Source organism: Myodes glareolus, chromosome 8 (genome assembly GCF_982192425.1).
Source record: "Myodes glareolus chromosome 8, mMyoGla1.1, whole genome shotgun sequence".
NCBI lineage: Eukaryota > Metazoa > Chordata > Mammalia > Rodentia > Cricetidae > Myodes > Myodes glareolus.
Window position 1 is genome coordinate 3,850,094 of NC_142033.1, and position 68,026 is coordinate 3,918,119.

Genomic DNA, 68,026 nt, shown 5'->3' on the forward strand with positions numbered 1-68,026 from the left:
TTTAATGCCAACACAGTTCCAGGGGGATGGGCTGTTTATTCAAGCCTCGCTCCATAGCTCCCTCTTCCCCCACACACCACACACATACACACACACACACACACACACACACACACACACACACACACACTGAGAGCAGATCCAAGGTCTGAATATCATAAACTGCAATCAGCAACTTCAGGCCATCAGAAGAAGGCGCAGCCAAGCTCCAGTGGAGGGTGGAAATACCCTGATGGCAAAAGTGGCCAGAGGACTTTGGAATGCTCGGCAGACTGAGCACGAACAACAACCGGGCCTTCGTGACTACTAAAGTCCTACTCAGAAGGACCTGGATTGGCTGAGGTCCAGAGGACAGTGCACACAGGGAGCTGCTCTGCCTCTGCTGGGGGCCAGCAGTGCTGTTTACGACTTGTACCCCAGGTCATTCAGCTTTGACCCGGGTGGACTCCGAGTTCCGGCAGATGGTACTCTGCTGTGTTTATTGCCAGTGTCTTAGGAGACACTTGAACTTTTTCTCCTGCTTATTTGTTTTGTGATAACAGGTGCAGTTTAGGGGTGTGAGTTTGACATGATAAATGACCAAAAACCTGAGCCAGTAGCTGCCCCTTTCACCAGCTCTTGCTGTCGTTCCTGCTGCTGGCTGACCAATGCCAAGACGAAGACTGGAGACCGTGCAGGTGTGAAGTGCTTGGAGCTGCAGTCAGGAGTTCCCAGTGCCCAGCTCTCCCCTCCTACCCCTGCTTTGCCACCGAAGCTAGGACTGACTTTTCTAACTTCCTCACCTACGTCTTTGGTTTCTTCTAGGTTCACAATGAACCCCTGTGTGGCATGAGTGTGATGTGTGGGGGCCGCCGTCCAAAAATAAGCTATTGCACCGAAGAGGGAAAGGCTGGTTGCAGAGGCGTGCCAGCCAGCCACGGTGTTCTTTGGCTGTTATTGGGTAGCGTCTGCAAATTCTCTTCTCTACACAAAGCCAAACGGGGCTGATTAAGCTCCTCTGGTGCAATTTTTGAAAAGAAAGGACAAGTTAAAAATAGCCTGAGAACAAGTGCTGGGAGCTGAGAGCTGCGAGAAAGAGGTAAGGATGGGGTCTGGGGGCAGCTTCAGAACCGCCATTCCCAGACCCGCAGGGCAGGACAAAGAGCCCTCCAAGGACAAAGTGCTTTCCAGGGTCACACTGAGCCGCAGCTCTCTTTTTTCCTTCTTCCCTCCTTCTTCCCCCCTCCTTTTCTTCATTCTCTCTCTCTCTCTTTCTCTCTCTCTCTCTCTTGAGATGGGCTCTCATGTTGCCCAGTGGCCTTAAATTCAGTGTGCAGTATGTAATGACCTGAGACTTTTAACTCTCTTACCTCCTGAGTGCTGAGGCCACAGGTATGAATCTCCATGGGTACAGAGATCACAGGTGTTAGAGCTCGTGACCTAAGTCATGGGTGTGAACCCCCCATGAGGGCCAAGGTCACGGGTGTGAGCCCCCATGAGTGTTGAGGTCACAGGTGTGAACCCCCCATGAGTGCCGAGGTCACGGGTGTGAGCCCCCATGAGCGCCGAGGTCACGGGTGTGAGCCTTCACAAGCGCCAAGGTCACGGGTGTGATCCCCCATGAGCACCGAGGTCACGGGTGTGCATCTCTATACCGTTTTCTACAATGATGATGTTCAAACCCAGGACTTTGTGCGTCTAGCAAGCACCTCATCGACTGAGCCATATCCCCAGCCTTTGTGGGGACACTGTAGTTGAACTGAGTGGATTCAGGTTTGTGCACATCCAGTCTTACAATTCAGCTCTGCTCTGACAACTGTCACCCAGGCCTCGGGAGTGACGCCAACCATACCAATCCCCGAGGTCTAGGCTTCCTCACCAGAGGGCAAGCAGTGCTGTCCCAGCAGGTCACGGATAAAGCAGAAGCAGATTGAGAGGGGCAGTTGACAGATGTGTGGACCCGTGTGCCAGTCTGGGAACGCAGCTGGAGCCCAGAGGACTCAGAGTTGGAGGGGGGCTGGCTCCCGAGTCTAGGGAGGCAGGGGGCAGGAGCTGCAGCCAGTTTGCGACTGGGGTCAAGTGTGCTTTCCTCATGCCTCTGGCTTGTGCCCTGGGCCCAGGAACCTGTCTTCCTTAATGGCTTGCAGAAGAACTCACTCCAATCTCATGGGCTCAACTCCTGGACTTATGGGGGAATATTAGAAACTAGAGGTTTTTTTTCTTTGGCTTGTTTTGTTTTTGTTTTTGTTTTTGTTTTGCTTGGGGGGGGGGTATTGAGACAGGGTTTCTCTGTGTAGCTTTGGAACCTGCCCTGGAACTTTCTCTGTAGACCAGGCCGGGCTCCAACTCAGTAATCCACCAGTCTCTGCCTCCCAAGTACTGGGTTAAAGGTGTGAGCCACCACTGCATGATTAGAAACCATTTTTTAAAATTACATTTTATAATTTATTTATTATTATTTTACGTGCATTAGTGTTTTGTCTGCTGGTATATCTGTGCAACACAACCAGATCCCCTAGACTGGAGTTACAGACAGGTGTGAGCTGTCGTCTGGGCACTAGGAGTTGAACCAGCTCCTCTGGAAGAGCAGCCAGTGCTCTTAACCTCTAGCCATCCCTCCAACCCTAGAAACCATTTTTAAGTGCTTATAATTTAATCACACATCTTGCCAGTATTTTCTCCATACTATATATATTTGGGGTGGTTTTTAATTACATTAACTTTTACATTTCCATCCGAGTCTTTACTGTACATTGAGCATATTCTCACCCAAACCCTGTTACTTTGCTGATTTTCCCTGGCTGTCTCCCTTTTGCCCTTCTCCTTCTAGACAGTTAAACTTTGCAGATTGTTTTAAAAAATGTTTTAATGTGAGCCAGGGTGGTTTAATCCCAGCACTCAAGAGGCAGAGGCTGTTCTCAAACTCACAGTGACCTGCCTACTGGGAAAACTCAGTCTTCTAGAAGAACAGCAAGTGCCTTTAACTGCTGAGCCACGTCTCCAGTCTTGACTCTTTTCTTCTTTATGTTTTTCTTAAAAGAAAAAAAAACTCCATTGTGCATACAGAGCACACTTTCTTTATTCATCCCTCTGGTGTGGGCACCTACATTGGTTCTAGAACTTAGTGTAATGAACGGTATTGCAATGTAAATTAGTGTGCAAATGTGTCTGTGTTTGAGTTTTGATTCTGAGAAAGAATTTTGCTACGTAGCTTCCGGCTGGCTTCCAACTCCAGGCAGGGCCCTTGGTTCTGCTTCCAGAGTACAGGGACTGCAGGTAAGCGCCACCATCCCGACTTGTCTGCACTATTATTAGTCACTGGCAGTCCTAAGTTCAAGTCCTGGGTCTACGTCTCTTATCTGTGCCAGGCAGGCTTCCCTCCCCAAGTCCAGTCATAATTAGCTCGCGCTGCCTGAACAGAGCGCCATAAACAAGGTGGAACTGACATCGTGCACTGGCTTTCTCAAAGTGTTGGAGGCAAAGTCCAAGCCGAAAGTGCTGAGGGCTCGGCGTCTTGTGACATCTTTACCCTTAGGTTGCCTCTGCCTGTTCTTCTCCACGTCCTCACGTGGCCTTTGGTGCCTCTTCTTAGGACACCGGTCTAACTGAATAGGGTCCCACCCTTATGGCCTCATTTAACCTCAGTTATTTCTGAAGAGATTCCTTCTCCAAACTCAGCAGCCGTGCTGGGGATTAGGCCTGGGGTCAGGGCACAGACATTTAGAGCGTGACTGCTGGCTTCTTCAGCAGTAACTGTGAATGGCTCCGGCGTTTGTATCAGTGGAGAGACCTGAACGGGGGAGCTTGTGGGATGCGCTCCGCGAAGCACCCGGCACAGAACCCTGTCCAGTCGAGCGCACATGCCAGCTGGTACTGCTGCTATCAGCCACCTTTGAACCCACAGCCCAGACTGACAGTAGCATTCTTAGCACGAGGTTACTGAACCCCAGCATAAGCTTTGTGGACCCTAAAACCTGCCTTTGTCCCACTATGCTGCATGGCTTCTTACGGCCTGGTTTATATAACGTGTCACAGAACACGGGGATCAAACCCAGGCTCCATGCATGCTGAGCTATTGACCAAGCTGCTTCCTTTCACAGTGTATCAGTGATAAGCTCTGAGTCATTCGGACTCTCCTAAGAGTGGAACAGCATCATTTCTTGTTTCCTACTAACAGTTAAACACTGGCATATAGATCTTCGGATGCTTTCACATTAACTATTAGCACTCAGTTTCAGGAGTTGTAGCTTACCTTTCAGTTTTCTTTAAGGCTAGGGATCCAGCAAAGGGCACACAATAGGCAACTGTTCTGTCAGGGAACTGTCCTCGGCCCCCTGTACATCCTGATTCTACGGTGTCTAATCAGTAGCTGTCATATCAAAGACAATCAGAAGTAAGCATTCAGCTCAACGATCTTAGCTCTGCAGGGAAGATGAAGTCAATGAACTAACTATGACGTCACAGCTCCGCAGGGTGCCCCGTGTTGACCATGAAGGCAGACCACAAAGGCAGACCACAAAGGTGGCACACATTCCATGCTTGTATGAATCAAGGTAGTATGTTTTGTTTTTAAACAGGGTCTCCTGTATCCTGCCTGGGCTGGTACTAGACCTACTACATAGTCAGAAACAACTTTGGTTGTCTGGGTTTCCTGTTTCTACCCACCAAGTGCTAGGATTAGAGATACGCACCAACACACCCAGTTTTTCCAGCGGTTGTTGATTTATTTGCACATGTGTGCGACAGTGTGCATGTGTGAGGGTTGGTCCTTTTCTTACACCATGTGGGCCCGGAGCTTGAACTTGGATTGTCAGGCTTGACAGCAAGCGCCTTTAACCACTCAGTGCTCTCTCCAGCACCGCAGCTAGTTTTATGCGGTGCTGGGTTTGGGTTTTAAATTCAGGGTCTAAGTCACTTTCCAGCCTATACTCCCAGTCCTGGAGCTCCCATTCTTTTTTCTTTTTCAGGGTCGGGGGAAGGTTTTGAGACAGGGTCTCTCTGTAGCCTTGGAGTCTGTCCTGGAACTAACTCTGTAGACCAGGCTGGCCTCGAACTCACAGAGATCCCCCAGTCTTTGCCTCCCGAGAGAGAGCCAGGATTAAAGGCACACACCAGCACTGCCCTGCCGAAGCTCCCATTTGTGAGAAACAAATATGTAGAGATGAAACATCTTGAGAAAAACGCATAAGGTAACAGCCGCAAATGCAAATTGGATCAGGATGACATAATACAGTAGCGTGAATACATTCCAAGGGATCACTTGGAGCTTACCAGCTACCCACATCACAGCTACTCAGGATACTCAACAAGCGTGGCAGTAACAGGATTTTATCCCAGGCTTGGGATCACACCCTGTGTAAGTGCTGGGCGCCTACAGATAGGACAAGAAGTTTCGATGTTTCTGACCCTTTGTGAGCCAGTATTAAGAGCCCTCCTTAGAGCCAAGGAAGCCCCAGCAAAAGACCTCAGTCGTGAAACCTCTGAAAGTCGTGGGTTTCAGAGGCGGAGAGCAAAGGGAGAAGACACTTCCAGTAAGCAAGTGTGGAATGGAGTAAGTGAGGAATCCGGAAAGGTTTGTTTATGACTGCAGAGATACCGTTTGGCCCTGAGTGAAATGTCGAAAGGCTAGAACAATGGAGTTTCAGCACCGGAATTCTAGGTTCTGCAAGCGAAGTCACTAAAAGAACAGCACCAACTGCCCTGTGCTGCTAAGCCACTTGAAGGCAGCTGATATCAAAATACTCTGTGCTTGTCACTTCGGGAGCATCACTTGCGCTTGTTAAACTTCAGTTTCTTAATCTATAAAATAGAGATAATTATACCTATGCTACTTAACAAACATGTGAGACGGAATGGTTGAATTAGGTATACTCTGAAGGTTGAGACTGTACGGGGTGGGGGTTGGAAGGGAGCCCTTATTCATAGACCACTAAGCAGCCTGTGACATCTGGCCTGGTGATGTTATCTGTAGATTTTTATTGTTTATTTCCTGTTTCATCTTCCTGTTGCTGGGTCTCTTGCTGCTCTAGCAGGCTCTTCGGGCTCTATGTCGCCAACCTTCCCATGGAGCGCCCTCTAGTGTCAAATGCTGCAATGATTTACTCTCAATCGAAGTGTGAACGTAAGGATCCTGGTTGACAGAGAAACTGGCTTTGGAGTAGTACTTAAAACTTATTTATGCCTGGAAAAAACGAGCATAGGTCCAAACTAACTCCTCTGAATGTGGGGGACAGTTGTATGGCTGGGACAGACTGAGGGGCCACTGACAGTGGCACCAGGATTTACCCCTACTGCTTGTGCTGGCTTTTTGGGAACCTGTTCTCTTTGGATGGATACTTTGCTGAGCCTAGATACAACAGGGAGGGCCTTGGACCTTCCGCAAAGCAATGTGCTTTATCCACTCTGGGGAGTGAATGAGGAGTGGAGAGGGTAGGTGGAGGGGATGGGAGGAGGGGAGGGAGTGGGAACTGGAATTGGCATGTAAAATGAAAACATAAAATAAAAAATTATAAAAAATTATTTATGTAATCTATGTACAATAAATAATAAAAAACAACATTTTGAGATAGGGTATCATGCAATCCAAATTAACCATGAACTCACTATGCATCTAAGATGACCTTGGACTCCAGGCTTCCTGCGTGCCAGGCGAGCATTCTTATCAACCGAGTTACGTCCTCTGCTGCCAAATGATTTGTTGTTGCTGCTTTTGTTTTGTTTTGTTTTTGAGACAGGGTGTCCCTGTGTATCTCTGCTGCCTTGGAACTCACTGTGTAGACCAGGCTGTCCCTGATGTCTAGCTTGTCTCTGGCAGCCCTGGAACTCAGAGATTCTCCTGTCTCTGTCTCCTAGGTTCCAGCATTAAAGGCGTGTACCACCACACCCAGAAAAACCTGCACGCTTGCTGCTGCTGGTGTGTTTCTTAGTGTGGAAATCTCCCTGCAATAGTTAACCTGTCTAGACCCTTGTTTCCTCATTCAGAAGAAGTGGAGCGGCCTCCTTGGCCACAGCTATCGTCTGTGGTGGTTCCTTTTCACTGTCAGCTTGATTGGATTTAGAATCGCCATGGAAACAGACCGATGCATTTGATTTGTTTCCAGAGAGCTTTAACTGAGGACCCTTCCTGACCACGGGAAGCCACAAAAGGAAGTGAGGACTTGAGGGAGCACCAGCCTTTGGGCCTCTCTGCTGCCCAACACTGGATGCCCTGAGACCAGCTGTCCTGCCTCCCCCACTGTCACGGACTGTACTCTCCACCGTGAACCAAAAGGATCCCTTTCTTCCTACCTTAGTTTCATTGGGTATTTTTCAATGGCAATGAAAAAAGTAACTATCACATTATGAGATTCAAAATTAAAAAAAAAAAGAATATGTCAAAAATATTCTCAAAGGCTGCAAGGTGCTACGGAAAGGTTCTAAACTAATGACTCCGCTCCAGAGTGATTGTTCTGAATTATGTGTAGAAAGCATGGCCTTTAACAGACATATCTTAGTTCTGCAACTATGCAGAATGTAGAGGACTAGATCAACGTCAGTGTGGACATCAAATAAGAACTGTATAGAAGATGCAGTGGGGAGAAAACTCAAGAGACGTGGGTGCTGACTGTTCACGCATGAGGACACGAATTCAAATCCCCAGAACCCGTGTGAAGGGGTGGACACAGCAGCACATGTGCCTGTAACCCAGTCTGCCAAGGGTCGGAGGGGGAGGGGGAGTGTCACTGGGGCTCCAGAGCTGCTAGTCTCGCACAGGTTCAGGGATGGACTCTGTCTGGAGGAGGTAAGCGGGGTGCGGGGTAATACTCCTCAGACATGAGAATGTGTACTTGCTCATATACCCACGTGTGCACACACCACATCACACATATATACCCCCCCCCCCACACACACAATCTTAAGAACAAATCCTAACGTGTAGTCTAGATAAGCAGTCTAAGCCACTGTCAAAGCGAGAAGCCATTGGTGATTTAAGGAGACTTGTTGACTGCCCAGCTGTGTCTTCTGTCTCTGGTAAAGGTTTGCATAAACAACAGAGGAAAATGCCTCCGGGGAGTTAGCTCCTTGTCGGAAACATTTAAAGAGCAGACGGGAGAGGAGCCTTTTGCTTCTCTGGGGGACCTCAAGCCCTTGTTCTCGCCTACATTTTGAAAAATCGGTTTCCCACTTGTGCTGACTGGGAGGAGGGGCTTGGGTTTTGGAACGCGGCTAAGCGGAGGCTCTGGACACCCCGCCCCTCTTCCGAGCCCTGTCTCCCTGGCTACAGCTAGGCTCTTGCGAAGAAGCAGGTGCAGCGTCTGAAGTGATGAGAGCTGGCTCATTCCTCCCACATGTCTCTTGTTTTAAAAATTAAGATTCCTGGCAGCAATATATTTAGTGTGATATGCATGCATTCACTTAAAATCTTAGTGACCAGGCAGTGGCGTTTCATGCACAGCGGTAAAGCTCATGGGACACGGAAGCAGAAAGGTGACCAAGCTTTGCTCGCACGCCTGATGACATCTGTGTTGTCGTACTGAGGTTCCTTGGAAGAAGCTGCTCTCAGTCTCATTTCTCACTCTATTGTCAGTAGCCCCAGAGAGTTCAAATTCCTGTGTAGCAATATTTTATTTGTATTTTAATAAATAAAACTGCCTGAAGATCAGAGAGTAAAACATCCCCACTCTCCAGCCTTACAGACCAGGCAGTGGTAACATATACCTTTAATCCTAGTAGCCACACTAGTTGCCATAGAAACAGGGTGGTGCATGCTTTTAATCCCAGTAGTGCATGCCTTTAATCCCAGCCCTAGAGAGGATTATAAAATGGGAGGAGACAGCTCTCAGTCATAGTCTCAACTGAGATTCCCAGAGGCAGGATCACCATTTCGGACTGAGGTGGAGTTAAGAGCCAGTGGCTGACTGCTTTGCTTTTTGGATCTTCAGGTTGAATTCCAATTTCCCCTTGTGAGTTTTTATTAATTGTGTTTCATTTCTCTGTGATTTACAGGAAATCCTCAAAGATTGTGATGTTTGTTTGTTTGTTTTTGAGACAGGGTCTCTCGTATCCCAAGTTGACCCTGAACCTACTACATAGTGAATGGGGGTGTGTATGTAGTGCTTAGGACTGGACCTGAGACTCTGGTAAACATCCAGCAGCTAACACCTCTAACCCATGGGCCACTGTCAACAGAACAAATATAACCTATGTTTTCAAAATCTATACATGTGTTTATAGACTCTGACTGCTTCCATATCTGTGATCCCGTCATCTTCCTGGGTGTTAGGATTACAACCAGGTTCCACCATGGCCAGTTCTCAGAGAACACTGTCTTTGCTCTTGAGACGGAATTCAGGAGCCTAGGTTAGCCTTGAACTTGCTAACTAGTTGAACTAGTTGATGATGATGATCTTGAATCCCAGATCCTCTTGCTTCTGCTTCTTTTTTTTTAATATTTATTTATTTGCTTATTATGTATACAGCATTCTTTCTTCAGTCCAGAAGAGGGCACCAGGCCTCATTACAGATGGTTGTGAGCCACCATGTGGTTGCTGGGAATTGAACTCAGGACCTTTGGAAGAGCAGGCAATGCTCTTAACCGCTGAGCCATCTCTCCAGCCCCTTGCTTCTGCTTCTTGAGTACTAGGTTATGTAACTACATCTTCATACTCAATGTGTGAGCTCCTGAGGATGGAACACACCAGGCGAGAATCCTATAAATGAGATACGCCCTCAGCCCCATAAGCTGTCTTTTCTGGGGACACCAAGCTGGAGTCATGAGAATTAAAAGTTAAAAGTGGCTAGGTGTAGTGGTACATGCCTTTAACCCCAGCAGTAGAGTCAGAAGCAGACAGACTGCAGGACCATGTCTCAAAAAACAAAAATTGAAAACAAAATACAATCAAAATAAGCAACCGCAAAATATTTAAATGTGGTTTGGTTTATGCAAAGGCTTTTGAAATGGAACAGATTATTTAGGCGTTCCTACTGACTCCAGGCAGGTCACACCCCGTAAACACCTGAGCCATTGACAGGAGTGATATATGTGTATGTCTCTTGACATACTAAGCAAACATACTACTTGACAAAGCCGGAGGGGAGAGATGGGGGCTGTATCTTTGCTTACTCCCTCTGTCATTATTCTACCACATATAAACCAGCTTCGATCTTCTTCAGTCACACGATCTCCATTGGGCAGCCCCCAACACAGGACATAGAAGGGACCATTTTTTTTTGCAGGGGGACCAGGTTTTCTAAAGCCACGGCAGGAGCCTTAGCCCATAGGTTCACTTGTAGCCTCCAGTATCTCCTTTCCTACCCCAGGAGGTGAGCAGGAGCACACCCTGTGGGCTCGAAAGAGAAGGGCTATTTCCATAATGTGCTAACATCATGGTGTTCCTTCTGCACCATGAACGGATGGAGTTTCCTACTCTAGAATAAAGCTGCCTAAACTTTAATGGGCGCAGAATCACAGAAGAAGCCAGTCATATGAAGAACTGAAGCCAGCAGACAGCCTTTCAATATCCAAAGGTCTCCTACCAGGCTCTGTGTCTCCAAGGCCCCACTACCTTGTCAATGAACCATCAAGGAGACCAAGCCTTACACATCAACTCTGAGAGGGGATATTACAGATAATATAACATAATTAACTGTTCCCGCCCAGAAGAATAATACAAATTGTCAGTCATTCAGACTTGGTCTCCTATGGTTAGAACATCCATGGAAAAGATGGCTTTGTGTAGTTTCTGCTCTCATGCCAAGTCCTCTCTTCAGTTGCCCAGGGCAACCTCTACCCCTTATTGTATTAAGGAGAAAGTGAGGCAAAGGGGCTAGAAAGGTCTGTTAGTGCTTGGCATTCGCTGGTCTGGGCAGACTTCCAACTGAGCCTCTCTCTGCTGATCCCAGCAGTGGAGACGCTGCTCCCAGGCTCTCCTCCAGCATCTCCTTTGCTTGGGTGATCCCCTGGCCACTGGCCCCCAACTTTTCTGTAGCTTATCCTTAAGGATAGGGTGTTCTCTGTTGGGAGAACTGAAGAGTATAATTTGAGGGCAAAATCCCCTTAAGAAGGCTCCAGGCCAACCCACAACATGCTGTTATAGCATCTGTACATACTCCGTCAGGATGTCCATGTTCCTCTGACCTGCTCACAGTGATGATGTAACCTCTAGGCGGCTGCCCTTTCTTTTGGAGGCACCAAGCACATGGCATTCTAAGCCTCACATTCCAGTGGCTCCAGAAGTCTTCTTTAGGCCAGCTACCTCTCCTGTCCCATGAAAACCCTGCACCATCACCCAACAACATCTGCCTCCTGTGTTCTGTTTCCCAATCTCATGCCACCCCTTGCGAACCCTCTGGACTCTCTCATAGGCAGAGGTGAATAGTGAGCCAAAGTCACAAAATCTGTCCATAGCTTCCTCTGCAAGTCTTGCACAGCTGGGCTGACCACCCGCTTGAGAATTTGCTAACTCAGTGTGCCCTCAGCCATGGCACTGTGACGACTTCATGTTCTGCCTTTCATAATGTGTGCCTTTCATAATCAACATTTATTACTCTAACAGGAGATCTCCGTAAAGCCTGAGACCCTGTGTTTCAACACCAGTCTTGACATCTGTTAGTCCGGTAAGTGAAGCTCTGGAGTCTTTGTTGTAGCTGAGCTGATAGAGTACTGGCCTAACATGTATGTAGCTCTTGGACCAATCTGCAGCACCACACAGAAAAAAAAGACATTGGTGCGTGGTGCATCAAGACAGCATGCTACAGAAATACGTGTGCGTCTGTGTTTATTGCTGTTTGTCCCACTACAGTCAAGACATGGGAGTGGGTTAGATGCCCAGTGCAGATGGATGAATAAAGGAAACATTGTATGATTCAGGGTCTCGAATAGCTCAGGTTGTCCTCAAATTCTCTACCTAGTTGAGAGTGGCCTTGAACTTCTGGTCTCTCTGCCTCCACCTCTGCCAGCATTGCATAAGACGGGCATGGGGTGCACACCTGTGATTCCACACTGGGGTGAAGGCAAGAAGAGCAGAAGTTCAAGGTCATTCTCAGCTTTACAGTAACTTTGACTCTAGCCTATATTATACATAGCCCTGACTCTAAGCAACAACAAACTCAAAAGGAAAAAAAAGGTCTGGGGAGCGGGCTCAGTGGGTACAACACTTGCCATGCAGGCCCGAGGGCTAAGGTTTGGAGCCTTAACTGCATAAAAGCCCACAGAAACACCGGGGTTGGCCTGGCAGGAAAAAGGAAAAAGGTGTCTCTGGAGCAAGCTCACCAGCCACACTAGCCAGAACAGTGGCTCCGGGATGAGCTAGGATCCTGCTTCAATAGATACAGCCAGGAGCCATGAAGGGAGATATCTGAGTCAACCCTAGGCCTCCACAAGCTTCTTCACCTGCACAAACATGTATGGACGCACACACCACACACATCCATACGCAAAGCAAAGCAAAACCAAATGCTCTTGCAGTTGAGTCTCCATCTCAAGTCAGTAGCTGCTGACTGGCAAAGTAACATGTAGGGCTGTAGTAGCTATTGTAGTAGCTATTGACATGTAGGGCTGCTGAAGAAGATGACAACCCTCAAATCCTATGACTTCTTTAACTCCGAGAAGATTTTTCCGTTGGAGTTTTACCAACCATCTCCACATAATTAAAACCAGCTCGGGTTCACCGCTCCCGTTCCCAAACACTGGGAGGCACCCCCATTTCATATGTGTGTAACAGTTCCATGGGCTTAACATGTGGAGCTGCAATGATCCCTTCCTGGAAGCCATCTTTCCCTGTTGTAAGAATGAGGTCTGCAGAACCATATGCCACCTTTTAAAGGGTTTTGTATTCAGAAGTGTGGGTCATGTCTGTGTAAAGAGGCGAAAGGAGAAATTAGAGACAACGCAGAACACTCCCAGAGGAGGGGTGTTCAAGGCTCTTTAAAAAACTCAACCATTTATTATCATGTATTGAATTATAGTATCAAGTTCTGAAATACTGACGTTAGGAATATGAAGTAGGGGCCGGCAATGTGGGTTGGTGGGTAAAGGCACTTGCCGCCAAGCCTGACAACCTGGGTTTGATCCCCCAGGCTCACACGATGGAGGGAAAGAACCAGCTCTCATGGCGGGGAGTATGGCAGCTTGTAGATGCTGGCTTCTCCTGGAGCCAGTGCCCAGGACAGCCCTGACACACACTCGCCTCTCTCTCTCCTCTTCCCTGGCTTCCTCACTGGACTACTCCTGCCTTATTGCTCATTGCTGCAATGAGGGGGCTGAGATTTTAGGGTGCTCAGAGGAGAGCCATCACTGTGTGACCCTAGACCATTTTACTCAGCTAAGTGGTGATTGATAACGGAGAGCCATGGCTTTTCTGTTGAAGCTCAAGTTCCTGACAGACTTGCCCTTGCCTCAGAATGGTTATCCATGTGCAGACGGCCCTCTCCAGCTTCTCACAGGCTCAGAGACAAGTGAAGGGCAGGATTGAGCCGTCTGATGGTTCAGGCTACCTATTTTTCTGTTGGAAACATTATTGCCCTTTTCTCCCCAAATAATATTTTGTAAATTAATCAAAAGGAGTTTTCTGAGAAAATTCAGACTGTTCTACATTATTTTAAAATGTAACAAACCTCAGCATGACAAGAAAGAAAAACAAAAAGTAACCAACCCAAACTCAAAGCTAGAAGGCTGAGAGTCAGCTTACAGCTTCTTAGTTACAGGATGGTGGCTAACATATTTACCCTCCAGGTTTCTTGGGGAAGAGGAAGAGCAAGGAGAGAGAGAGGAAGGGAGGGAGGGACAGAAGGAGGAGGGAAAGAACATATACGAATTAGAACCTTCTAGTGATATTCTATGTTTGCTGTATGCCAGGTCTCAGAAATCATAAAGCAGAGCCTGTAATGCAGGAAGGAGAGGCAGGGATGACTGTGAGTTCAAAGCCGGAAAAGAAGATAGCTAGAGAGGCCCACTGCATTTTGTTTCTCTTTTAAAGATTTTGTTTTATGTGTATGAGTGTTTTTTGTCTGCCTGTGTGTCAATGTGCTACCTGTGTGCAATGCTAGTGAAGGCCAGGAGGGGGCGTATGTTCCTTGGACCACTGAGCCACGACGTGGATACTGTGAGCTGGTTCTCTGGACCTGGGTCCTCTGCATGAGCAGTCAGTGCTCTGAACCCGCTGAGCCATCTATCTCTCCAGGCCCCATTGTTTGCGTTTAAAAAGCAGCCATTGTTAGAACTCAAAGGGCACTGGCTCTCACTGTACCTCAAAGCACCTCAGGGTCCCTAGTGACTCCTCAAGCCACCATCTCCCTGCTCCAGCTTGTAGCCTCACTGGGAGAGCAACGGCGGCGCCACAGCTTCCTCATTCTGCACTCCGTACCCTTCTGCCAAAGTCAAGTGATCAGGCGACTTCTGGCCCAGTGGTGCTGATTCCTTTCCTTTGCTTTCAGGGGCTGACCCCAGGGACTGGCACACGATAGGCTACCCTCAAAACCTTGCTTTTATTTATTTATTTTTTTTAATACAGGATCTTGCTATGTTGCTCAGCTTGGCCTTGAGCTAGTTTTATTTACTCCCCCCCCCCCCCACCGTGTGCGTGTGTGTGTGTGTGTGTGTGTGTGCCCGTTTGCACCTGTGGACAAAGTAACATAGTTGAGTTTCTGTCACAACTTGTTGCAACTGAATAAAGCCCCATTGTGCTCAGAGCCTTCTAGCCTTGTGGAAGAGAAAGTCTCCATCTAAGCCTGGAAGATGAGCGATGTACTGAGAGGAGGTGAAAGGAGCAATGTCCTGAGAGGAGGTGAAAGGACCATTGCAGGCCTGGGGTCTGTTCATCTCTTGGAAGGGGCCAGAACTAGAACGAAGTACTAGTGAAATTAGAAAGTCATTCCCCGTAGGCAAAGAGTGGGTAATACACCCATGTGATCTCAAAGGAGGAGCAGGAGCTGTTGGGTTAAATAATTTGGAACCGTGTAAACAGAAACTGTGCTTTCGTTTCCTGGTCACCCAGGCCCGAATAATCAGAGAGAAACGATATTAATTACAACACTATTTGGCCAATGGCTCAAACATATTTCTAGCTACCTCTTACATCTTAAATTAACCCATTTCTATTAAGTTATATATTGCCATGAGGCTGTGGCTTATTGATAAGGTTCTGGCATCTTTCTCCTTCAGTGGCTACACGCATCTCCTTGACTCTACCTTCTATCTCTCTATATGTCTGTTTGGATTTCCCACCTGGCTATATCCTGCTAAGCCATTGACCAAAACAGCTTTATTGATTAACCAATAAAAACAACACATATACAGAATGACATCCTGTATCAGGGGAGGAGAAAGGAGACTATAGATTTTTTTTTTTAACCAAGGTATTAAGTAGCCCAGCCTGTTCTCACACTCCTATCTTGCTGAAGATGACCTTGAACTTCTGGTCCTTGTGCCTCCAACCTTACAAGTGCCAGGATTAGAATTGTGTACCGCTGCACCCAGTTTTACAAAGAACTTGGGATCTAACCCAGTGTTCCATGTGTGTTGGTCAAGCATTCTACCAGCTAAGCTATGTTCCCAGTCCCCAGAATGATGGCTTTTTCAGTAAAGAGTTTTGGGTTTCATTGATATGGAGCTGAGAGACACTGACGAGTGTTGAGCAAGGACACACAGAACCGTGTTGAAATGTGCATGTGCACTTTGAATGCAATTGGATCTTCACACAATCAGTCCACAAATACTTCCAGATATTTCAGCAAAATAAAGTTAGTTCTTGAGCTTCTGAATTGAAGGAAGGGGCCCAATATCTTCTTAAAATAAGAAAATATTCCAAGTGGGAATGGTTGTCTTCAAACTTTGACTTTGCCACTTGTGAACCATGTGACTTTGAATGGTTTTCTCTCCAGCTCTACACCTCAGTGTCCCCAGCTACATTGTGCAATTAACCAAAGTACTTGCCTCATCGCTTAATTGTGAGGATTAACTGAGACAGCGTGGTATCTTATTCAAAGCAGGGCGAGTCTTCCATAATTCAATCCTCAGGGCATGGAATGTCCTTGAGGCTTCTCTCCTTAGTAAATACTGTTGGTCTAATTTTAAAATATGTCCAGAAGTCCCATACTTTGTTCCCCCATAGTCCTCTTCAGGGCAGAAGTTCTTATCACCTACCTGCTGGGAAAATGATTGAGGCGCATGTGTCTCTCATGAGGGCTGCCTTGGCTGGAAGACTGACGGCTACGGTCAAAAACCATTTCCAGCAGCTGGTTGACACACAAGCAAGCTGCCTGGCCTGTGGTGGCTCCTCAGCCCCATGGATGTGCTAGATTATAGGGCAGGAGGAAACACAGCCACTCATCAACTACAAAACAGGACTGTCCTGCCCCACTAGAGGGGAAGAAGGAGCCCAGCACGATGGTTGTGGGAGCATGAGAGTGTTTTGTTCTGATGCCCGCTCGTCCCCATCAATCATGAATTAAGAAGATGTTCTACAGCTGGATCTTATGGATGCATCTTCTCAATTGAGGCTCTTTCCCCTCAGACAACTCTAGCTTGTGTCAAGCTGTCTTAAAACTAGTCGGTACAATTGACCCCTGGTTAAAGCCGCACAAGTACATCACTGTTAGGTTATAATCTTTCCTTTCTTATTCATCCCTAAGACCATAGATTAATATCAACATTATAATGTAAGCATTCCAAAATTTAAAAGTTCCATAGTCTTTAAAAATCCAAACACTTAACAATCTAGCTCTTTTAAAAACCCAAAGTTTTTTTTTTTTTAAATTCAAAGTCTGTCAACTGTGAGTATCTGTCAATCAAATATAAATTAAGTACTTAATACTTTGAGAGGGAAGAATGGGGCGCAGTCACAATCTGCACCATCCAAATGCCAACAGTGTAAACAATTTCCTGCCCCATGTCTGGGATCACTCACTTCTTCGGCTCCACCCTCTGCAGTACACACGGCTCATCTTCCAGGCTCCAGCCCACTTCACGCCGTGGCTGCTGCTGTTCTTGGTGACCATCCCACGACACTGGCGTCTCCAAAAATGCGGGGTCTTCTGCTGCAACTGGGCTGCACTTTTCAGGATTCTTGGGCTCTATTCAGGGGCACAGCACTCAAACTCAGTTGCTTTCTATGATCTCTTTCTTCATGACTTCAAAACCCGCACCACCTGGGTTCTCTGACCAAGTTTGGCCGCCAGTGCTAGGTACAACCCTGGCCACCTCGAGAACCCAGCTTCTGTGTGCTGACCCTGGGAAAACACTTCCCAGAAGACTTCACCTCAGTGATGCTGTTCCTGCCTTAGTCACAGCGATTTTTCAGCCCCGGCTGATCAGCGTCCACTGTTCCCGCAAGACAAAGGTTTTAGTTTAGTGGTTCTGGTCTCTTGTTAATCACAGCTGATTCTTCATCTCCAGCTGGCCAGACACCGCAGATTCTTCACACAAATGGCCCAGTAGAGTCTTTGTTTTCCTCTGAAACGTAACAAGCCAGGCCTCCATCGTCAGCCCTGCTCTCACAGTCTCATCTTCCAAGCTCCTATGGAACAGTTCACTGAGCTCTCAACACTCAGTGACTTTTCTAGCCCAAAGTTACAAGGTCCTTCCATAGTCCCCCCAAATCAGCAAGGTCATGTCTGTCATAGCAAAACCCCACAATCCTGGCACCAATTTCTGTCTTAGTAGGGTGTCTATGGCTGTGATGAAACACCAAGACCAAAAGCAAGCTGGGGAAAAAAAAATTGGCTTACATCGGAGTCCACCATTGAAGAAAGTCAGGGTAGGAACTCAAATGGATCAGGAATCCGGAGGCAGGAGCTGATGTAGAGGCTATGTAGGGGTGTTGCTTACTGGCTTGCTCCCCATGGCTTGCTCAGCCTGCTTTCTTATAGAACCCAGGAGTGGTGTGGGAAGTCCTTCTGTCTATGTGTTGCTTTTATTGATTAATGAACAAAGAATCTGCATTGGCCTGTGATAGGGCAGAGGAGAGCTAGGCGGTGGGGGAGAGGGGACTAAACTGAATGCTGGGAGAAAGAAGGTGGAGTGGAGAGACGTCATTTAGCTGCCAGAGAGGAAAGACGCAAGTTGCCTGCCAGAACCTTGCCAGTAGGGCATGATCCTTGTGGCAAAATATAAAATAATGGAAATCAGTTAATTCTAGATGTAAGAGCTAGCTAGCAATACACTTAAGCTATTGGCCAAACAGTATTGCAAATAATATAGTTTCTGTGTGATTATTTCGGGAGTCTGGGCAGGTGGGAAATGAACAAGTGGCCTCCAACAACACAGGACCACCAGCCCAGAGGATGACCCCACCTACAATGGGGTGGGCCGTGGGCCCTCCCCCATCAGCCACTAATAAAGAAAATGCCCTACAGCCAGATCTTAAGAAAACATCTTATCAATTAGGTTCTATCTCTTCAGATAGCTCCAGCTTGTGTCTAGTTAGCTTGTGTCAGCCAGCACAACCCTCGCTCCACTTTTGGGACAAGCACTTGTATTGCCTAGGTTAGCCTCGAACTTGCGACGTAGCTGAGGATGACCTTGAACTCCTAATTCCTGCCTCTGTCTCCAAGTGCCAGGTTTACAGGCTTGCACCACGCCACCACACCTTGAAGCCTAAAAGTAGAGATTTGCATGGAAGCACAGAGAGCAAGAGAGTTGACTCTGCTATCTGTTGGTTACTTAACCATTTTGAAAAGCAGATCTCATGTGGGAAATGCTTGAAATTACTGAATTCCTCACACTAAAAAAATTATGTAATGCCTGAACTGTCATGGATGGGAGACAATTGGTCCCGTCTTTTGTAATAGACACATGATAACCCTTGTTTCTTACTCAATCCAAAATTAGACAATGTGTTGGAACATCTTAGTGGTAGTTACACTGTGCTGTTTTTATTCTTTAATTATTTTAATTAAAAAATTTAATAGGTATATATCATGCTAGTTGCAGGAACAGCTCTGGCTCTTTCAGGAGACCAAGCATTGGAATCAGGTTGTGAACAGTGTGTTACAAACTGCTTAATGGTGTGTGCGACATAGACCTGCTACACACCTGGAACTGGGACGGGTGCACAGCTGGCAGAGGTGGAGAACACGCCTTTGCCAACATATATATGTTTTGCCTGCATCTGTGTCTGTATGCTGTGTGGGCGCCTGATGCCTGAAAAGGCCAGAAGAGGGCGTCAGGTCTCCCGGAACTGGAGTGTCAGACAGCGTGAGCTGCCGTGTGGGTGCTGAGAACCAAACTTGTGTTCTCTGGAAGAGCAGCGGTGCTCTTAAACACGGAGCCATCTCTCCAACTTAAGCTCTGTTATTTTTGTTTCTTGGGGTGCATGCATGTTTCTTGGGTGCAAGCATGCACCCTACTACTGAGCAACATTTGTGTGCCCTGAACATCCCTGTTTTGGCCATTATTAGTAAATGTAGAGGCTGTCAGCTCTCATTATATTAATCTTTGAAACCACCCACTGTAAATGTGCCATGCTTTTCTTTCTAATTATATCTCTTATTTATTTTGTGTGTAGTGGGTAACAATGCTTCTAAATACTCTGAGCAGAGCATAGTATAGACAATAATCAAATTCATCTTTTAGCTCCTGACTGACACATTGGTTTTTGTTATTCTGTTGTTAATCCACTTCAGTACTGAAAACCCTTTTGAAACTGCACACATCACTGGAGCCTGGTTTCTAACTTTGAAAGCTTTGGTTCTTTTCTTGTGTCACTTTTATGTAGTGATTGTGCTATCCATTTAGTCTCAGGACCCAAGATGAACCAGACAGCCGCCTCATTTCTATACATGCTGTCTTTCACCCAGGTTTTGATTGGCTGTTGTTTTGATTGGCTGTTGTTTTGACTGGCTGTTGTTTTGATTGACTGTTGTTTTGATTGGCTGTTGTTTTGATTGACTACTGTTTTGATTGGCTGTTGTTTTGACTGACTATTGTTTTGATGGGCTGTTGTTTTGATTGGCTGTTGTTTTGATTGACCGCTTCAAATATCTCATTTGAATATGAGTCCATTCTGAAGTGTGCTGGTGCTGCCCAGTGCCACCTGTTCACCTCAGCTACTTTCTTTACACCACTGTCACAGCCAAGGACTAATCATGTCCTTGCTGCATGGACTAATGACGGACATTTCTAGCCACTTAGGTCTCCGTATATGCAGTTTTAAAAAGCCAGTTTCTTACTTGAAAATCATGTGTGGCAGGCAACATAACTTTTCTTTTTAATGTATTTATTCTTTCATGATTTCATGCATACACAACATTGACCTTATTCCCTCTCCAGCACTCTCTCTGGTTCCTTCACTGCCCCCACAACTTCCCCTTCCTCCCTGCCAGCGTCCCTCCTGCTCTCACATGTCAGAGTTGTCTGCATGAGCATGAGTGAGAGATATCCATCCTAGCAAGGGTGACTTGACGTCGGCTACAGCACTGAGGAATACGGCTTCCTTTCTCCAGAAACCACTAACTTCCCCTAACTGTGTGGCTTCCCCAGGGAAGGTTGGAGGCTTTATGAACTGACCAGTATCCATGAAGGAATGTTGATGAGCCTAGTCTTGTGGCTACCTCTAGGTACTTACATCCCTGATGTAAGTTTATGGGTACGTCGGTCATGCCATGACCAGAAGATACTGTTTGACACAATTCTTAATGTGCTGTTGAAAGAACAAATGAACAGGCAACATGAGACCAAGTACAGCCACTCCATGCCTCCTGGATTTATTTTCTTATATTTTCTTATTTCAGTTAGGGAGGATTGAACTTTGGGCTTGACAGGCAACCGCTCTATCACTGAGCTACATCCCCACCCCTTGCCTCCCTGGTGTTATGTCTGAGTCTGCATCTATATGACAGTGGTTGAACTTCTACCTGAGTTTCAGAATATTCTGCTTTAATAATCCCTCATTCTTTTCAATTATTGTGGATGGTATCTTAGCAACAGTTCACACTTTAAACTTTCTGCTTGGCTTTGATGATTTTTCTCCCTGAGACAAACTGTTTTTGCTTTAGGACTCTAATGGTGACAGGCAGCCCTACCATCTCGTCCTCAGAGGAATTCATGTCACAAGAAAATGTTCAAGAGTCTGTAACCATCTTAAGGATCTTCTATCTGTTGTTGATTGATTGTCCTCCATCACTTCTATCTCTCTGTTGTTGATTGGTTATCCTCCATCACTTGTGTCTATCTGTTGTTGATTGATTATCCTCCATCACATGTCTGGAGGCTTCCCAGAGAAGGCACAGCATTTTACAGTTAGTTGAGATCATGCCCTGGGAAAACCCCATCAGGGTGATATACTAACATGAACCCTCTATACCTCTTAGCCAGAGATTCAAAAAGAAAAACTGATTGATTCAGGGAAGAATCCAGGGCTTGTGCATGATAGGAAAGGGTTCTGCTATTGAGCTGTGCACCACCACCCTGTAACATGAGAGCCGGCTTGTTGGGTATCTATCCCACCCAGTACCCCACAACCAGCAAGCTCCAAAGAAAATTACACACAGGACTCCTTAAGATTATAAACTGATTGATCCATTAGGTCAGGCTTTGTATTAACTAATTCTTACATCTTACAGTAACCCATAATTCTTGTCTGTGTTAGCCATGTGGCTTGGTACCTTTTTTAGCTGTCAGCTCACATGTTGCTTCTTCAGTGATCTGCGCAGGAATGGCAGAGGGAGCTTCTTGCTTCCCAGAATATTCCTGTTCTCATTGCCCCGCTTCTACTTCCTGTCTGGTTGACCCACCTATACTTCCTGCCTGGTCAATCAGCATTTTATTAAAATACATGATTGACAGAATACAGATAATTCTCCCGCACCACCACCCAGAGATTCAACATTTTTAGTTAGTAAAGTATGCAAACCATATATAAAAATCATGTACAATTCAGTGAATTTACACACACACACAATCATAGCCTACATCAGGATGTGAATTTTACTTCGGCACTTCCCAGTCAAAGCTTCCTTGTTCCTTTGTGTCTTTTCCTGATAAGACTCACAGGCAAGGAAACCACAGATCTTCTATCTGTCACCATAGAGTTGCCTGTTCCTTAACTGCATACTCAACAGAGCTGTACAGTATGTTATTCTGTGTTTCCGTCCTTGTCAGTCTGTCAGTGAGATCTGTTCATGTTCGTACCTATGAGACCGCATTCTTTTTAGAAATTGCTGTTTCTCATTCCAGTGTCTCATCCTTCACATATTATTTATTCATCCTGCTATTGGTGGGCCCTTGGATTGTTGGTGATTCTCACCTATTGTGGATAAGACTGATTAGTTAGAAATTTTCAGGTGTAAAAGAACATTCAGTTGGATTCCATTATTTAGAATTTATATAAAGAGTAGAAAATCAAACTGAGATGCTCAGGATGTTATTTGCGAGACTTCCTAAGAGAATCCATAGGCCATCCTAGGCCAGGTCAACTGCAGAGCACAGCAGCAATAACAGAAGAAAGACAACCCGTGCTCATTCAGGCTAAAAACGCTGTGTGTCAAAGGATAATGCCAAAATGAGAAGCAGCCCACCGAATGGAGGGGTGTACGTGCAAACCACATAGCTGATAAAGGCTTATATATAAATACATAAATGATGGCTAAAGTCCAACAGTAAAACAAAGCCCCTAAACAATCTAGGGCAAATAGAAGCAAATGACTCAAATAAACATTTCTTCATGGGCTGGGAGTCCATGGGACTCTGTTCAGCATCATCAGTCAGTAGGGAAAAGTAAATCAAAACTCAGCGAGACTCCATTCATTTGCCAGGATGATTATAGTGAAGAAACAGAACAAAATGGCAAACAAGGGTTGGTGAGGCTGTAGAGAGCACAGGACCTTCCTGCACAGCTGGTGAGGACGGCAAATGGCAAAGCCACGGCAGGAAGCTCTTTGGTGATTCTTTTTTCTTTCCTTTCTTCCTTCTTTCCTTCCCTCCCTCCTTCCTTCCCTCTTTTCTTACCCTCCTCTTCTTCTTTATCTTCGAGACAGGGTTTCTCTGTGTAGCCCTGTCTGTCCTGAAACTCACTCTGTAGACCAGGCTGGCCTCAAACTCAGAGAGATCCTCCTGCCTCTGCCTCCTGAGTGCTAGGACTAAAGGTATGCATAACCATGCCTGGCCAGTTTGGTGATTTTTAAAGAACTTGAAGATAAAACTACCACATGACTCAGAAATTCCATTTTAAAAAAGATTTATTTATTATGTATACAGTATTCTGCCTGCATGTACACATGCGTGCCAGAAGAGGACACCAATCTCATTTTAGATGGTTGTAAGTCACCATGTGGTTGCTGGGAACCGAACTCAGGACCTCTGGAAGAGCAGTCAGTGATCTTAACCTCTGAGTCAGCTCTCTAGCCCCAGAAATTCCATTTTTATACCTAAGAGAGCTGGATGTACTTGAACAGATTATCTGTGAAGCAAACTATGCAGCCACATTCTTGTGTATGCGTAAACAACGCGAGTGTTTGTCTACAGATGAATTCATACGGTGTGTTACCTGTGTTGCCATATTCTCGTGTATCTGTCAGCTGTAAACAACTAATATCTGTCTACAGATGAGTACATACAGTGTGGTACCTGCGTGCAAGTGAATATTATTCAGTCATAAAAACTGAATGCAGGTTTTTCTTTTTTACTGATTTGGTTTGGGGTAAAATCATACATAGATGCAATGTGCTCTGGTTATGCTATCCCCGACTCTCTCCTATCCCCCTCCCATCTCTCTCAACGACACTTCTCATCCCTACCAGTCCCTTTTCCCAGGTTCATGACTCTCGGTTTGTATTGTGACCCATTTAGTGTAACTACGGCTATCTGTGTGATCTCCGGATTGGAACCATCCATTGGGGGGAGAGGAAAAACTCCTGAAAGTTGTCCTGTGACTTCTACATGAGCAACCCTGCACTCACACACTCACACACACAGCTAAGCATGTGCACCCACACACAATAATAAAAAACAAAAGAGAAAGAAGAGAAAGGCAAAGTCTGTACATGTTGATCTTATCTTATCAAAATATCTTATCTTATCAAAATACGTCTATTTTGAATGTTTCTCACAACTAGCTGTATTCAATATTCCCCAAATAGTGCGCAAGATATAACAGGATAATATGTATATATTTGTGCGATGTGTATATATGTGGGCATGATGTATGTATGTGTTTGCACATGTTTATGGATGAAGACAAGTACATGTGTGCCATGCCTGTTTCTGGAGGTCAGAGGACACCCTCAGTGTCTTTGTCTTCCATCTTGTTTGAGACAGGGTCTCTTCATTGTCTGCAGCTGTGTGCACCAGACTAGCTGAGGGCTATCTCGCCTCCCGCCTTGCTGTGGGGTGCTGGGGTTACAGACACACATTACAGCCTATAGCATTCTAGGCTTTCCATGGGTCCTGGAGAGTCAAATCCATGGCCTCACACATGTACAGCAAGCCTTTACTCAGAGTTACTGCCCCCGTCTAGACAGTAATGAATTCAAATTGATATTTTCTTTGCATGTGTCTAGGTGTGTGTGTGTATCACCGAATATGTGTGGAGGCCAGAGGACATCCTTGGGTGTCATTCACTTGGTGTCACCCACCTTTTGAGACAGGTTCTCTCTTGGACCTTGAACTCACCGAGTAGCCTAGGCTGGCTAGGGACTCTCTTCTCCTGCCTTCCTGGTGCTGGTATTACAAGTGTGTGCAGTCATACCTGGCTCTTCTGTCTGGATTCTGGGGCACAAACTTGGGTTCTCACGCTTGTACAGCAGGTACTTTAATACTGAGCCACCTCTTCAGCCTTTCTTTCCAGTAGTGTGGACCACTGGCCAGGGGTGGGGAGGCATGCTGTCTTGGAACAGCCTGTGTAGGCTGGGTGCAGGTCAGACTTTGGTGACAGCTGTGCCTGACCTCTCTCTCAGGCAAGCTGACTCCAAGCCCTCTGACAGTCAGGGACTAAAGGCCCCTTGGGGATAAGCCTGCTGCCATTGCACAGGGCTGCTCCTGAGAGGCCTGAGCTTTCCTGCCCAGGATGCCACATCCAGGAAGGTCTAGGCTAACCTAATTATATTCGGCTGCTGCCAACACAGAGCTCATATTCCAGGCCTAATCAAAAAAGAAAAGGAAAATGTAAGTGGAATCCAAATGAAATATAATTCTATTTCCTGTTCGTCTAAGTGACTTAGGAGGACAAAGGGTAGGGATCTGATGAGGGCAAATTGAGTCTTGTGATATATCACAGTGGCTTCTAGGGCGTCGGTGAATCTGGGTCACAGAGGTCCCTGCGCTCACAGACAAGCACTACAGGAACCAGGAATGTTAAGCACACGGGCTCTTCCTTCAAAGGAAGGGCTGCACTATCTGTGGCGAGACCACACCGGATCGCCCCCTACCCCGACCCTTATGGTGAGCTCGTCAAATCTATAGAACCTCACAAGACTTTACAAAGCATTTTGATGTAGTCATGTCTTTATTGTGCTCACAGGGTTAAGTTAATTAGCACCAGGAAATGTGCTATGCTTAAATAGGCCTAAAATAAACTACCTACTCGGGGTTTGAATGAACACAAGCTACTGAGTTGTGATGAATTAGCTGCCTTCTTGCCTCCCGCTGGTCATGGCTCTGCTGGCTGTGGTGGTCTCGGAGACCCCTGCGGGGAGGTAAGGTCACTCAGAGGGAGGAGCAGGGCTCCAAGTACTACAGTTCTTCCCTGCTGGGAGTAGTGGGGAGTCATCAAATGTTCCTGAGTAAAGGAATGGCTTGACCAAAGACGTGATGCTTAACATTCATCGGGTTTCCTAAGGCAACGCTTAGGAAATCTGAACTTACCAGACTTGATAAATATTTATTGAACAAATGACTCATACTGAGATACAGAGACATGAGTCTGGTCAACAAGTCCTGTGTAGAGAAAAAGAAAGGTCAGGAGATTATATGGAACCATACTGTGTCTTAGTTACTCGTCTATGGCTGGGCTAAGACACCGTGACCAAGGCAAAGTCAGAAGGAAGGAGTTATTTGAGGCTTATGGTTACCGAGGGATGAGTCCATCACCTTCTTGATGGTGGGCGTGATGACAAGCTCCAGACACGGCAGCAGAAACAGCTAAACGCTCACTCACCCACCAGAGCAGGAAACAGAGGTCAAGCTTGGAATGGCATGGAGGGTTTCCAAACTGCAAAGCCAGCTCATCCGCGCCCTGCAGCAAGGCCAGACTCCTAAACCTACCCAAACAGGGCCACCAGCTAAAGAGCAAGCATTCACATGCTGGGAATATGCAATGATTACGGCTTTAGCCTATGGTAGCCTCCTCTCCACTCACCTGTCAGCTTATACGACACAAGTGTTGACAAATGTGACTTTCTACTGCTCCCAGAGTCTGTTTTCTGAGGTCATCTTACCCTGCCCTGGATGGTGACATGTCACCTTGTGGTAACTAATGATCAGTTCTTAACTCACCAACATGAAACAGTTCACCCTGGAAAGAATAAAGCCTTGAATTTTATCTGTTGTTGAGTTTTCTTTTCTCTGATCACCATTGTATGCTAACTGCCTTCAGCCAAAGAGGAAGGAGGGCCTTACATGCCTCTTTTCCATCCCCTCCTCTTTCTCCTTCTTACTTCTCTCCCTTCTCCATGGGAACCTGGCAAGGGTACAAGAACAGAGATTTTTCTTTTTACTTGAGGCAAATGACCTGTATTCCAGGCCGGCCTTGAATTCACCACATAGCTGAAGATGATCTCAAACTTCTGATCTCCCTGCCTGTACTTCGCCAGTTCCGGGACTGCAGATAACCCCTGCATGCCCACTTCATACTCTTCTGGGGCCTGAACCCAAGGCCTAATGCGTGTTAGGCAAGAATTCTATCAATACAGACATATTCATAAAGTGACAATTATTTTTTATTTTCGATTCTATTAATTTGAGGCAGGGTCTCACGAAGTTCAAGCAGGCCTTCAACTCTCTATGAAGCTGAAGATGACTGTGAACGTCTAATCCTCCTGTCTCCATACACAGGGTGAGGACTTTGTTACTTAGCTCTCTGAGTCCCTAGGTTCGGTGCTGAGCTAAACTGATACAGAAGGCCAGTGTTCATGGTGCTGACGGTCTCTTTCGGGCGTACTCTGAACTCTGTCAATGCTCCTTTTGCTTCTGACAGTTCGCCTTGGAGGATCCAGGGCGATGCCCTGTGGGGCAGCTTCTACTCCACTAGGCATGAGCTTCCCAGGAGCGTCCTTAAGCTGGCGAGTGCATCTCTAATTCTTCGTCATCCACCCATCTGTCCCCCAGTTGCCCTCAATACAAATGGCCAGCTTTCCAGACTTTAAGTAAAAGCATCAGGCTCTCAAAGAGACCGAGTTGAAGAACCAGCGCACAGGTGATATTCCAGTACCGGAATGAACCACATGTGCCGACCGAACTGGAGCTGTCGTGTTTCTGTCACCTTATCGTGACTCAGCTCTTCCGGATTTCTTTCTTCAAGTCACTCATGAACGGTGACTTCATGAGTGGACCCCAGCTACTGTGAATGTGCAGAACAGAATGTGCTGCTTTGATATGTATTTAGATAGCCAGATAGCCATTAGCCAGCCTCCCTCTACACTCCTTCCTTGGGCCCTCTCTCTGACTCTCATGGTCAAACTATGATCATCATGACTCCAGGCATAAACAACAGATATTTATTTCTTGAAGTTCTGGAAATTGGTAACTCTAGGACCAAGATGTTGACAAGACCCTCTCCTCCCGTCATTTTAATCTGCTATTTTCTTTCATGACAGAAAAAAGCACACCCTCATTCCTGTTTATCACAATGGATATAACACAGGGCACCGGCGAAGATTAGCAGAAGGCAAGTCACATGGGAGGAAGAGCATGAGGCTCCTTGCTCTCTTGATTCATGTCATCCACCAGGAGCCTCCATTTGGGCTACTGCCCGGAAGCTAAGAGTTCTTTTCTCAACTGTTTCCCGTCCGAGTTCAAGTCTCATTGGCCCAAACTGGGGACACAAACTCCCTTAGCCACAAGGAGGACCTGGGATGGGAACATCTGGGAAGGGAGCAGGAGGGTGGGAGAAGGCCATTACACACACACACACACACACACACACACACACACACACACACACACGAGTTACTTACAGGAGAAGAGCCATTGGAAGGCTTCCAACAGCAAAGGCAATTATAACTTGGAATAGACTATTAACAAAACTATCCTTTCGCTTGGCAACTCTCAAACTAATTTAAAATGATATATAATACAAAGTATCATTTGTTTAGCCTCTAGTCTTTGCTGAGACCTGGCAGCCAATGTTAGATATATGTTATCTGTGGTTCTCTTAGAGTATTTGAAGTGTGCAGTCTAGCTATTCAGAGAAGAAAAAGACCAAACAATGTAAGGAGTGCTTTCAATAATGTGTAAATGCAAAAGTTTAATTTTCAACAAGATTGCATGCACAAGAAAGCACCACATGTGCGCTTCTGTGGCATGGTGTAAGTTATAACGTTATGAAAGTTAGCCCAACATCAAGGGCTGTGGTCCTGCTAAGGCAGTCCCTAAGGGGAGGGAAATTACGAGCAAGGAAAGGGTGTCAGAGAGTAAGGAGAGGTCACCTCAGGCCAACTAAAACACCAAAAGGCAAAGAGAGAAGGCGTGAGACCCCAGCCAGAGGCCAAGAAGCCAAGGCTGCCAGTCAGAAAGCACTGACTGGCAAGCCCTGCTGAACCAGATGCCTGGCTTTCCCTTTGTCTCCATGACAACCTCGTAAAGATGCAACGAATTCAGAACCTTTTCTGGTTACACGTCTAATAGGCTGTGGACTGGGATTCTAACCAGCACAATGCGGCTTTAATGAACCAGCGGTTTTAAGTCATGTTCATGAGTGCTCTGACAACTCGGCTTCCCTTCAGTGACGGTGCGTGGTTCTGTTGGGACAGCCCGTGTGAGCTCAGTCTGCCCTGCCCTGGTCAGTGACGTGGCTTTCAAGTAGGCCACCCCCTCCCCACACCTTTACATTCCAAGATAGTGACTCCACACAACCTGGAAGCTCGGGAGAGTCTTAGAGGCCACAGATTAGCCACGCCTGAAGGGAAGACGAAGTTGGCCCGAGGTGCAGGGTACGTTCTCCAGAAATGTTGGAGAAGGGAATCTAGGAAATACAGATTGCAGTGCGACTGAATGTGGCGGGTTGTGTGGCAAGACAGAGCAGGGCGTGGCAAGAGACGGTTGAGGAGGAGTGACTGGGTGCCTAGAAGGACTGAAGGAGAGAGGGGGGTCAGGCCTAGAAAGTCCTTTATTGTCTAGCTCCTTGCTGTTGCTGTATCTCTCCCGGCCACTAGAGGGCTTCCCCGCCTCGTTTGGAGTCCACACTGCAGCAAGGTTTCTTCCCACCCGGGGCGGTGCTGCATTTCAAACCCTAGCCAGGCTGGCCCAGAGGCTGCTGGTTTAACTCCAAGCGGTGGCTCTGAACTCACTGAAACTTGGGGTGCCTCTCACTGGATTGAGGTCTCAGATACAGGGATGAGTGACAGAGTGTGTGGCCGGGCCCTCTCCAAGGTGGGCTGTTCGACCTGTCTGGCAGTTAACCATGCTTCCCTTCCGAATTTTCCAGGCTTGCGGTGGTGAAGCAGCTGGGCTACACGGCACAGGACAGCAGAGTGTGTGGTGTGCATATAGTGTGTGTTCACAAATGGTGTGTGTCCGTGTGTGTCCGTGTGTGTGGTGTCTCCTGAGCGTGGAACAAGTGAGCACGCTCTCCAGTGGTCTGTGTACTTCCAGTCCATCAGAGAGAAGGGAATGTCGATATTTGTTGTTTGGGTTTTAGCCCAAGGAAGAAACAAGTCATGAAGAGGTGAAAGGAAGTGAGACGGCCTCTGTTTTACTTCATCACTTTTTACCAAAATGGCATGCTAAAGAGACAAAAATTCTGTGACCTAGGCTGTGTGGCAGGCAGGGGAGACTCTCCACCAACTCCTTGGCCGGGGAAGTCCACCCTAAAAGTCCAGGAGTGAGCTTGTCATTCCCCTAAAGATCAACAGTGTGGCTTTTGTCTCCTGTTCTCCAGCCTCTCTCTCTCCTTAAAAAGATTTGATTTGTCTCTTATTATGTATATTTGTGTGTTACATGTGTATGTGTGTTACATGTGTATGTGTGCTACATGTGTATGTGTGTTATATGTGTGTTACATGTATATGTGTTTGTGTGTTACATGTATATGTGTTTGTGTGTTACATGTGTATGTGTGTTACATGTGTATGTGTATGCGGGTTCTGTGGAGGGCAGAAGAAGACACCAGACCTCCTGGACCTGGAGTGGCTGCCGTCAGCCGCCTGATGTGGCTGCTGGGAACCGAACTCTGACCCTCTGAGATAGCAGCTTATTTTTCTTTTCATTAGGAGGGTGGGTTTCCAGACAGGGTTTTCCTGTGTAGCCCTGGCTGTCCTGGAACTCAGCAAATATTCTTAACAACTGAGCCATCTCAGTCACCTCTCTCCACCCCTCCTCCTTCCCTCCTCACTCCTTTGACTAACCTTTCACATTGGAGAGCTGACTGATGTTTACCTCACCGGCCAGAGGCCATTTTTCCTTCTCTTCTGTCTGGATGCTCTTACTCAGGCGCTGCTCAGATGAACCCAGCCTGGCCTTGTTGCCTGCTGGGGTCTAGTGTAAGCTGGGAGCCGGATGCTGCAGTAGCTATGTGGCTGATTTGGGGTTTGGCAGGAAGGAAACCTGTGTGCACATTTATCTGTGTTGGCTGTGAAAACCACTGGGAGAAAACAGGGTTATTGACCCTGAGGCAGGCTCTTCCCTACTGACACTGCCAGGGGCCTCTGCTCTGAGGGCTCAACTCATGTCTGCTTGATTCAGACACTGGCTAAATTGTGAAATGAAAGCCCCCTCGATGCCAAAATCTATGGCTCACCCTAAAGACTATGTCTCGCTGTGGGCTCATACAAGTCACTGTGGGCACACCCCATTGAGCGCACATACTCATAAAGATAAATATGAAAACCTTAACAATATGTTTTCATTTTCCTTTTTGATTAAACTGTTTCTGTAAGAGCAGGCTCCTGAGGACTTAGGCATTGCTGTGTGAGCAGAAGGCATTCTGCTGAGTGCACACCCTAGGAAACAAGATAGAGGTTGCTCCTTAGAACTGAGGGTTCGCAGTTATGTCAGGTTGATTACTGACCACCCTGCCTTCCTTTGCCACCTCAGGGCACTCATGATCCAGTGCTGGACTCCCCCCGCCCCGCCTCTCTGTCCTAGGGTCCTTCATACAGTCTGGAAGTCTTGAACTCACCGAGTAGCCCAGACTGGCTGTGAGCTCCCAGTCTTCCTCCTGTTTCAGCCTCTCAGGCGCCAGGATTATCGGTCCCAACCACCAAGTTCAGCTCACGCAGTTGTCTCGGGTCCCATCCAGGGATACTGAGTCATAATTTCTGGGTAGGACACAGAAATTTTTATTGTACCCCACCCTTCCTCATGATCCCATCAAGGGGTTCACAGAGCATTGAGGAATGCATGGTGCTGGGGTTTGCCTTGGGTTCCTGTCTTAATCTGGTTGCTATGAGGGGGTCCCATGGATGGGGCTGTTAAAGGACTGACATCTGTTTCTCAGGGTTGCAGAGGCTGGGAGTCTAAGAAACGATGCCAGGAGATTTGGTATGTGGTGGGGCTCACTTCCTGGTGTGTGTGGGGTTCCACACACATCCTCACTGGGCTCACCAGGGTCCATCTCCCACCCAGTCTTTGCTGACTTTAGCTCCCTGGCCTATGAGGCTGACCCTGGTAACATCACTGCTTAAGGGCTGGGGATTTCAATGCAAAATTTTGAGGGGACAAATAAATATCTTTTTCCCCTAAAATGTTGTTTTAGGAGTTCTTTGTGTATTCTGGACACAAGGCCTTTGTCAGACACGATTTGTAAATGTTTTCTCCATTCTGTATTTTACCGGATTTCTCACAAAACAAATATTTCTAATTTTGATGAGGCCCAGTGTATAAATTTTTCCTTTTATGGATTGTGCTTTTGGTCTTGAATCTAAGAACTCTATTCCTAGTCCCCCCAATTTTTTTCCTGTGATGTATTCTTTTCTCGTGGTTTCTCTAGTGCCACACTGCTTCAGTCCAGGGTCCACACTCTGCTGGTGTGAGGTGTGAGGCTCTGGTGAGCGGCTCCGGGGCTGTCCGGTGAATGGAAGTCTGTTCCCCATTGGCCTACCTTTCTTCTTTAGTTGACCTTCGTAATACATGCGCATTCCCAGTTTACCCAGTAGGTCGTTCACTATGTAGCTGAGGCTAGATCCACCTCACGTCCCAAGTGCTGGGGTTACAGGTGCAACCCCAACTTATATCTGGGTTCTGCGCTCTGTTCCATCCATTTCCTTGCCCGCGCCTCCTCCATGCATACTGTCTTGACGCGGTGGCCACATACAAATGCCAACGGTGGGAAGTATGGTTCTTTCTACCATTTTTTCCCCCTCCCCACAACTGGCTGTTTCCTTTCCATAGAAATCTGTTCAATCGCAAGCACAGAAACCTGTTGAGACTTTGACAGGAGTTGCTCCAGTCCAGGTCAATTTTAAGAAAGAACTGTGTGAAGCCAGACGGTGGTGGAGCACGCCTTTAATCCCAGCACTCGGGAAGTAGAGGCAGGCGGATCTTTGTGAGTTCGAGGCCAGCCTGGTCTACAAGAGCTAGTTCCAGGACAGGATCCAAAACTACAGAGAAACCCTGTCTCAAAAAACAAAAAACAAAACAAAACAAAACAAAAGACAGACAGACAGACAGACAGAAAGGACTGTGTTTTCTCTCAACCCCAGAGCCTGACCCCAGGACACACAGTCACATCCAGCCAACACAAACACCTTTCTGAGCAGGAGAAAACTCCACGTGGACTAGCCTCGGCAGTGCAGATGGCAGTGTAGACTGGCCAGTGTGCTTTGTTCTACCTACAGTGCTGGGATCTGAGCACATTCAACCACACAATGGCTTCTTCAGGACCGGCCGCAGCTCCCCTGGACTCAGAAGTTGTCTTGAGGGGAACAGAGTTGATCCATCTTCAGAGCAATGCACTGTCCTTCTTGAGTCTGTGAGAGCCAGAGGGTCAGTTCAGTAAAGTCCATCCCCACCTCTGCTTTGCTGGAGAAGGTCTATTGGATGGGAGACTGAATCAGCATGCTTCTCTCCAGCGCTGCGAGGAATAGTGAGGGCAGAGGGAGGAAGGTGTCATAAAAGACGGTTTTGTCAAAAGTCTTCCATTCTGCCTTTCGCTCTCTAGATCCCGACCCTTTTCTGCATGGCCCTGAACAAGATCTCCACGCCAGAGCCTCTCTTCTTCTATCCTGCCCTGCTCTGCCGCCACTTCCTCCCGCCACAACCTTTATTTCTCAATCTGTCTTATTTTCAGTTGGTGACCCAGATATCATGCATTATTTTTCATTTCAGTTCCTCATCCAAAATTTACCTCAATTTTTTTTTCCAGACAAGGTCTCACATAGGCTCCACTAGCCCCTGAACTCAACATGTTGCTAAGGATGATCTTGAACTCCCAACCCTCCTGCCTCCACTTCCAAAACACTGGGATTACAGGTGTTTGAGGCTGCACTGTGCCCAAGATTTGTGAAGTGTTGGAGGAGGACAGCTTGTTGGTTCCCTGCCTCTTAGCCCTAAAATAACCACATAGAAACTATATTATTTAAAACACTGCTTGGCCCATTAGTTCTAACTTCCTATTGGCTAACTCTTATATAATAATTTAACCCATTTCTATTAATCTGTGTATCGCCATGTGGCTGTGGCTTACTGGCTAAAGTTCCAGCATCTCTTTCCAGCAGGGCTACATGGCTTCTCTCTGACTCTGCCTCCTTTCTCCCAGCATGCCATTTAGTTTTCCCCGCCTACCTAAATTCTGCCCTATCAACAGGCCAAGGCAGTTTCTTTATTCATTAATGGTCATCACAGCATAGAGAGGGAAATTCCACATCAGAAGAAAGATGCAGGGTTGGGCAGGAGAGTCGTATCATTTAACAGTCAACCACACCAGTTAGTGCAGGATATGATGTGGTGTGTGTGTATTTGTTCTTCAAAAAGTGTGTTCTGGACACTTAATCTTGGACACTTCCAAAAGTGTTGGAAGGACTTAAGGGAGGCTAGTAGATAAAGGCTTCCCTGCGTTTAAAAGATGCTTGTTTTACTGATTTGTTTATTGCCATTACTCGTTAGATAAGTTTTCTTAGGCAACCTGGGCTGGCCTTGAACTCTTGATCTTTCTTCCCAGCCTAGAGCTGGGATTGCAAAGATGGTGCCTAGCTCCAAGTGTTATTATTGTGGTAGTAGGTTTCTTCAACAGGGATTTATTTTCCCACCTCTTGGCCTTCTGCCCCATGGTGCTTCGCTGCCATGCAGCAAGATGCCTCTCCCTGGTGCTGGTCCTTTTAGTTTGGATTTCTGGACCATCAGAACCATGGGCCATAAATTACTGTTTATTATAAATTGCTTGGCCTGGAGTATTCTGTTAATGAAGACAGAATGGTGTCTACAAAGTGAGTTTCAAGTAGTGTTTGCCACTCCTTAGCTTCCGGTGCCTCCCTATTAGGAAAACGGGGAAATCCCCTGTGAGCTCTGGCCCAGGAAATGACTTCATCCCAGCCTAAAGAAGACTCCCCCGGACCCCCTCACTACTATTCACCCCTCCTCTCTACACTGGAATGCTCCTATGCAAATGCTAAGTGTAGTTTGTGGTCTGTTCTCCCCCCCCACCAATAGTTCACCCTTGGTGAGAGGACCGCATGGGGCCGAGGGATGGAACCCAAAGCTGACAGGGCAGAGGACTGCAGAGTTAACCTAGCAGCTGGCAGCCTGCAATGAACAGTCTCCTCTTAGACTAGGAAAGCCCACCGCTGCTCAGCTTAGGGGTCACAGAAGCCTGCGGGTAGGGCCCAGGGCTGTAGAGATGATTGCATTCACAGGACCAACGACGTCCATTGTCTGTTCTTTGCTGAAGTCATTCCCAAAGTCCAAGCAAAAATCAGTCATGCTTCCTTCCTGCAACTGCCCCCCTGTGCGCTTGAGATCGGCCAGTTACAGCTCATCTCCGCAGTGGTGACGGCATGCTCTACCATCTGAACTCCACCCCTGGCCCGAGGGACTCTGGCTTGCTAAGCACAGAGGGTCCCTGGGTGTCCCAGCTCCAAGGCTCCAGTTTTTGCCCCCAGGCTTCACAGACAAATTGCAGTTACAAATTCTTGGCCGTCATGGGGCTTGTGTCTGTCAGGGCTTCTCTCTGCAGACACTGGTACCCAGCTGCCAGTTAGGAATGGCATCTCCCTCCGGTTGGAGGTTTGCATGGACTCTGTTCTTAAGGCTGCAGGCATGAGAGGGGTTTTAGAGTCCTTGGCTTTCTCGAGACGAAGTCTGAAACTTCCAGATTGAAACAACCAAAAAACCCTTCTGAACAGCAGCTGTCAATACTTCCTGTGTTGCAACAACAAACGCCCCCTCTAGCTGCTGTCACCTGGGCTTGGCTGTTGAGCTCCTTCAGGCTCAGGAGGTCGGGCTGCTGCGGGGTGTGTGTGTGTGTGTGTGTGTGTGTGTGTGTGTGTGTGTGTGGAGGCTTCCTGTCTGTCAGCTCCAGCTACAGAGCACTTCCTCTGAATCCCTTCCGGCTTCTGTATTTGGTAGTGCCAGGCTGCCACTGTTGTCCTTCACAGACCTGCGAGTGTTCAGTGTCTCCTGTGCCTTTAGTTGCTTCCACAGGAACCTGTGGCTTGCGGAGGTGTCTGGCCCGAGTTTAGCCGTGTTTGATCAGTGGGGAATTTGCTTTTCAGTGACAGATTCTATTCTATCCCTCAGAATCACAGCGTCTTTTTCATTTAGCAAGCGAATAATTGCCTTTCATCTTTAATGCTCGTTTTAAATTAAATCAGCATTAAATCAGCTGCCAAGGTGGGCTGATTAATAGTCCTTTAATACAAAGGTTCAAAAGTCTATTTTCTGGCTTAGGAATGCAGCTGTATGGTAGAGTGCTGGACTGGATTCCCGAGGCCCTGGGGTTCAATTCCCAAAGCTGCAAAGAATAAATACCTGGACTGGGTAGAGTTTTTCATACTCGTCACATGTCCACGCTCATAAATTCTTCAGTTGATAACATCAAATCAAGATTTATTTCTTCTTTTGATCCTCTCTTTTTTCCTTTCCTTTCCATTCTCTCTCTCTCTCTCTCTCTCTCTCTCTTTCTCTCCCCCTTCTTCTTCTTCTTCTTCTTCTTCTTCTTCTTCTTCTTCTTCTTCTTCTTCTTCTCCTTCTTCTTTTCTTTCCTTTCTTTCTTTTTTTTGGTTTAACAAAGTCTCTTCTCTTCTAACCAGGTTGGCCTCAAACTCACTCAGCAGCTGAAGATGACCTTGAACCTCTGATCCTCCTACATCCAACACCGTAGTGCTGAGATGACTCTCCACAGCAGGCACAATCACACTCACCTCCAAACCGAGATTTCAAGAGGTTTCTCAGTTTCTCCTGGGTCTCTATGAGAACCATCCTAGATGGTTGGGATGGGAAGGCTGGCAAGGCCAGCCAGGTTCTCACCCTCAGGTCTCAGTTGCAGCAGGTTGAAGAGGTTGCCCAGTCTGGAGGACTGAACAGTGATGCTCCAGTGTGAAGAACTTAGTTGTACCTCTGGTCCTTCAGGAACCAACCTGGCTGGGTGAAGATGATCTGAAGAGAAGTGGTTTCCCTCCCTTTGGCTACTGAACTATTGAAACAATGGTCCCTGAGAAATTGACTAATTCATCTGGGGTCTCATGCTTGGAAAGGAAAAGAACAGGGCTTTGGTTGCTGCCAGAAGTGGAGCTTATTTCCTAGAAAGAGATTTCATGAAGTCTGGCACCATGTCTGACCACTTTGTGGGAGAACCTGAAGCTCAGACCGTGATGCGAAGTGGTGGGACCATACCTTCCCAAGACCGCTGAGTTGAACCTGAAGTGATGCTGGGTGAGACCATACCTTCCCAAGACCGCTGAGTAGAACCTGAAGTGATGCTGGGTGAGACCATACCTTTCCAAGACCGGTGAGTTGAACCTGAAGCGCAGACCATGATGCTGGTTGGGACCATTACCTTCCCAAGACCGCTGAGTTAATTCGCATGACTAACCCTCTATTTAAAACCTCAATTCAGGGCTCCAAAGTGGGAAGCAGATGGACCCCCTTACTTCTTTCCCAATGTGACTCCGTTGAACAAATCTTCACACTTTGTCTGATATTCACTATTACCCATCTAATCATTCTATGGAGAATTTGAGTTGACGTCCATACCACCCTGAACTCTTCCAGTCTCTTCTGATCTTGGAAGCTGAGCAGGGTTGGACCTGGTTAACACTTGGGTGGAAGAATGAGGGGTCCTGTACATGGAAGAATGAGGGGCCCTGTACAATGAGTACTGCCAGGGCCCGAGCGACTCTGACAACCCCAGTAGCATCGTCTCCTGCTCCCTTTCTCCCTCAGGGTAAACCACAGAAATTAGAATTTCTCTCCTGCAAAGGGGCTGGAGATGTAACTCGACTGATGAGCTGCTTGTCTAATATGTACAAACCCCCAGATTCGTGGTGCTGTTCAACCTGGTTTTCATATCACTCACCGTGAGTTCAAGATCATTCTCACTATAGAAACCTTGATTCTGTAAAATTAACCACCAGGCTTAGAAACAATGCCCTAAAGTCCCCCTCCCTTTCTGCTTCTCTCTTGGAGCTGACCCTATAGATGTTCAGCCTGCTTTCTTATAGAACCCAGGACCACCAGTTCAGAAATGGCCCAACCCAACATGGGCTAGCCCCCATCAATCACTAAGAAAATTCTTACAGACCTGCCTACAACTGGAACTTATGGAGGTACCTTCTTAAGTGAGGTTCCCTCCTCTCAGTTAACCGTTAACACTAGTTTATCGGGTTAACATTAGACCAGCCAGCACAGATAGTACCTTAAAAATCTGAAGAAGTGAAAAAGAAAAACTCAAAGTTATTATCTGAAGATCTTATAGCGAGAAGCCAGTGATGTTCAAAGATAAAACTCACACGGTACTCGTGGGAGTGAACCTCAAGAAAGGGAAGCATGCGTCTGGGAGTGTTCTAGGAACTGGAGTGGGATGAACAATTGAGAGGGAAGAGAGCCTGCGAAAAGAAGCTAAGCATGAAATGTCTTCCTCCCCCGAATTCCAAGGGTAACTAAGAATTGTGGACTTTGTTAGAACATGGGCAGCTCAGCTAGGTAGAGTTCTCACTCAGCGTCACAGAGCCCTGGGTTCCATCCGCATGGGTGCACTTCTGTGACCCCAGCATCCACAGACTCCTGGGTTCCATCCGCATTGGTGCACTTCTGTAATTCCAGCATCCACAGACTCCTGGGTTCCATCTGCATTGGTACAATTCTGTGACCCCAGCATCCACAGAGCTCTGGGTTCTTTGATCCCAGCAAGCACAGAACCCTGAGTTCCATCTGCGTTAGTGCGCTTCTGTGATCCCAGCATCCACAGAGCCCTCGGCCCCATCCGCACTGGTGCGCATCTTTAATCCCAGTAAGCACAGAGCCCTGGGTTCCTTCTGCACATTGGTGCACATCTTTGATCCCGGCATTCACAGAACAGATGGAACCCAGCACTCTGAAGTGATGGCAGGAGAATCAGGGTTTCAAGACCATCTATGAATTCAACTGAGATCAGATTATGCAACAAGAGACCCTGTCTTAAAACAGAAACAAGAAATGGCAGAGAAAGAATGAAGCAGATGGATAATCATTGGGGCAGATGGAGAAGCACTGGGCAGATGGAGAAGAACTGGGGCAGATGGATAATCACTGGGGCAGATGGAGAAGCACTGGGGCAGGTGGGTAAGCACTGGGGCAGATAGATAAGCACTGGGGCAGATAGATAAGCACTGGGGCAGATGGATAATCTCTGGGGCAGATGGAGAAGCACTGGGCAAATGGAGAAGCACTGGGGCAGATAGATAAGCACTGGGGCAGATGGAGAAGCACTGGGGCAGATGGAGAAGCACTGGGGCAGATGGAGAAGCACTGGGGCAGATGGAGAAGCACTGGGGCAGATGGAGAAGAACTGGGGCAGATGGGGAAGCACTGGGCAGATGGAGAAGCACTGGGGCAGAAGAACCTCTCAGAGGAGTGCTATAGCAGCACCTGTCCTGTTTGTTCTTGATAAATGGATACAGCAATTTTCAAACTCTAATAGATCAAAGGATGAGCAAACAGAGAATGGAGCCAAACTTGGCTGAAGAAACCATAAACTGTCTTAAAAAAATTCCAACATCCAAACCAGAGTTCTGATTTTTTTACCCCTTGTAGAAGTTCTGTCTTAGGTTTCTTGGCTCGGACAGTCTCAGCTGAAACTACTCAGGGTTACAGTGAGAAGCCGCCCTTGACACTTGGAGAGGGAATAGTCATGGCTGTGTTCCAATAAAACTTTATTGACTGCACCAGGCAGCTAGCCAGGCATGGACTGGGCCGTGACCTGCTGGACTGATCTGCAGTTCTCTGCCTTAGCACAGTGTTAATCCAGACAACAGCAACAGCAAAAATGCTGCAGATGCGATGCGGGGTCTCTGAAGGCTGTCTCCAGGGAGCCCTGCAAGAAGGAGAATGTTCCAAAGAGGACGCTAAGTTGGAGTTGGGGGTGGGAGCCATGAGATAAAGAGTAGATCTAGGAGGAGTGAGGGGGTGAATATAAAAAAAAAAAGATTGGAGACTACAGCCCACTTATTTGGCCACAGATTTCTGAGCAAATGCTAAAGCCCCATTTCCCACAAATGCTGTGAGCAATGTCTTTGTGTTGCTTGCGGTTTTCAGCAGTAAACACGAAAGACGCAGGGCTTTTACTCTCAAGGAATTATTGGTTTCCTTGGTAGTCGCCAATGAATTAAAAGTCCTGAACAGCAAAGATGGGGGCAATACAGATTTGGACCAGAGTGCCCAGTGTGCCCAGTTAGGAGGGACTGCAGGAGACTCTGCAAGGATTGAGGTTCAATTCCTTGGGAAAGCGAAAAAAGTGTGAGTTTATTACACACGTGCAGTGCCACACCTGGGTGGGCGCTTGCGTCTTCACGCTTGATGGCGGGAACTCTGACTCCTCCTGAAGATGTGGCTCTCTCGTTTGCATTTTGGTTCTTTAGGGCACAACTTCGGGCAATCAGAGCCACAGTCAAGCCAGGCAATGATGGCGCACGCCTTTAATCCCGGGACTCAGGAGGCAGACGCGAGCAGATCTCTGTGAGTTCGAGATCAGCCTGATCTACAAAGTGAGTTCCAGAACAACCAAGGCTACACAGGGAAACCCTGTCTCGAGAAAACAAAAACAAGCAAACAAAAAGAACATTTGCTGCTTTTGCAGGAGGTTCAAGTCTGGGTCCCAGCACCCATGCTGGGCACCGGACAGCCATTGAAACCTCAGGCTCCATGATATCCGATGCCCTCTTCTGGCCTCGGAAGGCACTTGGACTCATGTAAATTAACGTGAAATAAATCTTTAAAAACGTTGACTTTATCATATATCACTCTACTCATCCTTTCCTGTGTTTGTGACGTCCGAAGTCCACGACACAGCGAAGATAGTCCAACTTCTGCCTTTCCTTGTGTATTCGTGCGTGGGTTTGAGACTCAGTCTCACTATATAGATTAGACTGTCTTGAAACTCAATGTATAGACTAAGCTGACCTCGAACTCACAGAGATCCACCTGCCTCTGCCTCCCAGTTACTGGGATTAAAGGTGTGCACAACTATGCCTGGCAGCTTCTCCCTTCTATAGTGAAGAAATGTGTTTCCTGTTGTGTGCAATATTGTTGCAAACAGCACGCAGAATCACCTTGATAGGGCTAGTGAGTAAGTACGGTGGCCTGGCCTTGGATTCACAGCACCCATGCCAATGCATAAATGCTGGATGGGTGTGGCAGTCGGTTCTTAATCCCAGTATTTAGACAGTGGAGATGGGAACCCTGGGGTAAGCTAGCTGGACTAGCTTACTTGGCAAGCGAGCTTCAGTTCAAGAGAGACAACTTGCCTCGATCACTAAGGCTGAGTGAGAATGAGAAAGATTGATGTCATCCTCTGACACACATGCACATACACACTCAACATTCTAGCAAAAAAACCCTTGATATGTATGAGTGAAGTTAGACTTGACTTTCAGGGAGCATTGCTAAATGCATGGACTGAAACCTCTCCTCTCTCATTTCTTCAGCATAGCTCTCTTTTGAAATTCCATCCTCCTCACTGTCCCATACTTCGGGATGAATCGTACTAGTTGAATGAACAAGACAGTAGTGGCAGAGATGAGGAATAACGCGGCATGCCCAGTCAAACTCCTTGCAAGACTCTGGCGGCGAGGATGGAATTCCCCAAGCTGGACTCTGCCCAGCGCACCAGGCTTAGGTTACTGGGTAAAAGAACATTCAAAAAATGAAGTTGGCATCTGCCAAAAATGTTTTTATAATGTGGAAGTAAGTGCTCTTGAATTTATTTTCTTTTAAAAGCCTTTCCTGGCAGGAGCATGCTGTGGTATGCTGCAGATCCGGGATCCTGCAGGGGTAGTAGCAGTGCTAGGCACTGTAGGGTACGTAGAGCAATCATTTCTTGGCATCTATTGTGTTTAAGAGAAGAAGAGACCAGACGTGGTGTTTCGTTTTGCCAGTGTCTGGCTTCTCCTTTTGAAGACTCTCCAGCGATCATGGCTGCCCATCGCCCACACTTTGTCAGCTGGTATGCCCGGATCAACACCGGAGAACATAGGAAAAGCCTACCAAGTCCCTCTCTTCTCTCTCATGTTAGCTTCCCCATATAACACTACCAAATGGTAGAGCATGAGTCAAATGCTCCCTGTGCTCCGTAGAGGTGGACACTGGGGAAGCTGGTCCAGACCATCGTACATTCCCAACAAGCTCAATGCAACATTCTGGGATTTTGCAGCCAAATCTGTGCGACTCACCCTGTTTGGTCAGTTGTAGGGCAGGGTGGTGACATAGAGGTGCGCAGGGGGCTAGTTGCAGGTTTTTCTCCCTGTGAGTGTGAGGAGTGGGAGGAAGCTATGCTGTCCTCCCCCTTGTTTTTATTTTTGAGACTCTGTCTAAATAAAAAAGAGCATTGAATCCGACATCAAGGAAGTGTGTGTGTGTGTGTGTGTGCGTGCATGTGTGCATGTGTGTATGTGCATGAGTGTGTATGTGTGTGTATGCATGTGGGTGCACGTGTGTGTAAACAAGACTGACGAAAAGCCTGAGAGACTCAGTTTCCAGCAAGACCCCAAACTGCTGCTACTGCCGTGCATAGGCTGTGCACTCATGCAGTAGGAACACGCTTGTCAGATGCTGAGAGTTCAGTGTCCTCTCAGCTTCTCTTCCTCCGCCCATCATCACCAAGAGCCCCCTATCAGAGGCTTTTAGCTTCGGTGCTCTCTCAGACTTCTGCCCCGCCGCAGCCTCTGCCCCGCCGCAGCCTCTGTCCTGCTGCAGCCTCTGTCCTGTCTCAGTCTCTGTCCTGGTGCAGCCTCTGCCCTGCCGAAGCCTCTGTCCTGCTGCAGCCTCTGTTCTGTCTCAGTCTCTGTCCTGGTGCAACCTCTGCCCTGCCGAAGCCTCCCTGCTGCAGCCTCTGTCCTGTCTCAGTCTCTGTCCTGGTGCAGCCTCTGCCCTGCCGAAGCCTCCCTGCTGCAGCCTCTGTCCTGTCTCAGTCTCTGTCCTGCTGCAGCCTCTGCCCTGGTGCAGTCTCTGCCCTGGTGCAGCCTCTGTCCTGCCGCAGTCTCTGTTCTGCTGCAGCCTCTGCCCTGCTGTCACGCTAAGCCTCTCTTTGCTACTCATAACTGGCAGTGTTGGTTGTTACTGGTCAGGAATGGTGGTGGACAGGCTTCCAGTTTCCTTTTAAGCATCAAGTGAAACAGAAAGCATGTAACATTCATGCTCAGAGCCCTAGAGGCTGTGTAACAATGGCTACCAGATCCCACATGGGAATCAAACCATAAGTGGAGCCCTTTGGCTAGAGGGCAAATGTCCGTTTCTTTGAAGCCTCTCCAGCAAGGGCACAATGAGCCACTGCATTGCAAGCAGCACCCTGAGTTATTCAGGACCTGGCGTGGAGCCATTTACATTTCCGCACCAGTGGTTCAGTCTTCAACAAAGCGTGCTATTGGGAAACCTGTTCAGATCTGCGGTCCCCAGCTTCCTCTCCTGCAGCGCTGTCCTCCCGGGAAAGCTGAAGCTCGGAGACAAAGAGATGCAAACAAGAGCGAGTTTAGCTGGGTGGAGGAGAACACTGTTAGTCCCAGAACACCAGAGACAGAGGCAGGCACATCACAAGAGAGCTCAAGAGTTCAAGGCCAGCCTGGTCTACAGAGTGAGTTCCAGGAACCCTGACTCAAAAACATAAAACAAACAACACAAAAAGTGAGCCTGTGTTAGGTGTGTGGCCTGTACTAGACTTTATTGGAATTATCCTAATAAATATCTCCCAAAGACATTTTACACACCAGAAAACGTTCCTGGTGCTGAGGGTACATGATGAAACACAAAATCCTGGTCCTGGTGGGGTCTCCTTGCCGAAAGGAGAGATGATTATGGAGACAGTGGCCGATGTTGCAGGCCAAAGCGAAGGAAGGTGTTGGCCAGAGTTCTGCTGGGGCAATCGGGGAACCGGCTCGCTAGGAATAGACCCCCTTCTCCCAACAGCACTCCACAAGACAGTCTGCCTGGGGTGGTGGCTTATGTCTGTCATCCCTGCACCAGGGAAGCTGAGGCAGGGGGATGGGACGTTTGAGGTCAGTTTAAGCTGCTTAGTGAGAACTGGTTTCTGAATGGAACCACAGACAGAGTTCCTTTATTTCACAGATGTGGAACTGGGGTCACTGATGGCTGTGAGCTACCATGTGCGTGCTGGGAATCTAACCCAGGACCTCTGGGAGATCAGCCGGTGCTCTTAACTACTGAACCATCTCTCTACCCCCGGGGAGATGTATTTGGTGGTTGGCAGGCCTGGTGTTGGGTGACTCAGTCATCTTTTATTTTGTTTGTTATTATTGTTTGTTGTTGTGGGTTTGATTTTTTTGAGACATGGCTTCTCTGTGTAATCCTGGCTGTCTGAAAACTCATTCTGAAGGCCAGGTTAGTCTCCAACTCATAGCTCCACCTGCCTCTGCCTCCCAAGTACTGGGACTAAAGGTGTGCAAATCCCGCCCCCCACCCTGTGGCTAGCCCACTTTAAGTAGAATTTTTTTTCTCAGAGCAGTTTCCAGTTCATTCCAACTCTGGCCAGAAAGCAGAGATTTGTGGCACACCTGGTCTCCCACACTTACAACAACCTCCCCACTGCTGAGAACTCCAAACAGCCTTGTTCAAACAGGCTACCTTCTTCCATATCCGAATGCCTTTCTTGTGAATCTAGGCTGTGGGTTTCAGGAGTTCTGAGCCCTAGACCCTAAGTCATCCTCCCCACCTCCAGCCACCTAATATTCCAGGCAGGCATGCACCTGCCAATCCCCCTCTGTAAAGGATGTCAGGAGGACAGCAGGGAACATGGCAGACAGACGGAAGCCAGGACAGGGCCGCATCGTGGGTTAGCTCAGAGACTGTCTCCCAGCCCAGGCTATGAATTCCTTTTTATTTCCTTGAGACTGGATCTCCAGCCCAGAATTGACTGTGTGCAGGCCAGGATGTCTTTCTGACTCTATCTGCTGAGTGTTGGAACTGAGCAGAGGACTTCCAGCAGGCAAGGCAAGGTTCTCCCAGGTGAGCCGCATCCCAGCCCCCAGGTTATGATTTTATTTCTAGGAATTTCTCAGCCCTGGATTTCGTCACTTCTAGCTCTTTGGTTTCTCATCGTGGTTTGACTCAGGCTGCCCTGAAGACTTGTCTAAAAGCTCCCAATTTAATGTTGTGTCTGGAGTAAGTAAACGCTCATCCGTCACCACTCTGAGTCACAGGGCAGGTCACCGTCACTGTGAGTGGTTTGCGAGCTTCCAGACAGGCAGCCTGGCCCTGCGACTGGCAGGAAGCAGCCCCAGCCAGACACCCACACCACAGGGCAGAGCTCCTTTCTCAGAAGCAGTGTGTGGCAGGGAGTGTGTCGTCTGCCTGGAGTTTGGGAGTGGCTGAGGAGGGAAGAAGGGCTCCTGGGTAAGACACAGTGGGACCTTCGGTTGTTCTCACCTCACTGAGGGAAGGCCATGTCTGGTTCGCTCCTTAACGATAAGGAGGGGAGATCACTGAGTTTTCCTCACCTGAAGACAGGGGATGAGCTCACGCCAGTCTTCCTGTTATTTGGGCCAGGAATGAGAGTCTGCTTTGTTTCCCATATTTTTGTTGGAGAAATAAAGAAAGAGGATACACTAAGATCAGTGCCCTTTTTTGGTGACTGAGGAGATGGGGAATGTTTGAGCAAAAGCATCACCCCAGCTCCCTAACACTCCTTTATACCAAGAGTCTGGGATATTATAGTTGAGGCCTCATCCCAGCCTCTGGCAGCCATTTTTGGAATACTGGTCAGGAACTCCATTTCAAGGCCCCTCCCCTGGGAGTTGCCTTAGTCCAAACTCCACCTCCAAGAAAGCCCACCAAATGGTGACCCCCTTCCCAGGGAAGGTCCAGACCACTCCCACAGGCTGCTTAAACTGCCCCAGAGAATGAACATGTGGTTACCGGGTTTCACGTGGTCTCCCCTTCTCTCTCTTTTCCTCTCTGTGCTTTCCAGTGCCATCCGAGATTTTGGTTTAACTTGGTCTGACTGGAATTATTTGCATCAGCCGAGAGGCTCGTCTTAAAAAATACTCCTAACAGGAAAGCCTTAGCCACCCAGGGAGGGTTGCTTTGTCCCAGCAGGCTTTGCTGTTTTCTGCACAGTGACTGAGTGTGCAGGTGCTCCTCAGCTGTGCAGTGCCCCCCAGCAGTGCAGTGTTCCCCAACAGTGTAGTACTCCCAGCTGGGAGTGCTCCCGACAGCACAGTGCTCCCAACAGTGTAATACTCCAACAGCACACCTCCCAGCAGTGTAATGCTCCTCAGCTATGCAGTGCTCCTGGCAGTGCAGTGCTCCCGGCAGCGTAGTGCTCCCGGCAGCGTAGTGCTCCCGGCAGTGAAGTGCTCCTCAGCAGCTCAGTGCTCCTCAGCAGCACAGTGCTTCTCCGCAGCGCAGTGCTTCACCTCAGCGCATTGCTTCACCGCAGCGCAGTGCTCCCAGAAGCGTAGTGCTCCCAGCAGTGCAGTGTTCCACTGGTTTTGCTGTTTGGGTCATTGTTCAGGGTCATTCTGTTGCTTTCATGAGCTCTAAAAGTTTTCACCTTTATGAACTCTCTCCTCTACTAAAGAGGAGAGAAAGAGAGAGAGAGAGAGAGAGAGAGAGAGAGAGAGAACAGGTGTGCTGCACACATGTGCACACATGGAAACAAGAAGAGAGAGCAGGGAGTCCTTCTCTGTAGGTACCCAGGTCTTTTCCCTTTGTTTGTGCAGGGCTGTTTGACCTCTGGCTCCCTGGCTCTCCTGCACTAGCACCGGTCTGAGGGTATAGCTTAGAAAGAACTTGGCCGTCTTTTGTTATGGTAATTCCACCTGTAACAAGGTTCCAGCCACAGGCCCTATACTCCTGCCACTCCTGCCTCCCGCAGCTGCTTGTGGCCTGGGACGCTGGGCACCTGTCATCTTCCACTGCTCCTGATGGGAGGGGGCTTTGCCCTTTTGCCCCCTTTGCCCACTAATATATATACCCGACTTGAGTTTAATAAAGTGGCCATTTGCTCTTTGGTGAATGAGCAGGTCTCTTGTGTCTTTGTGCTTCAACCCTTAGGACAATCGTTCATTCTCATGGACTCGGTTGGGGAAAGTGCGCGCCTGAATCGGGTGTGGGAATTCACAGAAAAGTGCGGGGCCAACACTTCTCTATCTCTCTCCCCTGTTCCTTTGAGGTAGGATCTCTCCCCAAACCTGGGACTTGTGTTTTCTTTGCTAGGCTAATGCCAGCAAGCCACGGTGATCTCCTGACTGCCTCTCAGGTATTTAAGACAGGACTGGCTTTCTATGTAGATGCTGGGATACAAACACCAGTCAGCAAGCACTCCTATCCCCAGCAGTCTCCCCAACCCTCCTTGCTTGTGCTTCAGGATGAACTACCACAGTGCAATCTACCCTGAGCTGATAGCCAAGGGTGACCTTGACTTCCTGATCTCCTGTCTTTTGCTACCTCTAGAGTGCTGGATTCCTATGGTTTCTTGTGGAGGCTGAAAAATGCAGGTCAGAGAATTTGGAGACTGACAGGCTTAATTGCACCTCCTAACTCAGGAGGTGGTTGCCTGGCTCTTTGTAAGTTAAGGTAGCCAATGCCATCCTGATGGGGGGGGGTCAGGATATGCAAATGTACTTCTGCTCCTCTTTTTGTAACTGTGAGGTCACCTAGGGAAGGAGGTCTTCAGCATGTGTGACCTAGAGCACGTTAGCTACCTAGACAGAATGCTAAGAATTTGATGTCTCAGGGTGATAAAGCCAGTGACTGTGTGAGTTATCCTTTTGTATCACGTTAATAAAGTCTTTTGTTACCTTCTCCCCCAGTTTACTCTGGGTATAGGAGTTGTGGAAAAATAACCGCGGGCAGAATTTCAGGATTTCAGTCACTGGAGCACCTCCAGACACTTTCTATGCTTTCTGTCTTATTATTTTCATGCGTCTCCATATTCTTTACTTATATTTCTTCAATGCCCCTACCCTGGTAAGAAGCACTTTGGTCGAGGCTGGCCCTCAACAGTGTCTATAGTATGGGGATTAAAGCAGGGGCTCTGTCCATGCCAAACAAACACTATATCCACCAAGCTATCGCTGTAACCCCTCCCCGGTCCTTTTCTTGTTTTGAAAAGAAAGAGTAAAATTTTGTTTGATCTCAGCACCATTGAGCATGGAGAGAAATGTTTTTATGGTTCTCTGAAGCACTCTGGAGGCCTCTGCACCTGTTCTGCTTAGCGGGTAAGCTGACATGAGGTTCATGTATGATAAGCTCTCATCTCTTCCGGGACAACTCAGACACTTAGAGTCAGAGCGCAGACACACGAGGCCCCTCCTCCGACTTTACCTGAAAGCTCTAAGAGACTGGGCTGAGTCCCTTCCAGCATGCCTCCATGCGCTGACGTCTGGGCTGTGTGGAAGCAGGACAGCCACAGGGCAGCGGGCCGGAAGCTAAGTTATTTGTCAAAAAGCAAGGCCCTGGTCACGTGTTCAGGCACAGGCAGATGCAAGATGGGTTTGGAAAGTTCTGTGTCAGCGGAGATCAGTGCGTGTTGAGGAAAGAGAACAAGTGCACAGTGACCATGGGAACTGTCTGCATTCATTCGACCTGGCGTGGGGGTCAGGAATGTGACAACGCTAACCACACCGCGTCTACAATCAGAAAGCAGAGAGAGATGGCTGCTAGTCTCATGCAACTTTCTCCCCTTTTAAAGGTTCAATACGCGTGTGAACGACTTGTCTGCATGTATGTCTGTGCACCGTGTGTATGTCAGGGGCCTGCAAACGTCAGAAGAGGGTGCCAGAGCCCCTGGGACTGGAGTCACAGATGGTTGCGACACCACTTGGGTGCCGGAACTGAACCCAGGTCCTCTGTATAAGCAACAGGTGCTCATAACCTCTGGGTTGTCTCTCCAGACCCTAGGCTTTCTCCGTGTTATCCAGTCCGGTACAGCTGCTCATGGGATGGGACTGCCCACATTCAGACTGGGTCTTCCCCAGCCAGTGGACATTTGAATGTTAAGAAAAGAGGAAGAGGAAGGCAGAACTGAGCTATGGGAAGCCTGTCACTTGACTGGCAGCAGCCCCACAGCCATTACATCATTACTTCACATGGCCACTTAAAACTCCTGAAGGACCCCAACTCATTTTAGCCACAGTTATGTCATTTTGCAAAGAAGCTCAGTTCAGAGAAGGGCCCCCGGAATGCTGAGCAAAGCAGGATACCTGAGGTCAGAACGAGGACAGCCTTATTAGGCTGCAGGACAGGGAATTTATGGTCAGACATCTGGTGAGATACCCAGGACAGCCTTATCAGGCTGCGGGACAGGGGATTTATGGTCAAGACATCTGGCCTAGGGGGAAACAAAGACTTCAAAAGACTGACCATATATGCTTGAGATAGGGACAGGTCAGTTATCTGGTTTCTTTGGTCCAGGCCAAGGACCACGAGGCCTGCCCTCAAATTCACCCCTCGCCTCATTCAAACTGACCAATGGGACCCCTGTAACCGCGCTTTTGCTTCTGTAACATTGCTTCTGCCTATATAAAGATACCCCAAGACGTCGCTCGGGGTGCTCAGTTCTCCATGTGACTGCAGCACCCACAGGCCTGTGAACATTAAAGTTTGCCTCTTGTTCTTGCATCCAGTGGCTCTCGGACCTGGTTCTTGGGCACGGGTCTCCACGCGTGTGAGACACCCTCCGGGTGCTCTTTCACTCCTTCTTTGTCGTGTGTTAACACAACCTATACCATTAACAGCTTTCATTTTGATTATGCATTTCTTGTTAAAACATTATACATACATATATACAAGAACTATAAAGAAGAAGATAAGTACCGTACGTGATTACTCGGCTGGGTGATTATGGGGGCTGGGAAGTCCCTGTCACCTTAGAGCACAGGGAGATTCGGGGGGTCTCCATCATACAACTCACAAGGGAAGTGGTTCACCCTCATTCTGAAGAGGGGGAAGTCCCACCTGGCCGCTCTGCTTTACTGGTTCTAGTTTTGCTATGCTTTAAAAAACTTTTCTTCCTATTGTTGTGTTAATGTCCATCCATGCATCCATGGTATGTAGATGCATATGGTATGCATGAGAGGTTGATATCCATCCATGCATCCATGGTATGCAGACGCATATGGTATGCATGAGAGGTTGATGTGCATCCGTGCATCCATGGTATGCAGATGCATATGGTATGCCTATGTGGTTGATGTGTATCCGTGCATCCATGGTATGCAGACGGAGGTTGGAGGACAACTTGTGGGAGCAGGTTTTCTCCTAGCGTGGGGGTCTCGGGCATCCAGCTCAAGTCATCGCCTTTACATGCTGACCATCTCAGTGGTTCCATATGCTATGCTATACACACACGCACAGACGCACGCACACATACACACACATACACACACTGAGACAGTCACACACACAGATATAGACACACACACATACACACACAGATAAACACAGATACAGACACACTGCATACAGACACAAACACATAGACACACAGACACACAGACACACACGCACACAGAGACACAGAGAGAGACAGACACACACACATGAAAAGAGAGAGACACAGACACACACACAGACACAAATACAGAGAAAGACAGAGAGACACACTGACATATACACACAGATAAACAGATACAGACACACACACATGCACACAGACACACATACAACACGTACACACGCACACAGACACAGAGAGACAGACATGCACACGCATCGAGGGAGACACACACACACATGCTACAGAGAAATTTAGCTTCCTCACAGATTTCTTAGCGTGTACTTACAGTGCAAGCTGGACATGCCCTCTTTGAGCAATGGAGAGGGCGAATTACCTGAGAAGGAAGCTAAGTTGTGAAGGGATGGGCAGAAATTATGTTGGGATTCTTACTAGGACAGAGCCCTCTTGGTCCTTCTGGGTTCCGGAGATATAAACGAGCAGTTAGGGTTTCTGAGGCCTGGGGAAGACCAATAAGGGAGTCAGGGGGAGAGAAGAAGGGCCTGTTAGGTTTGGAGAAGCACGCATTTTCATACTGTGGGTTAAATGGGGGAGCAATGTGTCTGTCAGGTGCTGCCCTGTCCTGTAGATAGCATTTCTGCCAGGAATGGACCATCTCTATACAGCAGTGGCCACACATAACTGGTAACAGGATAACTGTTCTCGTTTCTGTCACTCTTTCATCTTTGCACAGAGAAGAAATCGCCTGAGGGTGCATTTCTTGGAACACATCCCCATGGCGACGTGACGCATAGCTGTCTGCCTAAGATGTCGGGGTCAGTCCTATGGTGCACGGAATTTAGAGCAGAGTAGCTCGGTAGCACGGCACAGGCTGTCTTATTTGTCGTCTCAGACATCCACAGGAGGTCTTGGGAGGTAGCCTCCGTGCTGAGAGAGCCATTATATCCAGCACAGCACGGACTGCACACAGAAGCCATGGTTTCAGTGGAAAAATCCAATCAGGATATAAAAAAAAATCCTGGATATCCAGGATAGAATCAGGCAGGTGTCAGGGATCTGGGCCTGCACAGTTCAGATGCCCTGAGGCAGATACGCTCCACCAAGGCCTGTATACAATCAGGATGCTGGTTCTAGACCAGAGTTAGTGCTCACTTGCTAGGGCCGTGTTTTTGAGTGCACGCATGTACACACAAGCACACATAGATGGTGGCTGCAGAGGACTGGGTTTCGGGTATTCACAGGGGTAAGGAATGTGTCAGCCACTCGACGAGGCTCTCAGCCTCTTGAGGCTGGGCTGGATTTCAGTGTTGCCCTCTCTGAAACATGGCTCACCAATTTCCCAGTGTTTTGCTACAACATCTCCAAATGCGAATATTTAACACCTGAGAGTCTTACCATCCTGCTGTCTTGGTCCCCCTTGGGCCCTGAAACCCACACACAGCCCAGTTATGTCTCACAGAGACTTGCTTGGTGAGTCCAGCGTTCACAATCTTCAAGGCTCTTAGCTGCTGTTGCTTTTCTCCGCCTCTGACTCAGACGTCTCTGACACTCAGCAAGTTACTTTGGAAGCCAAAGACTTCCTTTCAATCTTTTCCCCCTAAGTAGCTGTCAGAATTGGGAGGATAAAGGAAGCTGTTAACAAAAGTTGACAAAAGTTCCAAAGGCCAAGACACGAAATTCCAAAGACTGAGCACAAGCTGGGGCGAAATCCGCAGTGGAGTTTTCTGTGCTGGTCAGTGTCTCCGCTCGCTCCGGTGGAGCCTGGGGATTCTGATGTCTGGGAGGCTGTGGTGCTGGGGTGGGTGAGCTGGCTGATGACTGGGAGAAAGGAGTGGGTTGTGAGGAGTCTCAGAAGCTTCCTGGCAAGGGGAGAAGGAGAGCCCATGGGACGGGAGACCTCTCACACTGATGATACCAGACTTTAACCAGACTCACAGAGATGGGCAGTTTTCTGATGCCGTCCTGGGAGTTTTGGGCTGGCATTAGTCTTACCCTACCCATAGACCCATCCTGTCTCATCTCTTCCTTACCTTCTACCCTCGTTTCCTTTCTGTCTGTGTAGAGTATAAATGTGTGTGTGTGTGTGTGTGTGTGTGAGAGAGAGAGAGAGAGAGAGAGAGAGAGAGAGAGAGAGAGAGAGAGAGAGATTGTGATGTACCTGTGTGTGCATGGGCCTATAATGTGCAAGCAAACATCAGAGGGTGGCCTTGAGTGTCCCTGTCTATTGCTCCTTTGAGGCAGGGTCTATCCCTGAACATGGAGCTCTTGTCTTAGTTTAGGTTAGACTGGCACTCAGCCAGCACCAGCACTCTTCCTGTTTCTGCCTCCTGTAGCACTGGAGTTACAGACAAGCAAGAGCGAGCTATGCTTTGCCGGTTAGTGAGTGAGTGCCAGGATCTGCACTCTGGTCTTCGGGGTTGAGGCCTTAACCAATGAATAATCTCTTCAGCTCGAGTCTATATATTTGGTAAACTGTTCTGTTGCTTCTGAAGATCCCTTGAGAAGCCCAGCCTCCCATTAGGGTTATTTCACTGTACAGAATGCTGACACAGAGGTCTGAATTCTCCTGAAATTTAGGAAGAAACAGACCACAGTTTAAAGTTGTTTTCTTTTGGTTTTCTCCACTCTCGCTTTCGCCTAACAATCAAAGCAGAAGCACCTCAGACCGGTTTGGGGTTCTGGTTGTCTGTCCTCCACTGACAAGAACGTCCAGCTGGTCTCCTCTATCTAGAGACTGGAAAACATCTCAGCAAGAACCTGCAGAGACATGTCTCTCAAACTTTACAAACCTTCCACACATGCTTCTTCAAGACCGTCTTCATACATAAGCATCGCTGGCTGCCAACATTTCATCATGATTACCTAAAACATTTCTGCAATTACTAACAACAGGAGAGAGTTTCTGGAATGAACGCCAAAGCCACTCCGGCTCCCTGAGAACCCCACAGTCCAGACTCACAATGGCCTGCTGCCCCTTCGCTCAGCAAAGGGAAGGTGTGGCGACCGCTCGCTTTCAATCACTTCTTCGTTACAGTCTGACACTACCTGCATAACCAGCCGCCTTAATCAGAAGAAATGCTCTCCATTTTCTCAATATACAGATTTCCATCGCAGAAACAAACAGGAAGGGAAATGTCACGTGCAGTCATGTGGATAGATGCAAAGCTCTGCGGTCACTGCTTGACATGACTTATATCACCAGACAAGCCTTCGAATTTCCTAAATTAGCTTCATTGAAACCCTCCTTAAATGTAGGAGGTGGCTTCCCATGAGGGGTAGGGTGTCCTGGATTGAAGTGAAAGTAGAAAGTGAGCTGAGCACCGGTGTTCATCTCTCTCCCCTCCTGACTGTGAATACCACGTGAGCAGCTGCCTCACGATCCTGCAGCCAGGTCTTCCAGTGCAGCTATGCACTGGTGCTGTCCAGAACCACCTGCTGTAATCGACAGGTTTCATATCTGTGCCCTCCAGAACGGTAGCCACTGGCCGGATATGCCCACTGGGCTACTAAAAGAGGGATTGTTTAACTTGATTCCTCTTCTTTCTTTCTTTCTTTCTTTCTTTCTTTCTTTCTTTCTTTCTTTCTTTCTCTGTCTTTCTGTCTCTGTCTGTCTGTCTGTCTCTCTGTCTCTGTCTCTCTGTCTCTCTCTCTGTCTCTCTCTCTCTCTCTGTCTCTCTCTCTTTACATATTTACCCAAGCTGAGCATAAACTCAAATTCATGGGTCTCCTACCTCCTGCATGTGCTGGAGTGACGGCTGCATGCCAACAAGCTCACCTTTATGTGATGCTGGGGCGGGAGGCCAGGCAATTTTAGGCAAGCATTCACCAGCTGAGCCACATCCTCAACCCTGATTTCATTGTTGGTTGACTGTTTGAGCAGCAGGGGCTGGAGAGATGACTCAGTGGTTAAGATCACCGGCTGCTCTTGCAGAGGACCTGGGATTGGCTTCCCACATGGCAGCTCACAGCCATCTGTAACTCCAGTCCCAGGAGATCCACACCCTCCTCTGGCCTCTGTGTGCACCAGGCAGGCAGGTGGTGCACGTGTATACATGCAGACGAAACAATGGTAGACATAAAAATAAATAAATCTTAAATGCGAGCAGCAGCGTAGAGCCAGGAGCTGCGGCTCTAGATGCCATCTGGTTCGAGTAGTGAGCCGTTTTTCTGGTTAGTTTTGTTTCCCTTCCAAAGGTGGAGAGAAGTCACTGTGAAATTGCCAAACAGTAATTACATGAGTAGATTGAGAAGATTGCTTACAGATTTAGGCGCAAGATAGATTGGCTCGTTTCTTAACCTGTATTTGCTTTCCATGAATAGCTCAGAGAAGGTGACAAATAGCCCATAAAACAAACATTGCCATAAAAATTTATCTTTGGAACTGATCTGACAGAGCAAACTACCAAGCAATTAGGCCACCCACAGACCAAGTGCAGGATAATCGCCCCAGCAGGAGACAGAACAGACAGCATCAGGCACCATTCCTGAGGGCCTGCATACAAATGGCCAATTAAGTGTCCTACTGTCTAGGGCTTCAATAGCAGCCAGAAATTTTAGTAAAAGTGACACTCTTTCCCCCTGTCATATTAGTAAAATTTCACTTTGAAGGCCAGGTATTTAATGAATAGACAGTGACTATCTTAAGGGTTTGGGGCTGGGGAGTGGGTTCTGCCCTCCTGGAGCTGGTTCTGCCAGAGCTGGTTCACAGGCACATCCCACTGCTTCTTTCCTACTTTTTGGACCCTCCTTAGAAAAACACTTTCCCATTTCTTCGAATAATTCCCACTTGTCTTTCAACGTAGAGCTGAGACATTATCAACTCCTCTGAGGCCTTTTGGGACTATTCCTGTGTCCCACCCGCTTCCCCCTAACACCTGATTGGATCACGCAGACTTTGGGGTCTGTTAGAACCTTAGCCACAGCTTTACAAAGCCAAGGGTCTGTAGTGAGGAGGCTGCTTGCTCGTCCTGGCCACCCAGAACCAAAATAATCACACAGAAACTATTATTTAAAACACTGCTTGGCCCATTAGCTCTAGCTTCTTATTAGCTAACTCTTACAACTTAATTTAACCCATTTCTATTAATCTGTGCATTGCTACAAGGCGGTGGCTTACCGGGTAAAGTTCTGGTGTCTGTCTCCAGTGGGGCAACATAGCTTTCTCTCTAAATTCTGTCTTCCTTCTCCAAACATTCAGTTTAGTTTTCCCTGCCTACCTCTATTCCCTGTGTAGGCCCAAGACAGTTTCTTTATTAACCAACGGTATTCACAGCATACAGAGGGGAATCCCACATCAAGGGTCTATTCTCAAAATGGCAGAACCTGGCTTTTGAGTGCAAAGCCAAGACATTTCTTTCCTTTTAGTTAAAATAATGATCACAATTAATTGTATTATTTACAGGATATTCTGCTGTTTTGAGTTGGGGTCTCACTGTGTAGTACAAACAGTGCTCAAATTTATAATCTTCTTGCCTCTGTCTTGTAAGGGCTGGGATTATCCAACTGGCTGGAAAAAACTTTTAAATAGTCAGACACACACACACACACACACACACACAGAGAGAGAGAGAGAGAGAGAGAGAATAAAGGAGAATTCATAATCTTACTATTAAACAAAATTGAAAACTTCACATTACATTTAGATATGTCTTTACACAAGTTTTTATGCATATATATGTGTATTTTTTATATTAAAGAAAGAAGAGCCTACTATAATTTTTAAGCTTACTTAAAAAACAACAATTGACATTGTTATTTTTCATGTGGACTTAGGAGTTGAAGAAATGCTACATTAAAAAACTGTTTTTGTGGAGACCGCTTAAGTGTCCCACCCCCACCTCCCCACCCTCACTAACACATCCTCTCCTCTCCCCAACCCCATCTTCACCCCCACCTCCCCACCCCCGCTAACACTGCTGCAATGTTCTCCCTACTGCTTTCCAGGGACAATACCCAGACCAGAGCCAATTCCTTTTCAAGGCAGACTTGAAGAATGGCCTTTTTCTGGGTAATAAATAGTACACCAGCCTAGGCCAGCCTAGGAACAAATTAGTCAAAAACTAGACCCAGAGTGGCGTCGTGGGTTCAGAAGGCCAGTGTTAGAGATTCCCTGGAGGTAGCCAGATGTAAAGCTCGCTGCAATGGCAGGGTCGACCCGTGAGGAAAAAGAAAACCTTGGGTATGGCAAATGAAGAGTCGATACTAAACTGCCTTCGCCTCAGGAGAAAGCACAGCCGCTCCTCGATGTCGCAGGGCATCTCTGGAGGCATATAACAAACCACAAGCCTGCAAAGGAACTGTGAAAGGGAGAGTTTATTTGCTCTAGATTTTTGCTTCCTGGGGCTCATGGACACCCCATGAAGCGTGGACTGCCCTCATCCAGTGCCTGTTACCTCCTGGCACCCACCGCAGAGGTAGGGTGCATTCTTGAGAGCGATGGAGTGCGTCAAGGGGGTGCAGCGGTCTTTCCGGTCTCCGCCTCATTGATCTCAGAGAGACTGATGTAGTGGCTACAAAACACTCTCAGAAAAGATACCATCAGAGAAAACGTGGGACCTCAAGGTTTCTTTCTTGCGTTTTTCTCAGTTGACCTAGTCACGCCCTCTGCTTGAGGAACCAAGAGATTCTGCAGCGCTGACCCTGAGGAAGCCTGAGTTCAGTCTCCAGGAACGGGGCAGGAAAGCAGCGTTGGAAAGAATAGGGAAAGAAATTAAGCTCGTGGGCAGGAAGACTCCACCTTTCCTTTGGGGACAGAAAAAGAGCAGGAGGTCAGCTGGGGACACTTAGCTCAGTGGAGCATAACCTTCCCTTACCACGTGACCTTAGCCCTCCAGTCAACTTCCTGAAAAGCAGGCAGCCTGGGCGGGGTGTTCAGACACCACCCCGGTAAACTCCCTTGTGCTCTGAGACCAGAGGCTCCTCAATGAGGCAGGTGAACCAGTCCCTGGGCTCGTCCAGGCTCTGCACCCCCAGCTGCTGGATTACAGTTCCCACGATCACAACTGGCTCTTTACACGAGCGCTGTGGAAGGCCCTTGCGCTCTCGTGGGCCATCTCCCTAGACCAGCATGGCAAAATTCTTGCCCTAGGCAGGACTGCTAAAACAATGGCAGGTGAGCAAGGGAAGAAAGCAGAGGATAAAAGGGGACAGGCAGGGACCCAGGAAGATGACTCTGCTTGGTACTTTCCTGAAGTCTAGTGATGATGTCATGGACAAGTTGACACATTAGTGTTTGAGTCTTTCTTGTGCAGAGAGATTTGCTCTGGTCGTTGTCTGCTGCCTCGGCTACTCTCTTGGCCTTTAATTCTTCTTATTAGGTTTGAAAACAAAGATGAGGATCCCAAACTCTGCAAAACTACCCTGGCTTTGGTTTTGCTTTTTGTTTTTCGTTTTTTTCCCTCTCCATGGAATTTTTTTTGCACATGTTTTTGTGTGGTGTGCACATGTGCACATTCACACATGGACAGGTGCACAAGCACCCATGTGCGTGTGTACACAGTGAGGGTCAGAGGTTGATGCTGCGTGTCTTTCTTGATAGCTCTCTCTGCATGGATCCAGAGCTCCCCAGTTCAGCTAGTATGGTGTAGTTAGCCAGCTTGCTTGGGAGAGCACTGCTTCTGCCTCCTGAGCTCTGTGGGTACAGGTCAGCCACTGTCTCCACCCAGCTTTTATGTTAGGCGTTGGAGATCTGGGCCCACGTCCTCTCGCTTCCACGGCCAGCTCTTTCCTCATTGACTCACCCACCTCTCCAGTCAGCTCCCCTGTTTTTGAGAAGGGTCTCAATGCAGCCTGCGCGGGCCTCTAACTTGCTCCGTAGCCAACAGATGCCTTGAGTTCCTCCTGCCCCTACCTCACAAGTACTGGGGGTCGCAGACCATTTCATGATGTCTGCTTTTTTGCAGGGCTGGGGATGGAGTCCTGGGCTCTCCACACATGCTACGTGACCACTGTACCAACTCAGTTGCAGGCTGGGCCCTTTCCTAGTCTTGGGCATGACTCAGGGTTATACTCTTCCACTTCCCAATGCTGGAAAGCTAAGATAAGGTATTCTAGCGTATCATTTCTAGGGTGCCCTCAAGATGACCCTGACATTTCTTTTTCTGCTCTCTATGTAAGCAGTTCATGAACTTTCTTCCCTCTGTCCCATGCCCTCTAGTGACACCGCATTTCAGGCCTCTGTCCCCATCCAGAATTCCTTTTCCTGACATCTTCTCATGTCTGTTTGTGAGGTCCCCTGGGTGAAGATCCTATCTAGGTTCCCTGCTGGAATCTTTCCTCTGGGTAGGTGTCTTGGAGATCCCAGCTTCCTTGGGATTCTAGTATGAACCTGCTTTGGGGCTAGCTCATACGACACATTGTAGCTATTTGCCTAAGCAAATAGCTTTTCCTGTTAGCTTTGTTGAGAACAAAGGTCACATGATTAGATTTTCATTCTTTTTATTTTTTTTCAGATTGATTTTATGCATATGAGGGTAAAAGTCTGCATATATGCCTGCATATATGTCTGTGTACCACATGTGTGTCTAGTGCCTGAGGACATCAGAAGGGGGATTGGTCCTCCTGAAACCAGAGATAATGATTCGTTGTGAACCACAACCATCTCTCCAGTCCCCTCCTCCTCTCTTTCTGTGTGTGTCTAGATGTGGGTGTGTCTGTGTGCACTTGGGGGAGGTTAGAGGTCAGGTTGGGTGGTGTCCTCAGGAGCTGTCCTCCTTGATCTTCTTGAGTCAGGGCTTCTCTTACTGGGTCCTGGGACTCTCTCTAATTGCTATGCTCCCCGGCCAGTGATCTCCAGGAGTGCTATTGTCTCTCTCCCTAGTGCTGGGATTACAGGTGTGTGCTGACACACCCTGCATCGCATATGGTGCTGGGGATCTAACTCAAGTGTGTGCCAAGTGCTTATCTGACTAGGGTCTCTTCCCCAGCCCCTCATTTGTCATCCTTCAGCACCTAGGGTGTCTGGTGCCGGGAAGGTGCTCAGAGAGTGCTGGTCAACTACAAAGGATCTGCTCACACACTCTATTACCTGCTATGCTGCCCAGTGGGGACTGCTCACCCCTAACTAGCCTTTAGTGCTCCAGTTCTTCAAAGGCCTGGATTCAAATTCACTGTCTTTTAGATAGTGCCCAGGGCACTGTGGGCATTAAGTAAGTGCTGATTTTAGGAAAATATTTGCTATTAGAGGCTGTTTTACATTTCTAGACTTTGAACTATATGTCATCATAAAACCAGCGTGCGTGTGTGTGTGTGTGTGTGTGTGTGTGTGTGTGTGTGTGTGAGTTCATGCGGAGGCCAGGGGTCAAACACCAGTTCTTTCGTCTGAAACCAGTCACCTTGTTTTTTGAGACAAGGTCTTTTACTGAGACCTGAGCCTGGCTGATTAGGCTAGACTAGGTGGCCAGCGAGCCCCGAGGATCTGCCTGTCTTCACTTTCCCAGTGCTGGGATTGGACGTGAGCCTTTTATGCTTGTGCTGGGGTTTGAACTCCAGCCCTCGCGCTTGCCCTGCAAGCACTTTACTGACTGAGCTTATTTCCTCAGCCCTCATGTTTTTATTAAGAATAAGTGCTGAAGCACTGAGCTATATAAATATGTAAGCCACACCTGACGTTGACCATTGCAGCCGCTGTTGGGGTACCTCTCTCGTTTACAGATGAAGTCGCTGGGTCTCGGAAACCAGGGGCTTTTCTCCAGTCTGTGCATGGTGAAAGCAGCAGAGATAAGATGTAACAGCCAGAGTGTGACACGAACACATTATGTCATGTGGATTCCCGGCTTAGAAGGCCAGGCCAGACTTTCGGCCATAGCCCTTACCATCTGTATCTCCGGCAACCCAACATTCTTGAACTTTCGGGGAAGAAGTCCTTTGCCCTGTTCCACTTGGCCCCGCGCTCTATCTGAGCCTTGCCACAGCTGGTTTCCACCCGGCTGATTTACATATGCTCCTACATTGCTACTTCATTTTACATTGCTCCTATCAAAACTTACAGTTAAATCACTGACAAGAAGCAGGACAGCGGCCACGGGCACAAAGTCTTTATTTTGATTGGAAACAGGACTGGTAAATGATGAGGAGGAATTTACAACAGTTAGGGCAGAACTGGAGTGCTCCCAGTACTAGGATACAAAGTATCCTCGTGCTTCTGGGGAAGGGCTATGTGTAGTTACAGTTGCTATCAATGTGATGAGACACCTGACCAAAGCAAGTCGGGGAGGAAAGGATTTATTTGGCTTACACTTCCCTATCAGAGTTCATCACTGAAGGAAGTCAGGACAGGAACTCACATAGGTCAGGAACCTGGAGTCAGGAGTTGATGCAGACCCCATGGAGGGGAACTGCTTACTAGCTTGCTGTCCATGGCTTTCGTATAGAATCCAGGACCACCATTCCAGGCTAGCCCCACCCACAATGGTGGTTTCTTCCCCTTCAATCACTAATTAAGAACACACCCCACAGACTTGCCTACAGCCTGATCTTATGGAGACACCTTTTTAACTGGGACTCCCTCCTCTCAGAAGACTCTAGCTTGTCTCAACTTGACATAAAACTACCCAGCACAGGCTAGGATATGGATATCTTTAATATAAACAAAGAATAGAGAGTTAAATGTATCACCTCGAGGTCACGTCAGGGAACTGCATAGTGATCACAGGCTCACAGGAAACACAAGCCAGGCTTAGCTTGTGAAGGGAGGACATGGAGAGTCAGGGGAGCCTGTAGACCTGAGTAGACACAGGAAGGTGTTTGGAGCAGAGGAGGAGAGCAAATGTGTCTGTGAATCTAATCTGGAGGTGGAGAAAAGGAGAGAAAACAGGAAGGGAGGGAGCCTGAGCTGTGTGCGGAGACATCTTGGAGGCCATAGCATTGATATCTCTCTCTCTCTCTCTCTCTCTCTCTCTCTCTCTCACACACACACACACACACACGCACACACACACACACACACACGTTTATATTTGTTTTTAACTCTTTCAGCTTAGGAAGACAGGATAAGTGGAAATGTCCAGGACACAGGTAGGGTGGGAGGGAGAAAAGAGGTCCCAGACAGAGGCAGAAACGTGAAAGTCACTGTAGGAAGGTCCCCAAGTTAGCAATCGTGCAAACAGGGTCCCGAGGGCGGGGTAAGGACACCGAAGGGGCACTGAAGACCGAGCATAAGCGCTCGTCATGTAGAGGACAAGAAAAGAGGAGACTCCGAGAAGACAGGAGAGGCAGGAAGAGGTGCAGGTCAGGCAGGGATTGGACAGGTCGGTTGCAGAGCAGAGAGCAGATTCCCCTGAAAAGAGGTAGCGCATTGAGGGCTGAGGAGAACTATGAAGCCAGACTCAGTGGTAAGCACTTGAAGTTCAGCTTCCCAGGAGGCATGATCTCATGAGCTCCCTGGGACAGGGCTCCACACCTTAGTACAATTGACTCCATTGTTACAGTACCATTCAGGCTATAAAACTCAGGGCAGAGAAAGCACCATCTGCCAAAAATAAAAACAAAGATCTAATCCATCAAAGTCCATAGTTCTGGGAAAGTCTCTAAACGTACTATCCTTGCTTTTCTTTGGCTTCTGTAGTTCTGCTTCCGGCTAACTGTTCTTGTTAACTGAAGTATGTCAACCCAGGGCATTGTGTGTGTGTGTATGTGTGTGTAGTATGAGGGCCGGCTTGTTGGGGTATCTGTCCCGCCCAGTACCCCACAACCGGTAAATCCCAAGGAAAATCAATCACACAGAGATCTCTATAAGTTACAAAGCTGATTGGTCCATTAGGTCAGGCTACTTATTAGCTCTTATAACTTATGTTACCCCATTATCCTTATCTACATTAGCCACATGGCTCTGTACCTTTCTCAGCTGGGCTGCTGCCTCTTCGGTGGTCTGCGCAGGAGTGGCAGAGGGAGCTTCCTGCTTCCCAGAATTCTCCTGTTCTCTTTTCATCACCTCTACTTCCTATCTGGTTTACTCGCCTATACTTCCTGCCTGGCCAATCAGCATTTTATTAAAATACATGATTGACAGAATACAGACAATTCTCCCACACTGTGTGTGTGTGTGTGTGTGTGTGTGTGTGTGTGTGTGGTTAAAAAGCTCACCGTGTGAAAAACTCCTTGCTCCACTGGGATCCTGAGCACACAGTACAATAGCTGGCTGGCTAATAAAGACCTTCTATCGGCTTAAACCTGTGTCCGAACAGTTGTTCCGGTGAATACTCCACAAAGTCGACAAATTCAAGGCCAACCTGGCTAACGTAGTAAGACCCTGCCTAAAAAGACAAAACAAACAAACGACAATGTTCAATAAGCTGCGAGGGTGACAAGAGGAAGTGGGGAACTAATCAGTGTGAGAAGCCAGGAAAGGAAAGCATTGGCTCTACCTTTACAAAGGAAGAGTGGGGGGTATGAATTAGGAGGGGGGTCAGGAAGTGGGATGGGCAGGGCTTCCATTAGAGCAGGTAGTTCTAAAGGCGTTTGCTCTGCTCTCATTCATGCCCTGACTTCTATCCAAACGATCACCAGTCTCAGAAGTATCCAGGAACCTGCTGTGGGTCCCCAGAGAGATGAAGGGACAGGGAAGACTTGAAGTCTGTGGAATGGTGAGCAGACAAAGGAAAGATCTCTGCAAAAACGGGCAGGGTCAATGGCCCGAAAATATGAACACACTGGGAATTTATGCATCCCAAAGGAGGGAAGGAGGCTTAGAGGGCAGGGTATGAGGGTAGGGAGAGTTTAATGTTTAATTTCCTCTGAATCTGAAGGGACCCATCGACCAGCAGCTTCTTCCTCTTCTTTCTTCTTCTTCTTCTTCTTCTTCTTCTTCTTCTTCTTCTTCTTCTTCTTCTTCTTCTTCTTCTTCTTCTTCTTCTTCTTCTTCTTCTTCTTCTTCTTCCTCTTCCTCTTCCTCTTCCTCTTCCTCTTCCTCTTCTCCTCCTCCTCCTCCTTCTCCTCCTTCTCCTCCTCTTCCTCCTCCTCCTCCCTCTCCTCCTTCTCTCCTTCTCTTCCTCCTCCTCCTCCTCCTCCTCCTCCTCCCTCTCCTCCTTCTCTCCTTCTCTTCCTCCTCCTCCTCCTTCTTTTTTGACCTCCTCCTCTTCTCCTTCTGGAGCTGAATATGCTGGTGGATTTTCACAAGGGTGGACATGAGTGAGGGTAGCCCTCGGTGAGCTGCTCTGAAGACTCGGTAGGCTGGAGGCATTATGCAGATCTTACTAGCGTTCCATAGTCATAGTTTCTACTGGGCGTCATTCGGCAGGCTGCCCACTGCTAGTCAAATTGCCTGCTGGAGATCATCTCTGGAACTTTTCTGGTCCCTTTGCTCATGAGTAATTGTTTCCTAGAAAACTTTTACAAGCCTCAAATGTTCCTACTGAGCTGAAAGGGTGTGGCCGGCTGAAGGGATCTATGCCTCCAAAGCATGTCTGCCTGACCATTTTGGCTACTGTAGAGGATTGTCACTTTCACTAAAGCTGGCCAAGAGGGGGCAGCTGGCTAGGGCTTTATTGGAATGGAAATAGAAAGAAGCTAAAGGGCTTTGTTAAGGTCACCCAATTTCCCCTCTTTGTTTAACCACTAAAACCAAAAAGGCATCTTCTTTTAGCAATTTGTGTAAGTCACCAGGGTGTACTTCCACGTACAGTGCATGCGTTTCTAATCACCACTGGACATTTTCTGCTTATACTGGGAGAAACAGCTGATAATTAAATGAAACTTTGAAAGTGTTAGCTGAAACCCTGCAAAAAGATGATTTTTAAAATGCAAGGGGCTGGAGAGATGGCTCAGTAATTAAGAGCACATACTGCTGTTCTTGTAGAAGACCTGAGTTCAATTTCTAGCACTCATGCCAAGTGGCCTACAGTCTCCTGTGTAACTGCAGCTCCAGGGGATCCAACTCTCTCTGCTGGCCTCTCAAAGTACTACACTCATGTGTACTTACACATATATACGTAATTTAAAAATTTATGCACAGAGCTGGGACTTCCCACGTAGTGGGATTAAAGACACATGCCACCATCACCCAATCACCAGCCAGACACAGAGGAAGCAAGATAAGAATGCCTTGCTGAAAAAGGTACCAAGCCACATGACTAAACATAGACAAGAATTATGGGCTAATTTACGTTGTAAGAGCTAGTTAGTAATAAGCCTGAGCAATAGGCTAAACAGTTTATAATATGAGCCTTTGTGTGTTTATTTGGGACTGAGTGGCTGTGGGACTGGGCAGGACAGAAACTTTCTTCTACAGAAAAGTAAAAATAAGATCCTTAAAAATAAGACTTAGTAAAAAAGAACAACAGCTTTCTTCAAGCTATTTTACAATGCACACTCTGCCAAGCTGTCTTACCTTAAAACAGGAAAAGGGTGAAGAAAAAAGGCTTTCTCAATTTTCTCATTTTCTACAATAATCGGTGTAATTAATGAAACTTACACTCTATGGACCCCATACTTCTCATATCTAAATGACAGCAACATTAAGGTTGGGGCCTTATACATGGAACACTGTAGGAGTGTTGCCTCCATATATGATATGATAGGAAAGGTTTGGGTGGGACTCCGTGACAGTGGTAGATGATCACAATACTGTCTGTGTATGTATGCATGTATGTATGTATGTATGCATGTATGTATGTATATAGGTACAGGTTTGTGATGGTTAGTAGAAATTGTTAATTTGACATGATCTTGTATTACCTGAGAAGAAAGTCTTAATGAGGGACTGTTTAGATCAGGTCGGCCTGTGGCCATGTCTGTGACATATTTCAGAAATGGGTGGGAAGACTGTGGGAGCCCACAGAAGTGGGTTCATTCCACTCTGACCAAAGGTCAGAGAATTCAAGCCTATTCCTGCTCCTTCAAGGATATGACAGAAGGTTTGGCCCAGGGAGTGGCTGCCTATAAGATGCTTGGCCTAAGGTGTAGTCACTGCATGTCATGCCTAAACAACAGAATGTGTCACTCAGGGAATAGCTGCTTGATACTTCAGGTATCGAAGGGGTAATTGCTCTGTTTGTTCTTCGTATCATGGGAAAGCAGTCTTTTGCCTTCTTCTCATCCTTTTAGGATCGAGGTGTGTAATCATATAGAAAATAAACACAGGTGAATTCAGTATTCACTGGATTGCCCTCCTGGTTCTATTCTGTGTCTCTGTCTATTTCTTTTGTATCTCTGTCTTGTCTGCTTGACATTTCTAATCCACAGGCCCCTACCCTGGAAGGTGTGAACCCTGTCAAGGCTGGACCCTGACAGAAGATCAATTCCCTGTGGGAGGCAGCATTCCAGAGGGGCTTGGATTCTGCTTTGTATACATGTAAAGAGAGGACTAAACACAGTTAGGCATGCATGCATTCATTCTCTCTCTGCTTTTTTCTATGCGATTAGTTCCTCCAAGTCCTGTCCCCACAATAGTCTGCAGCCTGGAATTATGAGCTGAAATAAATTCATTTTCTTCCTTAAATTTTTTTCATTAGGTTATTTTATTATGGCAACAGGAAGTGAAACCAGAACAGGGTACTTACAATCATAGGGATTCCCAGTTCTCTCTCTGTCTCCTGCCTCTCTCTCTCCCTTACTCCTTTTTTTCTTCCTCTTTCTCTCTGACACTTCTTCAACAGAAAGGTGGGGTCTGTGTTTTCTGTGCAGCTGTCGAAAGCTGTACCATCTCGACAGAGGTTCCCTGATACAGCACAGCAGGAGTGATGTGTGAGACTTTCAAGATCAGCCCATAAAAGGTAGTCCGCTTCCCTCCTGTGTGTTCAAACCTTCATTTTGAAGCCCTAAGCTATCATAAGACATCTCACACCCTGAAGCTGCCATGCTGGGAAGACGCCCAGGCTGTGTGGAGAAGCTTGTTCTGGCTGGTTGGCCCAGCCAAGGTTTCAGCCTGTGAAGAGAGCCAAATGCCAGATACAGGCTAAAGATGCCGCCACATGATTCTAACTCCCAGCCATCAAGTCCTGCCAGCCAAGGAGCTGTCTTCCCAGTGTCTTGTCCAAATTTCTTACTGTCAGAGTATGAAAGTCATGAAATAGTCTTTGCACTGTGAAGTTTGGACTGGCATACTATATTAAAATAGATACACATTGATATCTGTTAATTAGAACAGATATAAAACCAGAAACTTACATGCTCTCAAGTCTTCCCAAGATGAAGAACTAAAGCTTCTTGAAACACTATATTTTAAAGAAGATATATTTATTTATTTTTATTTTACGTACATCAGTGTTTTGCCTGCATGTATATCTGTGTGAGGGTGTTGGATCTCCTGGAGCTGGCATTACAGACTGTTGCGAGCTGCCATGTGGGTGCTGGGAATTGAACCTGGGTCCTTTGGAAGTGCAACTAGTGTTCTTAACTGCTGAGCCATCTCTTTAGCCCCTATTTTTATGATTTAAACCATGTGTATGAATGTGTAACTGTGTAGGAGTATGTGCACAGAACTGCAGTTGGCTAAAGAGGCCAGAAGGGGGTGTCAGATCCCTCTGAACCAGAGTTGGAGGCAGCTGTGAGCTGCTGGCTGTGGATGCTAGATCCAAGCTCAGATCTTGTCCAAGAGAGGTACATGCTTTTAACTGCTAAGTCATGACACTATCTGAAAACTTTTGGATTAGCAGTGCCTAAGCATCCAACTTCTGTTTCTAATGAGCTTAGATTAGACTCATCTATACAGTAAAGTATCTTGCCCAGAATCTCAGGTTCAGTTCTGTCTGTGCGTCTCCTGGTGCTGAAGTCCAGCTCTCCATACCAAGAAGGTAGTTGTTTTGATTAAGATCAAGTCTAAAATACTAGTGATAAGAGTGTTTGCAGAAATTCAATACCATCATGTGTTTAACTGTCAACCTGACTCCATACAGAATCTCTGGGGAAGTAAATCTAAGTGAGGGATAGCTTGTATCAGGTTGGCCCATGAGCACGTCTGCAGAGGATTGCCTTGATTATCTTAACTAATGTGGGGAGACTCAGTCCACTGTGGGAAGCAAAATTCCCTAGGCAGGAGCTCACACATTGCATAAGAGAGGAGAGAGCAAGCAGGCTACTGAGCCTCCATGCACCCATTTCTCCATGCTCTTGATTATGGATGTGATGAGGCTGTCTTAGGTTCCTACCACCTACCCGGACTTGTGAGCTAACATACACACTTTCCCTCTTAGCCTCCTTTAAAAAATTAATTTAATTTTGTTGTTGTTATTGTTAAATCCAGGGTCTCATTGCGTCACCCTGGCTGGTCTGGCACTCTGTGTCACTTATATAAAGATCTGCCTGCCTCTGCTTACTGAGTGCTAGGATTTAAGGCATGCGACACCATGCTTGGCCCACTAAGTTGCTTTATTTTTTTTCTGTCAGGGTGTTTTTGTCATATCAGCAGAAAGAAAACTAGAACACTGTGTCCTTGTCAAGGGGAAAATTTGGACATAGATGTTGACATACACAGGAAAGGACCATCTGAAAAAGGATAGCAGAGACAGGAGTGAGGCATCTATGAGTCAAGGTCACCAAGGACTTCCTGCAAACCACCACACCCCGCCCAGCCCTCAGAAACACTGCTGTGTTGTAGATGTGCCTCCAATGCAGAACTGAGAAGCCAGGAGTGACAGAACATCCTTGCAGTCCCAGCAGCTAGAGAGCTGGGACCACTGAGCCAGACACTAGCTGAGCCTACACAGTGAGACTCCCCAAACAAAGCCCAAACCAAACCGCGAGGCAGAACTGTGATGTTAAATTTCTTCTTCTTTTTTTTTTCAATTTAAAAGATAGATTCTTCTCTCACACAAAACATCCTAACCTCAGTTTCCCCTCCCTATTTTCCTCCCAGCTCTCTTGATTCTCTGTTCCCCCAGCTCCACTCCCCGTTTTCTCCTCTGAAAAGAGCAGGCTTGCAAGAGATGACAGCAACACAGGACAAAACAAGATCC

At 47.5% G+C, this 68,026-nt stretch overlaps 1 long non-coding RNA gene across 2 annotated transcripts; it reads left to right on the forward strand.

Annotated features, from left to right (window-relative positions):
* The first annotated feature begins 466 nt into the window (after nucleotides 1-466).
* On the forward strand, nucleotides 467-41,120 carry LOC125408609 (uncharacterized). Of its 2 annotated transcripts, XR_015738514.1 has the most exons (4): nucleotides 467-677; nucleotides 805-1,078; nucleotides 11,514-11,574; nucleotides 36,289-41,120. It is a non-coding gene; the product is annotated as an uncharacterized LOC125408609 (long non-coding RNA). The 2 variants fall into 2 exon arrangements; XR_007234514.3 differs by lacking the exons at nucleotides 11,514-11,574; nucleotides 36,289-41,120 and adding an exon at nucleotides 6,832-9,166.
* Nucleotides 41,121-68,026: the final 26,906 nt, after the last annotated feature.